Genomic DNA, 72,089 nt, shown 5'->3' with positions numbered 1-72,089 from the left:
AGGCACCTAATAGCATTTACTACCAACTTTCAAACTTGTGCTTAGAGGAAAGGAGATCAGCGGCTGTACTTGTAAGCTCTCATGACATATTTAAAGTAGGGTATGAAAATGCTGCTTGGGTTTGACCCACTAAGTCTGGAATCTGACAGTGTGATTGGACTTCTGTTGACGAACAATGAGCATTATATGAAAATGTTCCAAACTTTGTATGTGAATGTATTTAGTTCAATACGGTTGGTACAACTATCATAATTTCAGTACAAAGCATTAAACTGGTGTTCTGCATAGAGATTCAAAGCTGTTGCTTAATCTCAGCCTTAAACGGGCCTTTACATAAACACCGTTTAAAATATAGAACACCTAGAAACAAGAAAACAGTGAAAACACTAATTATTCACTTTATTAGGTATACCTGTTCAGCTACCATCAGATGGCAGACAACAATGCATTTAGGAACGTAGACATGGTCAAGAAAATGAGCTGAAGTTCAAACTGAGCATCAGAACAGGAAAGGAAGGTGATTTACTGAATGTGCCATGACTGCTGGTGCCAGACTGGCCGGTCTGAGTATTTTACAAACAGCTGATCCACTGGGATTTTTCACAATCATCTCAAGGATTTACAAAAATGGTGAGGAAAAACAGAAAATATCCAATGAGCAGCAGTTTTCCAGGTCAAAATGCTTTGTTGATGTCAGAAGTCAGAGGAGGATGAGCAGACTGGCTGAAGCTGGCAGAAAAACAACAATGACTCAAGTAACCACTAGCTACAACTGAGGTATGCAGAAGGGCATCTCTGGACACACAACACGTCATACCTCAAAGCAGACAGGCTACAGCAGCAGAAGACAAACTTCCATCAGCTAAGAACAGCAAACTTAGGCTGACATTCACACAGGCTCAACAAAGGTGGAAAAAAGAAGAGGCTCAATTGCTGCTGCCACGTTAAGAAAGCCTGCCAGAGCACTAACAACCATGGCACCAAAAATAAATCACTTTCTTCCTCATTCTCATGCTCAGTTTTAACTTCAGCATCTACTTGACCATTTCTACATGCAAATGAATATTGACTGCTGCCATGTGAGCCTGAGAAGATATTTGTATTACTGAGCATTTCACAGGTGTACCTAATAAAGTGATCAGAGAGTATATAACATTAATTTGATTACAACAAAATAAAAATACATGCATTCTAGTCAATCAGATTTAACCTTATTAACTTCAAGAGTCTGTTTCAGTATTTTTATAATCTCCTGTTTGTGTGTAATAATTAAAATCATTTTTAAAAGCATTGAAAACAATGAATATTGGAATGAGAGGGTGGTGTATAAAGTTTGATGTGTTTCAGGCTTAGAGTGAATCTATACATTATTGTTTTCTACATAAGCATTTTCATCATCATGGAAATGGTGTTTGTAAAAAAGGTGCCCAGAGAGTTTAAAATGGCATCAAAAAAATTCTGATAGTCCAAAAACGTTCCTTGTAAGGACCCTTGGACCCTCTACTGAGTTCAAGACCTTCAAACAGTCTTCATATCAAATAAATCACAGCAGAGTGGATCTGTTTAAAAAATCACATCAGTGTAACACTGACTACTATGTGGTAAAATGTTGTACTTTAAAAGCAAGATTTGTGGCAGATTTGTGTTATGTACAATGCTTAACAAATTTATTAGACCACCACCCAAAGTAAGGTTTATGCCACAGCTGCCCTAAATTAACGGCATTGGTAATAACCAAAATCATTTTTTATGTTTCTGCAATGGTTAATACACCAATATGTAGAAGCTCTTTTACCAAAATGACATTTTTAATGCTAAAATATCATTATTATTGTTATCCATGAATTTTCAAATTTACTGATTTACAAAAAAACCCTGAAAAAATAGTAAAGCACATTAATATTTCTTGATTCATATATCAAATTAAAGTTATTTGCTTTCATTCCTGAAGAGAAAAATGAGTTTTAGTGGTTGAATGTTATGCTTGATTCATTTCTGAATTCAGTTTGAAATTCCTCAGTCCTGTTTAAAATGGTAAAACAATGAGAGCTCACTGAAGATCAAAGAGTCCACATTAAAGCACTTCATGATGCTGGATGGTCTCTGAGACAAATATGACAAGTGATCTAATAAATTTGTTAAGCGCTGTAGCTCTGTGGTTTTGTTACTCCAAAATTTCACTGTGTTTTGTTGGAAAAGATAAATGAAATTAAATAAAAATAAAAGTACGATAGTAGTAAAAAAACATAAAATAAGCAGTACTGCTGCAGACAAAAATATAGCAGCAATATAGGATCTAAAATAGAATATAAAGAACACAAAAGTATGTAGAGAGGTGCAGGTTTGTCAGTGAAAAAGTTAAAGTGTGGTTAACTAACACACAGTGTAGCTTTGTGAAGAGAGAAGCTCAGTTGCTCAAACTCAAATGGAAATGGTCTTATATTGGTCTGTTTCCCACTTACTTTTTTAATCAAAGCTTTAAAACGAACAGCCACAGACAAAAATGTTACCTTTTAATACCATAAAGACAAATAAACATCTGTGAACTTTATGTTAGCTTAGTATCGGATCAGACGTGATCAGTAATATAACATGCTTAGTAATCATTTCTGAGGTATTATGATGTGAGAAGAGTTTGCTTGGTCTAAATCTGACCCTCACTCTAAAACCTGCACGTCTTCAACCAATGATGACCCTATTTTTTATGTGTTAGAATTAAATGCAATACATGTAGATTTTAGATATTTACATTGCTGTGTATTTGACAAACAATCATGCAAAGATTGGCTCATTTTTGCCTCACTGTCTGCTGATTTATGAGAATGCACACAGTCATAGTTTAGTGATAGACTGGTAGTTAATGTGTGACTGTAATTAGCATGGCAAAACCCCCACGGCTATAATCTCTAAGCACCAATACTACTGGATGACTAAGGATGCCGTCTGAGCATTTAGAAGAGTCTAGGCCTTGGAAGCCTGCTGACTGAGTGTGTACTGTAAAGAAATAGCAGGATGGCAGCCTGTTTAAGCAATTTACTTTGTTAAATTGATTTTTCATAACTCCAGACAGATTGATTCAGTCCTGTTCACATGTCATAAGAAAATGACAGCATGCCGAAGTACGATTTGTCGGTTTAAGCGTCAAATACCTTGAAAGATTGGATTTGAAAGGTTATCAGAGAAGAATGAGCGGATGTAGCGTGACAGCGGAGCCTCTGAGGGAGGAGGTCTGGGTGGATGAATGGTTCAAAAGCTCATGTGACTTCTGCAACAGAGGCGGCTTTTCAGTTCCTTATTTAGCCACGCTGGTGGCATGCCTTTATGAATGGTAATGTCCGTGTGATGGTCAGCTCAGTCATTCTTTTCCTGAGAGAAATATCTGGTTAACCTTTAGACGAATCATCAGGAGATGTCTGGCAGACCCCCCGTGGTGTGCAGACGACTTGTCTGACTGACTTTGATTTTTTTCCAACACTTCCTCCAGCATGAGGTTGACATTTCTGGGATATTTCATCCAGTACTCAGTAGGGCCTGAGTCCACAGCTGGCTTTTTTTTTTGCTCTGGCAGCACTGATTACTTCCTTTTTAGAGCACTTCTCACCAGCAGTGTTATTTTCATCGACTAAAACTATGACTAAAATTGTTTGTCAACAGCCTTTTATTCTATAACAAAAACATGACAGATCTATGATGACTAAAACTGATAAAAACTAAGTCTAGTTTTCGTCAAGATGATGAAAACTAGACTAAAACCGGGTATGTACTGTATGATTTCAAGCTGACCGTACGACGGTCATGGCAGAATGTCATCTCATACTGAATCGTTTATGACGCATGACCTAAGTGCTCACACTGCACAACTGTAGTCGGGACGGACTGTGACAGAAACCCACTGAGTTTCCATGTTATAAAGTCTCAGGGTCTGAGGGTGAAGTGTTTCCAGTCATATTCTTTCTCTCCCCTCCATCTCTCTCCCGCTATCTCTCTTTGTCTCACACACAAGCAGCATTTCCTCTGTGTCAGCTACAGGTCCGTGGACAGGACCTCCTGCTCGTTTATTTACTTATCATAGCAGGGTAACCTTGCAAAGCAGATGGATACGCCCATATCCTTGTTTCTCACTGGAGAACCGTTTGGGCCCGGTTAGAAAGTGACAGGACCAATCAGTGACGAGGAGCAGTACTTTCGGGCACGGCAGAGTCGTGACGTAAACAAGCAGGAGCAAGAGCCCAGCGTGGATGCTGCTAAAGCGCCAGTTTTATCAGAACTTGACAACATTTCTATGTTAAAAGAAGAACAAAGAACAGCAGTGAGTTGTTTTCTTTTTAAAAACAACAACAGTCGAGTACTTACATGTCTATAGACGCCATGTTTCGCGTTATTCCTCCGTAGCTGTGCACGTCCCTCTCTATAGCTGCTATATCACATATTTTGTTGCTCTGATTGGCCTGTAGAGATGTGAAAGACAGAGCGTTCATCCAATCACTCTTCACGTTTTTTTCAAAGCCCCTGCCTTTTCTTAAACGTTTCCTATTGAAGCTTTCCCAGATGGGTGTGTGAAACAAATCCATCTGGTGTGTCAGGTTAATAGCGGGGTGCATCAGAAAGTGATTCCAGCCGTTGTCATGGTAATTTAGGACGCTGTCTGACAGTTTACAAAGGAAAGCAATCTCCCAAAGTTGTTCATTTTGCTCGCGTGTCTGCTCTCACTGTGAAGTGTCTGGAGTCGTACGACCAAAATATCAAACATGCCAGAAATCCTCACGACCGGAAGCAGGTTGTACGGTCGTACGATGGGCTGAAGTCAGCCGTCATATGCCCCTGCACACAGCAAGAGAAACGACACCTGATCTGACTGAGAGTCACAAGACTCATGGCTGAATCACAGGATGAAGGCACAGTGTACACCCAATGTAATGTATTTTTTGTCTGATATTTAATATCCATGATATTTCTCCACTGTGGGTAAATCTGCCAAAAACAATGCATCTACAGTTCTTCTGCCTCTCAGCTGTAGAAAGCAGGGACCCCAGGTTTGGTTGCAGAGAACACACTACCATGATTTTGTACCAGATATAAATAAGAGAATAAATGCTTGGACTGAAAGTAAAGACTAACATGTGAGGTCTTTTTATGGACTAAAACTGGTCTAAAAGGTTTTTTAAGTTTTGTTGACTAAAACTAGACTAAAGCTAAAAAGGGTAGAAATGACTAAAATGTGACTAAAACTAAAAGATATCATCTAAAGACTAAAATTAAAAATAGCTGCCAAAATTAACACTGTTCGCCAGCACTTATTGTTGCTATGTTACATAAAAAATCCTGCTTTCCTTGGTTGAATCTTTTATGTTGTTCTAAAAATTGCTCTGTGTTTCATATTTCCGTATTTGAAGGAGATACCACACAGCAGACATGCAGACAATGTAAAAGAATCCTGTCTGCAGCTGCAGACCTGAAAACTCCTCAAAAAAGACAAAGAAAACGAGTCAGATCAGTGGTATTGTCAGAAGTCCCGCCCCTTCTTGATTCTGATTGGCAAGTGAGGAAGAAGTGACATTGACGAGTGCAGCACTGCTCCATGACTTCTTCAACTGAGAGCAGCAACAAAAACAGCTGACACTGAGGGCAATTTTTCTGCCTCAGATGGCAACATTGGTTTAGAATTCAAAATAAGCGCTGCCAGTGATAAAAAAAAAAAAAAAACACAGGCCCTTAGAACAGTTGTTCCCAAGCTTGTTTCCTTTTGAGCCCCCCCACCTGTATCTAAGAAAACTTGAGCCCTCTCAGGACTGACTCAAAAAATAGTCATTCTTTGTGGCCAAAATTAACATAAATTTTAAATTTTTTGTGTAAAAAAATTCTTTTACCCAAAAACCAATTAATGAATTATTTACAAGTGTTATACCATGATTAGATTTGCACACATTAGGTCAATCTGTGCACATCTAATTTTCACAACCTCAGGGCAGACAGAGCATGCCCCCCAAGATCTCTGACGTCCCCTAAGGGGGTCCTGGTTACGAACCAAGGCCTCATACTACAAAGAGAGCATTTATTAGATAAATCACTGCTTTATGGAGCAAAGAAAGCACCCTATAGTGTTTTTTTGCTAAGTTTCTACTTGGTGTTACGTGCCACAAACAGCTGATAATGTGTCAATCATAAGGTGAGAGGAACGGAGAAAAGTTAAGAGCAGGATTTGCATGAAAGGAACACCGTGTTCCTCTCATTTTGACTGCACAGGTATTTGGCAGCAGCACGTTTTGCTCCCTCTGCTCATGTGCAATCTGAAACAGCTTGGAGGAGGGGTAGTCAGTGGTGATTCAAACATGGTCAGCTGTGCTCAGTTTCTTTACACAAAAGATCTGAGGGTGTCAGGAACAGTTAACATCCAGTTCATATGGACCACCTGATGGAAGCCTCAACACATCTGGTTGATCTCGAGAGACATTTTCCCCTCGATGAGAAATCTCCTGTCGTTTTAGTCCTGTGAGATCTCTTGGCACAACATATCCTCACACCCCTGTTTATGATTGATGGAAACTGTGTGTGGCTTCTAGCAAAGTCTGTGATCTGTAAAAACTGCTATTCTTGTTCATTTAGGAAGTTGATCCTCAATTGTGGCTCCATTGCATAGTGCGTTACATCATGGCTCATGTACAGCAGCAGAGTTTAGTGGAGAGTCGAGGCGGTTTTATCTCTGTGTAGGATGTGAGAGCCACTCTTAGCACAGTGGGCAGGAATCTTTGTCTTTAAGTTCAAGCAGCCACTGGTCGGTGCCAGGCTTCATTTTAGTGTCTATAGGTTTTCATTCGTCACTACATATGTTCAGCCTCCATCCTTAAGCTAAATAACCCTGGGTCACCATGACTTCTTGGTCATACTTTTAATATTTCAGATTTGTACATGTAGGCACAGTTTATACCCCAACATTTAGCGGTGACTGCATGTTTCTTTCTTGGGCAGAAACTGGACAACCTGTGGTTGTTTTTCTGTCTCCTCTTCAGCTCCTGCTGAGCTGGCAGACAGCCATGACCTTTGGTTTGGTTGTACTGAGGAATGTGAATCATGCCAACAAGATACTTCAGACTTCCAATTTAAATTTCTAATCCCCCCCAAAAAGACTTTCAGTATATGCTTAACAATGAGCTGTATATTTTCTCACAGAGTGCAGTAATAACAACTACAGTGCTTAAACAATCAGGCAGCTGAAAAGAAGCATGGAGGTTTTTCCATCACAGAAATCTGAGAGCTCTTTGTGCAGCAGAAAAGCTACAGTAGCGCTACATCTGACATTCACTGTCTGATGTTAAAATCCTGAGGGCTGCATGTACACTGAGAAAAATGAATGGGCAAAAGTTAATTTAATAATTTAATCTGGGATATCAACAATAAAAATCCAAGTTTCTAGCTTTACATCATACATTTTTTTCCTAAACAAGAATAATTTAGGTCATGTAAGCCAATCTTCCAAAGTTTATCTACAAAACTAAGCCTGACTTTGTTACCTTTACTCAGTTTCATTCTGTGGTTCAAAATTACAAAATACTACATCATCCATGAATAAACGCCCCCTGTGATGCATTGTGGGTATTTCAGATGAGTGATAAATGGCTTTTCTAACAATCAGGAATAGATGAACTGCTGACTGAAGACATGGCAGTGATGATAGATCAGATTGGTGGGAAACAAATCTGGGGATATGTAGGCAGAATCTTCCCATGATGCCCTGGGGCAGAGTGTTTATATGTGTTTATATGTGATCAGGGGAGTTTAGATGTTGAGTGTTTTAGAGAGATCACTGCTGGGATTCCTTTGTTCATCTTTCTGATGGATTATTGTTGATTTTGATGGTCAACACTTATCCACCATGAGTGAAAAGAGGACTTCCTGAAAATTAGTTTGACTTCCTCACTTATGTTTGTAGTCTAAAATTCAACCATTCTGTTATACTTCCTGTGATGTGGGAAACTCAAGAAATAAATGCAGAAACTGCCTTTGCATGCATTGTTACAGGTGTCTCTAATGAATAACGCTAGTGGGAGGGAATCATGAATTATATTATTCGAATTATTGTGTAGAAAGCATGAATCATTTTAACTGAATTACCTTTTTTTATTAGTAGTAAAAGATTAGTCTTGTTGAATCTACTTGAAAATGTAAGTAAATTCACTTTGATTTTTTTGTTCTTAAACAAAAACAGAGTAGTAGTTTTTACAAAGATTAATCTGGCTAGTCTACGAAAAAAAATTAAAGACCCCCCCCCCCCCAAGATCTCTGATGCCCCCCGGGGGGTCCCGGACCCCAGGTTGGGAACCAAGGGTCTAAATGATCTCAAAAATCAACATAACAAACTTTAGGAAGCCTTAATTTTTTTTATCCTCATTATGGTGTTCTTAAGTAACAACTTATTCAGAGACGATCAGCCTCATTTCCATGATCCTGACACAATAACTGTTTAGAACCATATAGCCTACATAAACATCCACAGACAATTGTTTGACAATGACTATCAACAGGACCTACTTGTTCTATCCTGGGCTGTCATTTACGAGCATATATCAGACAGTATGCACTGTTCATTTGTCTCTCTTCTGCCCCCTGTCTGTCTGTTACTGACACTAACGCTGATGTGTACATTTTAATGAGATGATAAAGGGACTTAGTACTTGTATTTGCTGAGAGGTGAACTGAACAGACCACAGAAGTTGATGCTTTGATGGAGGGCAGAGGTGACACTCGGCAGCACTATTTAAATACAAACATCCTGCATCTTCATGTGGAGTTTCAGAGATGTTGTTATCAAGTTATTTTGAGCCAATGTGCTTTGAAACAATCAGGGAATATCGTTCTGCATCACTTTGTGTGCCCTTTAAACTCAGATTTTAGCTAGACTTCTTTGAACCAAAAATTAAACACATTTCAGGCCTGATTCAATGCCGTGAGCTGCTCGACCAAAAACTAATGACCACTTTATTTGTTACCACAAGGAGGAAAAAATTTTTTAAAAAGCATGAAGTGGTTAGTTTTAACTCACCACTCCTTGAGTTCTGTCTGTGGCTGGGTCAGAAGGCGAGGGGAGAGCCATAGATGACATTCAGGAACAGACTGAGTTTTAAGGGCAAAGGCAACAGTCCAGACATGGTAATGGAGGATTGGGAAACTTCTGCATCTCCAGCTGGTCCAAAGAGAGCTTCATGGTCCACTGAGTGAATTAATGCATCTATCAGTCTCTTTTAATTCACCCCAAACTCATCAAGTACCCTCACAAACTCTGTGCCATTTCTGACATTTCCTGAAAGTTTCATGAAAATCCATCCATAACCTTTTGAGTTATGTTGCAACAAACTAACAAACTAACAAACCCACCCGATCACATAACCCCCTTGGTGGAGGTAACAATAAATAAAAACAGAAGATGGACAGCTAAACATCTGTTGTTTGGTTGTTAAAAAGACATCGCTTCTTCTCTTTGTACAGTCAACAATCTTGTTTATTTCAAATAACTTTATTAACAACTTACAAAGGCTTTAATGAGTCAAATAAGGCATTTTAACTCTTTTCTTCTACGAGAACATATTTTTACTTTCTTATTATTTTATTTTCACTTTTATCATTTAGAAGACAATTTTAGACATTTATTTAAAAAATTTTAGCACGTTTATTGTCTGAAAATGGCATGTTGGACTGGGCTCCAGTTTGTTAACTGGTTATATACAGTAAATGCATGTTTATGTGGTCATTTGTTGTCAGTTTTTCACCCTGGTCTTCACATTATTAACAGAGAAGTCACATTTGTTTGTGTCTGGTCTCCCACTCTGTTGACATTTGACATCCTCCTCACCCCTCAGAGACTCTCTGTCTGTAGTTCTACCTCTGCTCTCAGTCTGACTGGCTCTATTCCTCCTGTTTTTGTCTCTCTGTCGCTCAGTGGTGTTTTGTTTTATTCTCAGAGTTACATGTTATTGCTGATGAACACGTTTTCATCATTCATCATGAGTGGCATTGAAACTTTCCAAGGTTTAAACTAGTGACACAAGAGTAAACTTTAAAACACGTCTGCACATTAGTAGATGAACTTTATTTTTTGGCTGTAGTATTTCAGCAGGACTCTGCATGCAGGTGACTGCTTGTCTGAGTGTGTGTGTGTGGGTGTGTGTGTGTGTGTACACGCTCATAGACCGGGGGAGGGATAGAGACTACAGTTTGTCTTATTAATCAAGCCTAGATGGAACGTGTAGTTTAGATGGGGGCCGGATTCTGAACTTGGGTCTAACCTGAGGGCCTAAGGGTCGATATTTAACCAGAAAATAATAACCAATACCAATAACAAACCCTGGATCACAAGCAACATAAAGGAAATCCTCAACCAGAAAAAGAAATCTTTTAGAGACGGTGACAAAGAACGTCTCAAAGAAGTGCAACGTGAGTTGAAGAGGAGACTGAAGATGGCAAAGCTGGAATACAAAAAGAAGACAGAGAGGGATTTTCAACACAGCAACATCTGTGATGTGTGGAGAGGAATCAGTACCATCTCTGGACATAACAATAAAAAGAAAAGGGAGCCAATAGTGGGTGATGTGGAAAGAGCTGATGAACTCAACCTGTTCTTTAACAGATTTGACACTGTGGACACACCTACTTCCACTGCTGCTCCTCCTTCTACTCCTCAACATATGGAAATCCCCACTATAGCTCCTCCTTCTCCTTCTCCGTCTCCTACACATGTCTCCACAGCTGCAGCCACTTCCCTTCTAGCACCTGTACCCTTCTCTGTCACAGAGACAGGGGTGAGGTTGAAGCTTGGGAGACTTTGCTCTGGGAAGGCAGCTAGCCCAGATGGTGTGTGTCCAAGGCTGCTTAAAGACTGTGTCAACCTCTCCACAGGATCTTCAACCTGAGTCTACAGCTGGGGCGGGTGCCTGCTCTATGGAAAACATCCTGCATTGTACCGGTACCAAAAATCATCCTCTTCATGCTTCACTGTGTCCTGTCTCATCTGGAGGAACCTGGAGTTTATGTGAGAACCATGTTCTTTGATTTTTCAAACGCATTCAACTCCATCCAACCCACCAAACTCAAAGACAAGCTCACGGAGATGGGAGTGGATCCTTCCTGTGTTTCTTGGATCACAGATTACCTGACAGGAAGGCCACAGTTTGTCAGGCTGGGGAACTGTGTTTCTGGGACATTAATGAGCAGTACAGGGGCTCCACAAGGAACAGTCCTGGCTCCATTCCTGTTCACACTGTATACATCAGACTTCAAATACAGCACTGAGTCCTGCCACATCCAGAAATACTCTGATGACACTGCTATGGTGGCATGTATCAGAAATGGACAAGAAGCTGAATACAGGGATCTGATAAGTGCCTTCAGTGACTGGAGTCACAGAAACTGCCTCCTACTCAACACCTCAGAGACAAAGGAAATGGTCATAGATTTCCACAGATCCAAACCCCCTCTTCAGCCAGTGAACACTTGTGGCCTGGACATCGAGGTGGTGACATCATATAAATATTTAGGTGTACACCTGGATAATAAGTTGGACTGGTCTAAAATACGTAGACTTCATCTACAAAAAGGGGCAGAGCCGCCTCTTTTGCCTCAGAAGACTCCGATCAATAGACATCTGCAGTAAGATGCTGCAGATGTTTTATCAGTCTGTGGTGGCAAGTGTTCTGTTTTATGCTGCAGTCTGCTGGGGAGGCAGTGTAAAACACAAGGATGCAAGGCGTCTGAACAAACTGGTTAAAAAAGCTGGCTCTGTGGTCGGAATCAAGTTGAATTCATCGCAGGATGAGGAGGAGAGATGCACAATGAAGAAGGTGGAGGCCATTCTCAGAAATGTGGATCATCCACTTCATATCTCCCTCAGTGAGCAAAGAAACAACAGCGGTGGACGGCTCCTATCCCTGCGCTGCAGGACAGAAAGATTTAGAAAATCTTTCATACCATCAGCAATTAGACTGTTTAATTCTACAGTAAACAGATGAGACTCCCAGACGATTGAATTTCCCTTCGGGGATAAATAAAGTTCTTGTATTGTATTTTATTGTATTGTATAAAATGTCAACCTTATTTTGGACAGAAATGAATTATGGGGGTAAAAATCTTGGCACTGATAATAAATAATTTTGCGATTAAAAGGTGAACATGATCAGTTAAAAACTCAAAATGTGAGATAAAAAGTCAAACTTGTAGTTTAAAGGTAAAAACATGACATTTAAAGTCAATATAAAAGTAAAAAAACTGAGATAAAATTCAAAATCATAATTTTTAACAGTCAAAATATGAGGTAAACGTCAAAATCATGAGTTTCAAATGTCAAAATATGTAATAAAATTAAAAATCATGCATTTTTAAGGTAAAAATATGAGATAAAATCTAAAGTTAGGAGTTGAAAAAGGTCAAAAAGTGAGATGAAAGTCAAAATCATTATTTTAAAAGGTCTAAATAGGATTTAAAATTTAAAATGATTAATCTAAAAGGTAAATATGGTGTGAAAAGTCAAAGTTATGAGATGTAAAGGTCAAATATGAAATAAAAAGTCAAAACCAAAACTTTTAGTCATAACCGTGAGATGCAAAATGAAAATAGGCCTATAGAAAAAACACTAACACTTCTTCCCCACGTTCCTGACTTTTTATCAAATTATACTTTTTCCAGTTTTTATGACTCAACAAGGATGTTTAAAATCATCAAGGTTAAGTTACATTTTTATACTGGAGGAAATCTGCAGACCTCATACTGGTGGGCCAGTTCTAATAAAAATTTCATGTGATCTGGTGGGGGTCGGATTTGGCCCCCGGGCCTTGAGTTTGACACCCGTGGTTTAGATGTATAAAATAATAATTATCTCAAGACCAAGAGGTGCATAACTTGTTTTACAATTTACAACGCTACAGTGGAAAAAATGTAGAAACAGTGACATATGACGTCAGTGCTATTAATTTGCTTCATAAAAAATGCGTTATGTTAATGTGATTAAATATTAGAGTATTTGCACATTGACGGAGGGTATAGCTGTAAAATAATATAATAAAGTAGCCAACGCTGTGACTTTTACACAGAGGACTTCATGGGTTTTTTCTTAATCCCATATCAAACCCATGATGGGGCTTTTTCCATGCCTTGTAATGTAAGGAGATGAGTCAATAGAGGAACTGTTGAAAGAACTGCTGGATAGCGACTGTGAGCAGGTCTAGATGGGTGAACTTCTCCCCACCCTGGTGTCAGATAACACCACTGTCTTTTAATGGGAAACATCTGTACTGTTCAGCTGTACATGCTGCTTACAGTTAGCTCGGACTCAGTTGGTGGATGTCTGTATAGATGCATGGCAACTTCATACAGCGTGGCCGGATATTTATAGGCGCTGGCTCGTGCGTGACATTTACAACCCAGAGAAAAATATGTTACTGAGTAATATATGGAGTTACTGAGTAACAAACAGAGAGGGGCCGAGCAGGACGGCTGGTAAAAGCTCCTCCAGATTTCGATTAGAATTAATATTCGCTATTTGTTGATGTTTGCTTTCCCTTGTATGGAGGGGAGAGCGCGTCCCGTTAGATAGCCTTTACTGGCTTTTTAGCCACTGAGGGAGAAACGATGGCTGAAGAAATCACCGAGGGTGCTGCAGCAGAAGAAGAGCAGGGGTCTCGTCCTCAGGTAGAGACACCACCACAGGTAACTCAGAGGAAGCTAAATCTTACATTTAAGCCTCTTTAGACGATGTGTGCAGAGATTTGTCCAGCTAGTGGTCGAAATGGAGCATGGCGTTGAGGACTTTTCTTAGTATGCAAACAAGCATGTGGAGCTTCAACCATCTCCTCTAGCAGCAGTTTAGAAAGAAAGAGTTCCTGATCACATACAGGGTCACTGCTAGACCCGGACTACACTGTCACTAAGATATATCAGGGAATGTGTAGCGATGAAGAACTGTTTTTGGCTTCAAATGGACAAAAGTCTGCAGCCGTTTTTTCTGTGGGAGCACAGAGGTGTGATAGATCTACAGGGAGCACATGCTGAACTTGGCCCCGGTGTTTCGGTTTCACAAGTGTCCGTGTTAACTGTGGACTTTCTGCCCAACGTGTCAATGTTCTGTTTGAACCCAAGGCAGAGAGAAAAATCAGACCTTTGCATACAACAATCTTACATAATGAAGACAAAGTATTTGAAGCTTTTCTTTTCAGTCTACAAATCCCCTCAGAACTAACCTTCATACTAACTCCAGGACATCCCCAAATGTGAACAAGCAGTACTTTCTCATCTGCTTATGTAGAAGCGCCAGGGCTGAACGATTTGCAAATGAATCTCATTGTGATTTTTTTTTCCTGACTTAATATGTGATTATTATTACATTACTCAACTTATTTTTTTTCAACAAATTCAAGCAATAAATTTAATATTATAACCTGCATTCAGCCAGGAACACTCATCATGCATTTTAGTATTTCCTTGCAAATGTACGGTGGCCAAGAGGTCTCACACGAATGCAAATTCAAAACTCTTTGCAAAAAGAAAAAAAACAGCATTTGAGAAAAACACAAAAAAGTTCACAACACAAATACAAAAACTTGCTGCAGCGCATGAATACAAACACTAAGCGCCGTGCATGGATACATAAATTCGGCACAGCGTGGAGGCAAACAGATTCCACAACAGCACAAAAATACAACAACTTGGCGCAGCAGATGCAAATAAAAACTCACAACCGAAGTGGGGCTGTTATTAGGGACGGACCTGCCATCATGCTAACGGCTCCTTTGGCAATAAAGTTGCATACCACAATGCAAACTAACTTAAATTAGTAATAAAAGTAAGTAAACACTGTTTGTTCATCAGCTCCACTTCTTGCACATTTTATTTTGTAATGGATAAGTTTTAGAAGTAATTTTAACTGGCGGACAGCTACGTTTGGGGTCTGACGTAAGCTGTTAGATGAATGAATGGACTCGATCAATTTGATTTGGATAGTTGTTTACATACATATTAAACTGTACAGGAGGTTACAGTTATTAAAAATCACGAAAAACACACTACAAATCACATACTGTGAGTACAGGAATTATTTTGAGTAGCGGTGTTGTACTTAACTTATTGCTAACGGAGCCGTTAGCAGGTTAGCAGGTCTGTCCCTAATAATGACCCCACTTCCGTTGTGACTTTTTATTTGCATCTGCTGCGCCAAGTTGTTGTATTTTTGTGCTGTTGTGGAATCTGTTTGCCTCTGCGCTGTGCCGAGTTTATGTATCCATGCACGGCGCTGAGTGTTTGTATTCATGCGCTGCAGCAAGTTTTAGTATTTGTGTTGTGAACTTTTGTTTTTGTGTTTTTCTCAAATGTCGTCGTGTTTTTTCTTTTTGCAAAGCGTTGTGAATTTGCATTCGTGTGAGACCTCTCGGCCACTGTACAAATTAATATAGCCTCCAGTTTTACTTGGCAGAGAAGGCTCTGCTCTACAGGTGCATCTCAAAAAATTAGAATGTCATGAAAAAGTTCAATTTTTTTGTCACTCTTTTCTGAAACCCATATATTATATAGACCTGTTATACATAGAGTGAAATATTTCAAGCGTTTATTTCTTGAAATGTTGATGATTATGACTTACAGATAAGAAAACCCAAAATTCAGTGTCTCAAAAAATTAAAATATTACATAGGATCAATAAAAAAAGGATGTTTTACACAGAACTGTCAGGCTTCTGGAAACTATGTTCATTTCTGTGCCTTCAATACTTGGTTGGGCCTCCTTTTGCATGAATTACAGCATCAATGCAGCGTGGCATGGAGGCGATCAGCCTGTGGTACTGCTCAGGTGTAATGGAAGCCCAGGTTGCTTTGATAGCGGCCTTCAGGCCATCTGCATTGTTGGGTCTGGTGTCTCTCATCTTCCTCTTGACAATCCCCCATAGATTCTCTATGGGGTTCAGGTCAGAATCAAGCACAGTAACACCATGGTCATTGAACCAGCTTTTGGTACCTTTGGCAGTGTGGGCAGGTGCCAAGTCCTGCTGGAAAATGAAATCAGCATCTCCATAAAGCTTGTCAGCAGAGGGAAGCATGAAGGTCTCTAAAATGTCCTGGTAGATGGCTGCGTTGACTGTGGACTTCAGAAAACACAGTGGACCAACACCAGCAGATGCCATGGCAGCCTAAATCATCACTGACTGTGGAAACTTCACACTGGACTTCAAGCAACATGGATTCTGTACCTCTCCACTCCTCCTCCAGATTCTGGGACATAGAAGAGTGGAGCACATGGCTAGAAACCCCTGTATCACTGATCATCAACTTGAGGCCGGAGGGGCAAATCAGGCTCCCCAAAGCTTCCTGTTCGGCACCAGAAGATCATTAAATCCAGAGAAGGAAGAAAAGATGTTTTAAGAGTGTATTTTGGCTTTAAATTTCTGCAGCTGTTAAATCCAAAAAACTATTAATACTGAAATAGTTTGAGAATGATTTAACATTTTATCTGTTTTCACAGAAATTCACTTGTCATAAATATAAAAACAAATGGGGAAAGACTGGCAGAAATGTTGCAAAAATGGCCAGATTAAGTGACGTAAAGGGGTTAGAGAGTGGCAAAAATAGGTGATAAGTGTCAAATGGCTTGTTTAGTGGTACAAAGCGACACAAATTTGAAGGAAAGTTGTGAAAATGTAGCAAAAATTGGCAAAAGAGGAAATATGGGGCAAAAAGTATCAGAAATGGGTTGAAAAAGGCAAAAATTGTACAAAAAAGTAATGAAGGGGTGAAAAGTGGCAAAAATTTACACTAAAGTGGCACAAAGGGGATAAAACATGCTGGAAAAGTAGTTTAAAAGGGGTTAAAGAACAGCAAATATAGGGTTTAAGGGGCAAAAAGTATCAAAAAAGGCAGAAAGTATATCAAAATTAGCTTGGTAAAGTAGTGCAAGGGGTAAAGAGTGGCAAATGGGCGACAAGTGGCAAAAATTGGTTTAAAAGTGGTAAAAATAGGTTGAGAGGGGCAAAAAATGTTGCAGAAATGGTTAAATGAAGTAGTGAAAGGGGTTGAAAAGTGTCAAAAATGAGTAAATACTGGTGCTAAATCACATTTAGGGAGGGCCCACTCTCAGGGAATTTCAGGGGCCCAGACACCTGTCTCCTTGTGGCCTGCTGCATTATAGATAGCAGGGATAGATCTCACTGGTAATGCTTAAAAATGTCCTGCATGGTGAAAGGAAATACCATTTCTAATGCAATAATATGTTGATCAGACCTAAATATTTATGTATTTTTTGTTTATTTGAAAGTTCGGCCCCAGTGTCTCTGTAAAAACTAAATCAGGCCCCTCTGCAAATATACTTGATGACCCCTGCCCGATATGGATGGATACATTAATGACAATGTGTAATGAAAAAAATGAAATTATTTCAGAGGCAATTAATCAATAGTAGCATAAATCTGAATATGAGGATGCAACAAGCTCTAAGCTATAAAGGAGGTGGCTGGGGAGGGGGAAGTTAGGCTTGTAAAGCTGCTGCAAAATTCTGCAAAATAATTTCTTCTTGGTTATTTCTTTATTAACTGAATAATCAAAACTGAAAGACAAGCATAGGGGTCAGTCTTGGGGTTTCAGTATGCGGTGAATAATAACTTAGATATATTTATATTTCAACGTCATTTCAGAATAGTAATTTGTTACAGGAATGAATGAAGGACATGGCAGATGATTTGCAAACAAAGTCAGTAGAAATGGCGGTAATGTGGCACTCTGATAACCTGATACGCCAGATCTGGGAAAGTTTCAATAGGAAACGTTTGAGAAAAGGCAGAGGATCTGAGAAAAACTCGGAGTGTGATTGGATGAACAATCTGTCTGTCACATCTTCACGGGCCAATCAGAGCAACAAAACACATGATGTAGCAGCTATCGAGCGGCGCTTGCGCTGCTACCAAGGATTAATGTGAAACATGGCGACTATAGACATGTAAGTACTCGACTTTTGTCGCTTTAGCAGCATCCATGCTAAGCTCTTCCTCCATAACTGCACCAGCTCTTGCTGCTGCTTGTTTATGTCACGACTCTGCTGTGCCTGAAAGTACTGCCCTCCCATCGCTGATTGGTCCTGTCGCTTTCTAACCGGGCCGAAACGGTTCAGACGGGAGCTTTGTGAGATAGATTCGCCAGTGAGAAACCAGGAAATGGGCTTTGCAAGGTTACCATGTTACCATGGTCCTTAAACCAGATTTTGGTGCTTTTTTTGTCTATAGACCAGGTAAGACGCCTCTGACGTCTCTGGTTCAGGAGTGACTTGGCACAAGGAATGGGACAGTTGTAGTCCATGTCCTGGATCCGTTTGTGTGTGGTGGCTCTTGAAGCATTGACTCCAGCTGCAGTCCACTCCTTGTGAAGCTCCCCCAAATTCTTGAATGGGTTTTGTCTCACAACCCGCTCAAGGCTGCAGTTATTCCTGCTGCTTTTGCTCCTTTTTTTTAAACCACATTTTTTCCTTCCACTCATCTTTCCATGAATGTGCTTGGATTCAGCACTCTGAACAGTCAGCTTCTTTAGCAATGACCTTCTGTGTCTTCCCTCCTTGAGCAGGGTGTCAGAGATCGTCTTCTGGACATCTGTCCAGCCTGCAGTCTTCCCAATGATTGTGTAGCCTACTGACCCAGACTGAGAGACCATTTAAAGGCTCAGGAAACCTTTGCAGGTGTTTGGAGTTAATCAGCTGATTAGAGTGTGACACCGTGAGTCTACAATGTTGAACATTTTCACAATATTCAAATTTTCTGAGATACCGAATTTTGGGCTTTCATGAGCTATAAGCCATAATCATCAAAATTAAAAGACATAAAAACTTGAAATATCAGTCTGTGTGTGATGAATCTATAGAATATATGAGTTTCACTTTTTGAATTGGATTACTGAATAAACCAACTTATTAATGATATTCTAATTTATTGAGATGCATCTGTATTACTAACCATAGAATCATTGACGCTTGTTTGGTTAAACCGATGTAGCCTAATCTATTAACTACCAAAAAGACTACCGCTGATGCACTGGACTGAAAGTTGCCAGTTACTTTGGTCACTTGTTAAATAATAACGTTAACATAGCAGAATAGCCTGAGAAAACCAGTGCAAGTTCAGTTTAGATTAGTTAAAAGTAGTCTAAAATGCTGCAGAGGATGCCTGTAAAACATGTCAACACTGGGGAGTGATCCTGCTGAATAGGTCGCAGTGACATAAAAGTAAAAGCTTTTTTAATTTACCTCTTGGTCATTTCTACTCTTACTTATTTAAGATAGTTTAAAAAAATGCTATTTTATTTCAGTCAGACAACTTAAGTTTCTGAGGATTTACAACATTTATTGCGGCAGCAGAACATGCTTGCATTAGTTGTTTGACCTCATCACTTCATGCAGATTTACAGTATCTTACATGCAGAAGGAGTAATGTGACGGTATATTTAACCCCTCAGCACAGTCGTCAGGTTGATGCTGGAGAAGAGGGTTGAAAGTAAAAGTGCAGTACTGATTCAGAGAGAGCTGTCAAAATCAGAGCAGAGCGAGAGGGTGGAAATCTAACAGCTTAGATAGACCGCCAAATTGAGAGGATGTTTGTCAGCTGATAGGATAATGATGCATGTCAGGTGTGAAATCAGCGCTGCTTGAGTTGTCTGCTGGCAGGCATCACTCCAGCTTCACTCATGATGAATTAAAATGAACAAAGCCTTGTTTTGCTTTCAGCTGTTATATTGGATTTCTGCGAACTTATTTAAACACATACAGACACATATGGATCTCTTTTAATCACCAACACCAAGAAACACACTTTAGTGTTCAAGTTATGAGAATGAAGAAGAAACTTTAACATCAATATATCAGCAGAAGTTTTGATATGAACTGATAATTTGGTTTGTAGGCTATTGCCTGCTGATATATTATGCCAACAATCTTGGAACCCTTCAGCAGTCATTGTCCGTTAATGTCTGATGAATGATTTTTTGCCTCTGTGAATTCCTTAATACTTAATGGTGAAGCGACTTCCACACAGAATTTTCCTTTATATGTGATGTTTATGCCTGCAATGTAAATGTTATTTTTTTAACCAACATAATCCTAAAAAAGCTATGTTCATCTATTTAGTCCACCGAAAAAGTATGAAAGTTATAGCAGCAACAACAATGTCATGATACAGATCTGTAAAGTCTCATTTTTTTAAGTGTGTCCTTAAAAGGATATTTCAGTATTTTTTAAAGGGGACATATTATGCAAAAGGTTTTTCTAACAACAAATCTGTGCACCTGGCCTTTCCACAATCCCCCCACATTCACAAAAATACATTCTCTCCCTCCCTCTCTTTCTCCACCTTTCAAAATATGTGTGCTGAAACAAGCTGTTCTCAGATTTTCCCCTCATGATGTCATGTGAGGAGTTAGCCCCGCCCCCAGGTTCAGTTGGCTCACCCTGCTTGGACGAAAGTACTGCCCAGCTCTCCTGATCCTCCTCTCAGCTGCCAGCTGAGATGCTGCATAGCTCAGTGGGTTACCCTGCTGACTTGAGTTTGGGAGATTGATGGTTTAAATCCCAGGTCTTTAACTTTGGATAAAAGCATCAGGAGTAACATCAGGAGTGCCACATCCATTTCCTTAGAGGGGCGTTGCCAGGGGTGGAGTCAGACAGCTCATTAACATTTAAAGTCACAAACACAAACAGTTCGTTCTGAGCAGGGCTGAAACAGAGGGGTTATTTAGACATGCAAAAATCCTATACTAGAGTGTTTTTTCAGCAACAAACTTCACAGGCATGTTTTGGGGACCTCTGAGACCAATATAAACTTGTCTTCAAAGGGTAAATATGTCCCCTTTTAAGTTAAGTCATATGAGGTAGGTAGCATTAGTAGTGGCATTAACCCTTCAGTGATTTTAGCATTGCTTACTGGTCTTATCCTAGGTTATACAGCATAACAGATGGGTACAGCATCTGCACAGTTTCTCTTTCTTTCCTACCTGCTCTCCCATTGGCCCATAGCTGCTCGTCACACAGTTTTGTCAGTGCTTTTGTGTTCCAAGCTCAGTGAGCTAGTGGGATGGAAGAGCAGATGGCATCATGTCATGAAAATACACACATTATGTCAAATTTTTGGTCAAAGGGTCAAAAACAGCTTTACTTAAAGACTGAACAGTTGAAAACTGTTGTAAACAGTACTCAGTCATTCAGAGTATTTTTTGCCATTGTACAGAAATTATTTGACAATCATCTCTTAATCTGCAGTGTTTTCCCAGAATACCTTTGGACATTAGACTGTCAGGGTTGCAAAAAACTCAAAAGAGGACCCAAGTGTAGATAGCTAAAAATTATTGAAGTTGGATTTAAAATCCTGTTTAAGGGTTCCATGGTGCAGTTTACCTTGAAAAAAGTTCTGTTTTACCTAACATAATGTATGAGTAATGATTACTCAAAAAATCTATTTCCACTACTTAAAAACTTTGACATAATTGATTTCAATGAATTTCCGAGCAGTTGAACTTGTTCAGGTTAACAGTGTAGCTAGCAAAATGTGAGTTTAAAAGCTTGTGTTAATTGTTTTCAATTACATTTCTACAGCCGTAGCAGTTTAAAAGTAACAAGCTGCTTTTAAATATAACACTACTAGGCATCATTAGCACAGACAAAGGTCTGCCTTGTTGTTGTCAATACCTGTGTGTTTTACCTGTAAACCTTAAGTCTGCTGAGATGTATTTAGTCAATGCAGCTCAGGCTGCAAATTTACTTCAAACAGAACCAGAGCACCTACCATAAATGTGATTATATTTAAGTCATCATCCAAATATTGTTCTCTTTGCCTGAATCTGATGCAATTTATATGCAACCTATGCAACCTGCAAAACCTGACATCCTCATTTTCTACAGCTGAGAGGCAGAAGAGCTGCAGATGCACATATGTTTTGATGGATTTACCTATAGTGGAGAAATGTCATGCATACAAACTTACTTTTTGTCAGAGATTTTGTCATGTTTAGCTAGTCTTGGTCCGGCCTTTCTCATGGAGATGTCACTATGATTTAAGAGCTTTTTCCTCCAAGAACTGCCTGTACCGTAACACTGGATCCTGTTTGGTCAGGAGTAAGGACACCCTTAGATCTCCCCTAAATTACAGCATAGAAAGAGCTGAGAAAGGATGATATGTATTGTTCAAGTCTGGCCCTTTTAAAGCCAAAATACTACAGCGAGTTTGTCCTGTTCCCCACTTTAACAACCATTCTCCAGATGAAAGTTACATCCAGTGTTTTGTCCTTCCTAACATCTCTCTCTCTCTCTCTCCCCCCACAGCAACTGACCGGCTCTTTGTTGGCGGTAGCCTTCCTTTCATCCTTCGGGAGCTCCATGCTTTATGGCTACAATCTGGCTGTGGTCAACTCTCCCTCTGCTGTAAGACACTGACACATTCACACAGAGACCAAACACTCAGTGACCCACACTAGGATTATCACTACAACTCAAAGGGGCCTTAAAGGTCTAAGATTCCCTACATTCCATAGTGGTTCACAGCATGTCCCTTTATAGTTGCATAATCAGTGGTTTACAGATGACATCACATCACATCACAGCTAAGAACTCCAGATGGGGGAGGGGGAGTGAGAAGCACTATCAAAATAGCAAAGTTTGTGCTGTTTATGGCACTACCAACTGTTGAAGTTTCAAGTCTTGAAGGCAGTGACATATTAAGGCAAAAAGTTCACAGAGAAACAGAAGCAGACAGGGATCTAACTGTGTTTTCACACCTGATATCCATCCAGCTTCGCTCAGAGTGATGGGAATCTGTCTCTCTGTTGGGATCCTTTGGCTCAGCTCAGTAATGAGAAGCAGTCTTTTGGTTCCCAAACAGGTCTTTGTTTGGTACTAGTTTAGCCTTTTAAGTTGGCTTTCACATTAAGGGCCCAGTTCCAGACCCAGGAGCACCTGTGGTCAGTGTGAATGCAAACAAACTGCACTGGGCATCGGATCCGGGTCCACTTGGGGTTGTGGTCTCGGGCGCGATTCAAGTGGACTCTGGCACGGTTTGGATGAGATGTAAGTGCAACCACAATGTGCCAGTTTGTTCACATTTTTCCTCAGTAGAAGGTGGAAATCATCAGAATCAGGTCCACAAACTGTCAGTCATGCCTCACCATATGGATGAACACAAGTTGGAGTCAGTAAGATGAGATGCAGAGGCAATAAAAGCCTCCTGTCACCTCACAACCTCTGTATCAATGCAGTGCAAGCCCATTTAATCCTCTGAGTTGCTCTTAGATGTGTAGATAAGAAGAGGGACGTTGCTGGCATCTTTTAAAGGGATTTTAAATAATCCATGGTGGTAGGATGGACTTTTTTTTGCGGGGTTAAAAAAAAGCAATCCTCCCTCAGGTCATGACCTGAGTGGAGTGACCCGAGCGCTTTGTCTCCAACCATTTCTTGGTGCTTTTTCGGGTATGTGCATTGGAACAACATGACAAAACAGAAGAAAAAAGTCAAAATTGACATAATTTTACACAAAACTCAAAAAATGGGCCGGACAAAATTGTTGGCACCTTCAATGTAATATTTGGTTGCACCCCCTTGGGAAAAAATAACTGAAGCCAATAAAAAATTCCAATAACCATCAACAAGCTCCTTACACCTCTCAACTGGAATTCTGGACCACTCTTCTTTTGCAAACTGCTCCAGGTCTCTCAGATTTGAAGGGTGCCTTCTTGCAACAGCAATTTTGAGATCACTTCATTGGTGTTCAATGGGATTTAGATCCGGACTCATTGCTGGCCACTTCAGAACTCTCCAGCTTTGTCTCCAATCATTTCTTGGTGCTTTTTCGGGTATGTTTGGGGTCACTGTCCTGCTGGAACACCAGTGACCTCTGATGCAGACCCAGCTTTCTGACACTAGGCCCTACATTGCGACCCAAAATTTTTTGATAGTCTCAGATTTCATGATTCCTTGCACACAGTCAAGGCACCCAGTGCCAGAGGAAGCAAAATAACCCCAAAACATCAGTGAACCTCCACCATGTTTGACTGTAGCTACTGTGTTCTTTCTTTGTAGGCCTCATTCTGTTTTCTGTAAACAGTAGAATGACGTGCTTTTCCAAAAAGCTCTACCTCAGTCTCATCTGTCCACAAAATGTTCTCCCAGAAGAATTGAGGCTTACTCAGGTACATTTTTGCAAACTCCAGTCTGGCTTTTTTATGTCTCTTTGTCAGCAGTCAAGTTCTCCTTGGTCTCCTGCCATAGCGCTTCATCTCATTCAGATGACCATGTATGGTCTGAGCTGACACTTTTGCACCCTGAGTCTGCAGGACAGCCTGATTTTGTGTGGAAGTTGACTGAGGATGTTTATCCACCATTCCAACTATCCTGCGTTGCATTCCTTTGTCCATTTTTCTCTTCCGTCCATGTGCAGGGAGATTAGCCACAGTTCCATGGGTTATAAACTTCTTGTATTCTTATATTACACACAGTGGACCAAGGAATTTCTAGATCTCTGGGGATGGTCTTGTAACCTTGAGATTGTTCGTATTTTTCCACGGTTTTGCTTCTTAAGTCCTCAGACAATTCTGGGCTCTTCTTTCTCTTCTCCATGCTTGGTGTGACACACACAGGCACACAACACAAAGGTTGAGTCAACTTTTAGACATTTTAACTGGCTCCAGTTGTGATTTCTAGATTTTCAGCACCTGTTACTGCCACAGGTGAGTTTAAATGAGCATCACATGCTTGAAATAAAACGATTTACCCTCAGTTTTTAAAGGGTGCCAATAATTTTGTCTGGCCCATTTTTTGAGTTTTGTGTGAAATTATGTCAATTTTGTCTTTTTTCTTCAGACTTTTTGTGTTGTTCCAATGCACTAAAAGGAGATAAACGTGTATACCAAAAACATTTGTTATTGCAACAATTTCTGGGAGAAATGGTGTATTTTCTGGAAAAATTCTAGGGGTGCCAATATTTTCATCCATGACTGTAAGAGTCTTTCTAAACCAAACATCAGACTCAGTCCCTTACCCCCGAAGGTTTATTTTCTTAATACATCTTATTTATGACAAAATAAGGAAGAAAAGCAGTTAAAAGGCTGCAGCTAATCTCTTAGCTCAGTTCAAGACTCCTCCAGACTCAAGTCCCCCTTCATCTGGATAGTAGGAGGTCTGTAGGACTGAGTTATTTGTGATATAAATAGCCTCCACGTCAGGAAAATGGTTATTCTGTAGTAAAAATCACTCTTTTTTGTAGAGGATGCTTGTAGAAATTCTTTGATGATAGCGTGCAGCTTTAATGTCCTAACTTGCCTCCATTTCAACGATTCCTAACTGCTGTTCTTCACTACCAGAACCATCTGACATTCACATGTCATCAGGATCACGTGACTGCAGATGACTTTTAAGTGAATTATCCCAGAGTCGATGTTTTATTTACCTATTGACCTCTGTGGAGTGGAGTCTGACCTAAAAAAGGTTAGGCTGTAGTAGATTGGGACTGTGACTGGAGGTATGAGATACAAAGATTGAAAATATAATCAATCACTATCGAACTCTGCTGTCTGTAGTTGTCTTCTTTACATCACATCCCTTTTTTGAGATGGATGGAAGCATAACTGGGCATCTATGTAGCTGTTTTAGAGGACAGAATGTCTCTATATTTGGAGGTTAAATATGCAACTGATGATTCAGCAGAGGACAATCTTTGGCTCCAATGTCTGAGACCAAAACAGACTCCCTCAGTGCATGACCTATTGTAAAGTGTCCTAGTCTTGAGACAGTCTTAAGAATTGGCACCATGCAGCAAAGATGGAGTGACTGATTCCCCTCCTCCCTGAATCCTTCAGCAGTTTTCTGACTGAGTGCAGTAGTTTTTAGGAGGGATCTCCATTCTGATAAGTAGCCTAAAGTTAACTGGATTCTTCTTTTATAAAGTCTTTTCTTTGGTTTGGAAAGTCCATTCTCCTGCAGTTTTACTCTTGAGGCAAAACTCCACTATCAACTAGTTAGATTAGACATCAGGATTAAACAGCTAGCTGTTTGCAGCTGAAATAAGCCTCTTCCTGTCAGTGAGAACGATGTGCTGAGAACAACAAACCCAAAGGGAGTTTGACCTCATGTTGTTTTAGTGCTATTAAACCAGTTTATTTGTTTAGAATATATCTGCTATATCAACGTTTTAAATGTTTCATACCTTAAGTTAGGTCTCTTTCTTCCTTCCACAGTAAAACCAAAACTGTCTAACATCGATAAATTATGTTTTCTTGCATTTGAGAAGTACCTGATGATGTTTGACTGTGGGTAAATAAAGAGCCCTACTGATATCTCTGCAGTCTGCTTTTGTCTGCCAGATTTGCTACTGCAGTTAGAGGATTTGATCATGGTCCAACAACTCGTGCCATCACATGCTAAACTGATTATGAGGCTGAGGTACAAAAAAAAAGACATGGGGATTAGATTAGACAGGAAGCTGAAAATGTCAGAGGAAAGAAAGAGGAGGAGATGAAGGGCATGGACTAGTAATGGACTCGTGAAACCAGTATACCTTTGCCACATGACACACAAGGTTTCCTTTATCAGGAAGATATGCTCTGTTGTGGTTTCAACTTTTCATGTAATGGACCCCAAAACTAACTCAGATTACACTATGAAATAATCTGTTTTCCACTGAAGAAAAAAAGCAGAATAAATGTAATACCAGCTTAATTTACAACAAAATTAATAATCAAAGTACAGGCAGCTGCTTTTATGTCCAGATTAAAATGACGATTATATAATGAAATACTGTGAGGATTAAAAGTTGATCAAACCATAAAACCCTGCATTGAAATAAAACTGAGTTGCACCAGGATTTAGTAAGCTCGCTCTTAAATAAAGACGGTTTAAGGGGTAATATGCACTTTAGCTGTCTGGCTGGCATAAGCCACTTGGCATTGTGCAACAACAACATAAAGCACTTTGGTATCAAAATAACAAATCAGTAAACTTGTGGATATAATAACAATGTGAAAAACTGGCATGTAAGATCTAAGAACAATGTGGTTTAGTAGTAGAACTGCTTTTTTATTAACAGTGAGAGTAATTCTGAGAAATTTGATGACTTACACCAGGCAGGTTACACTCATTCACTCCACATTCACACACTGATGGTGAGGGCTGCTCTGGAAAGTTTCCGTTAGTATTAAACAGCATTTGGTTGTACTGCTTTTAAATGTAGCTAGTTACATTACTGTGTTTATAATGAGAAAGTAACTTACGTTACTGTGTTACATTATGACACATTAGAGTATCCATCCATCCATCCATTTACTCTGCTGCTTGCGGAGGCCTGGAGCCTATCCCAGCTGTCATTGGGTGAGAGGCAGGGTACACCCTGGACTAGTCACCAGTCAGTCACATAGCTGACACATAGAGAAAGACAACCAGGCACACTCACCTGCAATTTTCACAGGGGACGGCTGCACCACGCACCAAAGCTTTGCGGGTTTACGCTACGGCGCGCAGCCCTGATCAGCCGACAGAGATCACTGGAGAGCTCAGGAATTTATGCAGGAATAGTATGTCAACAGCGAACAATTTTTGCTTTTGGGGTTCATTTATCTTCCTTTCCATTATACAGTGCTTAACAAATTTATTAGACCACCACCCAAAGTAAGGTTTATGCCACAGCTGCCCTAAATTAACAGCATTGTTAATTACCAAAATCATTTTTTATGTTTCTGCAATGGTTAATACACCAATAGCTCTTTAACCCAACTGATATTTTTAATGCTAAAATATAATTATTATTGTTATCCATGAATTTTCAAATTTACTGGTTTACAAAAAAAACTAAAAAAAAAATAGTAAAACACATTAATATTTCTTGATTAATATGTCAAATTATAGTTATTTACTTGCATTCCTGATCAGAAAAAATGAGTTTTAGTGGTTGAATGTTACACTTGATTCATTTCTGACTTCTCAGAGAAGCCCAGTGAGCCGGCTCAAATTTGGGTGAATTCAGTTTGAAATCCCTCATTGAAAATGAAAGAGTCCGCATTAAAGCACTTCATAATGCTGGATGGTCTCTGAGACAAATATGACAGGTGGTCTAATAAATTTGTTAAGCACTGTAAATCCATGATATTGTTGCTTCCGCCATTGGATGAGTACATTAGAAAGTTAAAAGGTTAATGTTAGCTGAAAGGATCTGTGGTTTTATGTTTTATCTTTGGCTAAATGTCATCTAAAGTTAACTTTTCCTTGTCAATGGCGCCCTTGTAGCTCTGTGTCCCACTGGCTCTCTGTGACCCTTTGCTCTCACTGCAGGATGAGTCGTAATATTGATAGAGTAATTTACAGTCGGGAGTCCATGCATTGTGTTGTATATTGAAAGAACTGGATATTATACACTTGTGACTTCCTGTTAGGAGCTTTCTGATCAACGGGAATTGGCGTGGTTTGGCAACAGCCAGCACTGAAAATAAATCTGCAGCGTATCTTGAACAAAGTGGCGCGGAGTGGCACTCCAGGGATGCATGTATACACACACACACACTTTTCCAATTGTGTCCTGTGCAAAGAGAGGCTGAGTCAAGCTGAGAGAAGATCGGGGAAGTGGACAGTCTGGTAGTTGTTTTATGTCTTCAGTTTTCAGTTCAAGCCTCATGTTAGGCCTTCTTGAGTGTGTAGGTTCATGTATGATATATATAACTGATATTTTAGCCATAAATATTAGCAGAATTTATTATATCTACTGAAACACAACTTTCCAAACTATTATCTGCCAATACCACTGCCATTCTGATGATATGGTGCATCCCTAGCTTAGATGTATTGGTTTTTAAGTAGCATCTGCTTATGCAAAACTTCTGCTCTATGGTATAAACAGGTAGATTTTTTTTTCTGTCATTGCATCATCATTGCATGTCTCTTCTCCAAAACTGACAGACAGGCAAACTTTGGCAAAATTGTCTTTTCATATGAAGTCGACGTGACATGCTATCTGAGGTGGAGAGCAGTAGGATGCCTCTGCGATTCTCTGCTTAAAACACCTAGCTACTTAAAAGTACCTAACATAATTTTAACAGAATTCTTAGAAAAACGGTCAGTGCGATACTCACACATCCACTATGATGTTAAAGTTGGTGTTTATACAGATACATGTTACGTTTTTACCTCTCCAGGTCTCCACAGACCGATGCACTCAGATCGTACAACAGAACGATGTTTCTCAAGCACAGAACTGTCTTCCATACATTTCAGACTTGCTTAATTTCCAGCAGAGATCCTCATGAAAGCTGCTACTCTCTAGAATTTCTCTTGATGCCATTTCTTGTTTACAACTCATTTAGACCTCTGATGAGAATCGATTAATACGGTCCAAGACATGAGAATACAGCACAGACATCCTTACATAATTACTCTGGCTCCACGTTCATTTCAGGACAAACTTCAGAATCCTGCTAATTTTTAATTTATTGCTCCATGTTTGCTCCAGTATGTTTTTTTCAGAGGTTCTTGCTACATGCCGAGGTGCCTTATTTATTGTTTAAGGCCCTCTCTGCAGCAAAATCTATGGCACTAAATAGAAATACTTTAGCCATAAAACAGAGTGACTTCTTTGATCCACTCAAGATGCAAATTAAAGATGTTTTTTTACCATGAGTAAAAAATACTGTTATTTTCTTAGATAAATATCTCAAACTTTAAGGATGTAATTTAGCAGCTGTGCTGACTCCAGCATGTTAACATGTGTCTTTTACACTCTATATTCTCTGAGTTTGACAAAATAATTGTAATTTTTTCTGTTTTTATCTTACTTTATTTCCAAGCACCTTTTTTACATGTGAAAGCCTTATGCTCAAAGATAAAGAAGATTAGATTATTAATCCCTAGGAATTACTTTTGTACAATATTGGATGTGTTTCACACTTTGACTGAAACAGTTGCACATGCACCGATGGGATCCCACTGACGTGCACTAATGGAAGGATGTCAGAGTGAGGGACTAATGCAACATAAAGAACCTGCTCATAGCATTGAGGTGTTCGATAGTTTTTTCATAGATACCTCAGCAGAACTCAGTAGACCAGCATTTCTACAGCTACCAGAACAATTTTTAGACGTAGTCCCACCAGAAGGAACCAGTAACCCTCCAGCCCTTTTTGTATAAGTTACAATAAAATAAGATTTCTCTGAAGGGTGTCTGGGCTCAGCCGTAGAGATATGGTGAGAAGTTTGGACATCTGGAGGGAGCTACAGTCATGAATGAAAGTATAAGCACCACAGGAATTTTTTATTAAATATACAATTTCTCCTAGAAATTGTTTGAATTACAAATGTTTTTGGTATATACATGTTTATTTCCTTTGTGTGCATTGAAACAACAGAAAAAAAAAACAGAAGATAAAAACCAAAATTTACATAATTTTACACAAAACATGCTTTATTTCAAGCATGTGATGCTCATTTAAACTCACCTGTGGCAGTAACAGGTGCTGGCAATCTAGAAATCACACCTGAAGCCAGTTAGAATGTCTAAAAGTTGACTCAACCTTTGTGTTGTGTGTCTGTGTGTGTCACACCAAGCATGGAGAAGAGAAAGAAGAGCCCAGAATTGTCTGAGGACTTAAGAAGCAAAACCGTGGAAAAATATGAACAATCTCAAAGGTTACAAGACCATCTCCAGAAATCTAGAAATTCCTTGGTCCACTGTGTGTAATATAATCAAGAAGTTTATAACCCATGAAATTGTGACTAATCTCCTTGGACGTGGACGGAAGAGAAAAATGGACATAAGAATGCAATGCAGGATAGTTGGAATGGTGGATAAATATCCTCAGTCAACTTCCACACAAAATCAGGCTGTCCTGCAGACTCAGGGTGCAAAAGTGTCAGCTCGGACCATACGTGGTCATCTGAATGAGATGAAGCGCTATGGCAGGAGACCAAGGAGAACCCCACTGCTGACAAAGAGACATAAAAAAGCCAGACTGGAGTTAGCAAAAATGTACCTGAGTAAGGCTCAATACTTCTGGGAGAACATTTTGTGGACAGATGAGACTAAGGTAGAGCTTTTTGGAAAAGCACATCATTCTACTGTTTACAGAAAACAGAATGAGGCCTACAAAGAAAGAACACAGTACCTACAGTCAAACATGGTGGAGGGTCAAAGATGTTTTGGGGTTATTTTGCTTCCTCTGGCACTGGGTGCCTTGACTGTGTGCAAGGAATCATGAAATCTGAGACTATCAAAAAATTTTGGGCCGCATTGTAGGACCTAGTGTCAGAAAGCTGGGTCTGCGTCAGAGGTCATGGGTGTTCCAGCAGGATATTGACCCCAAACAAACCTCAAAAATCACCAAGAAATGGTTGGAGACAAAGCTGGAGAGTTCTGAAGTGGCCAGCAATGAGTCCGGATCTAAATCCCATTGAACACCGATGAAGTGATCTCAAAATTGCTGTTGCAAGAAGTCACCCTTCAAATCTGAGAGACCTGGAGCAGTTTGCAAAAGAAGAGTGGTCCAAAATTCCGGTTGAGAGGTGTAAGGAGCTTGTTGATGGTTATTGGAATTTTTTATTGGCTTCAGTTATTTTTTCCCAAGGGGGTGCAACCAAATATTACATTGAAGGTGCCAACAATTTTGTCCAGCCCATTTTTTGAGTTTTGTGTAAAATTATGTCAATTTTGGCTTTTTTCTTCTGTTTTGTCATGTTGTTCCAATGCACATAAATAAAATAAGGTGTATACCAAAAATATTTGTAATTGCAATAATTTCTGTGATAAATGGTGTATTTTCTGAGAAATTCCAGAGGTGCCAATACTTTCGTCCATGACTGTAAGAGTAGAGCCGCTGCTACTTTGCATCAAAAGGAGGCAGTTAGAGTGTTTCGGGCACCTTTGGGGAAGACCCAGAATGCGCTGGATGGATTCTGTATTCTATCTGATCTGGGAACGCCTGGTAAACCCTCCAGAAGGAGTTGGAAAGTGTCTCTGGGCAAAAGGATGTCTGGGTTGACTTGCTTAGCCTGCTACCACTGTGACCCGACCCCTGATAAGAGGGAGAAGATGGATGAATGGATGAAGTTATAAATAAAATAAGACACTGATAAAACATGATGGAACATTCAGACTAGAGTCATTTTCTCTATCTACATTTTTTCATGTTGTTGGCTAAGCTGTCACGTCGTTCATTCTGTTTTTGCTGTCCCTTTGTCTCTCAGTACATCAAGGAATTCTACAACCAGACAGTGCTGAAGCGAAATGGAACAGGACTCACTGATGAGACCCTCACCGTCATGTACTCTCTCACTGTTTCCGTCTTTGCCATTGGAGGCATGCTGGGCTCCCTCATCGTGGGAATGCTTGTCTCTCGATTTGGCAGGTAAGACATCTGTTAATCATACATCATACGTGACCATTTCTACATCTTTTGGTTTCATGTAAAATCCAGAGTTAGAAGAGAAATTAAACCCAAGAATTTCACCTGAGGCACATCTACTCTTGAAATTATAAAAAGTCTTTAGAACAGTAAGGATTAGGCAGGGGGTGGGAGATTTAAACATGACCATTCACTTCTTCCCATTATGGAAATTGTTCTTGATCTGAACAGGGAAGGAGTAGATGAGGTCCTCTGGGGTGCAGTAGGAGTTTCCTTTAGCGTTACAAAGAGTCTGACCTACCTGTGTAAGAAATGATGATTTAGAAGAGTAAAGTTTGTATTGAAATGAACTAGTTAAAAAAAAGGTTTATCAGCAATGTCTGGGAAAGAACTTCACTAACCACGATATCAGAGTGTTACAACGACACCCCTGATTGGCTGAGCTTGGCTGTACATAATGGCCATTTTTCACCACAGAGGATTTCAGTGGGGAAACTTACTTTAGAAACCAAAGCTGCAAAAACAGTAAGCATTCACTGTTGAGCTCCACGAGATGAAACCTGTTACTACAGAGGACATACACTAATGTCAGTATCAGCGCTCAACATGCCTGTCTAAGGAGGGTTGAGTGACTAAACATTCGGAATCATGGCTGTCTGCTCTACAAATGAAAACAGAAGGAAACCTGACTAATATATTATAGATTAGGGATGTTTGGACTTGACAGAGATCCATACTTTTTACTGAACACACAGAGGATTGTGGACTTATCCTGATAATCTGTATAACTGTTATTATATTTCAGTGATTCATTAGTTTCTTATTACTTTAGATTATCCTATTAAAGATTAGCCAGCCATGTCAGGCGTCATGGAATTATATGTTCATCTTAAAACATCATCCTTTTTCGAAAGATGCCTTGCCACCTAGATATTATTGTACTGCAGATGAAATCTAACTTTTAAATTTCTGTTAAAGCAAAAACAAGAGAAGGGAGAATATAGTAGTGTTTAGCTTATATTGATCACAATCTGAATTCAGGTAGGTTCTGTGATGTGAGGCCTAAGGTAACAGCATGGCTTTGCCTTTAGCCTTATTTATACAATATCAGTGCTTAGAACATTTCTACAAACATCTGCTGGGTTGCGCATAGCCTAGCAGTCTAAGGCGCTACCCTTGTACGCAGGTTCGAATCCGCATGTCTCTCCACACTCTTGCTCCCATTTCCGACTCTATCCACTGTCCTCCTCGATGTAAGAACGGCATGAAAAGCCCAAAAATAGACCTTTAAAAAAACATATTCCATCCACTGAGGGCCTCAACTGCCCACGGTGAAAATTGTCAAGATATAGAAAATATAAAACACATGAATATAATAATAATATAAGGGAGACCAGGTATGGTTGTAACAATCCTTACTTTGGCACCTCTATCTTCCGGAATATTTGAACTAGAAAGCTTAAACTTTTATACAGCATTCCCACATTTGTTTACTAAAAATTGAACTAATTCAAGCTTATGCAAGAAAATCACAGGCTTTGTGAATTGATGTTGAATACACAGTGTTCCTTTGTTACAACCTACGCCAGGGTGGGGAAAGTTTTACCAGTTGGTAGGGCTGGGCAATTAATTTCAAGTTAGATTGAATTGTAATATGGAGTGCTGCAATTTACAAAGTTGCAATATTTGTTTAACTTGGAATTAGTCTTTCAATAAAGTAATTGATATCAAATTTGCAATAGGAGCAAAAATAATTACAAATGCAAAAAATATCATTTCTAATCATAGTTCATTCTATCTTATATTGATGAAACTTAGTGTTAGTTCACTAAGTAATGCTCTCAGCCACAGTCAGTTTATGGCCGGCTGAAACCATTATTGCCTCACACTCCCACAGCCAATCACAGCTCTTTCTCTCAATGCAGCTGGCCATTTAAATATATTTCTCACTATTCCCTGCTTGGAGTATTGCTGATTAGGGCTGATTGATTTTGCGAAAATAATCTAATCTTGCAGTTTTCTCACCAGCATTGTGATAGTTTATCCTTAAACTAAGGATAAAATATTTACCAAAAAAAATCTTCTTGCAATTTAGGCTGGTATGGCAAATTTGATATCAATTGCTATATTGAAGGGGATTATCTTTTTCATATAATTCTTATTTTGATGAAGAAAAACAAAAACATGAACAAGAAAAGAAAGATTTTTGTAATAAAAATGAAATTAAAACAGACACTTGAATGTTTGCATAATGTGTAGAACATGAAACAAGAAAAAAGATTGTATCAAACTGATATTTTGACACATTTCAAGTTAAAGAAATATTGCACTGTTTTAATCTCTTTTGCGATTAATTGCACAGACGTAATGCTGATGCAGAACGCTGCTGCTTCTGGCAAAGCTCAACCTCCCCCACCCCAGCTTTCTCCTTCATAGCTTATATCTTGTTGCACCCTCATTTTCAGATTAATTCTATGGTTTAAATGCTTCTGAAATAATTTCATTGTTTTCAATACACATTGTCGTAAGTGTATCTATTCATATGGGAGTTTCTAGCTATGCGCTCCACTGTGTGGACATACATCGAACACTGAAGTTAACATTTTTCTGACTACATCTGCAATTTTTACCCATGTGTGATCACTATTAGAGATCTATACAGAAACAAACCACTCTGTTTGTGTTGTCTACCCATGGCTGCAGTGGGGTGAGAGGTGTCTGATGTAGGCTATGCAGCTCAACAGAGACTGAAACTATTTTATACACTGATTGTAATTTGACATCTGATGTTAAAATTATCATACAGTTATGAATTGCCTGAAGTAGACATGACTAAAGCTGTACAGTTGCTCACTTTCTGTCCCCGTCTGCTTGTTCTGTTTTTATGAACCCTCTCATAGCAAGAAAAATCATTCGTTAAAACAAAAGTTTGCTTTAACCTATCCATTTATCAAAATCTAGATTGCACTTCATCAAAAATAATATAAAGCCTTTACTTCAACATCATACATCACAAATGTAATCTCAGTAAAATCTCATATTATATTATAAAACTACACATGAACGGTATGCCCTATTAATATGTTAAATATGAGGGGCTAAAATAAAGCAGAATTAATTATTCAGGTCCACACAATGAGTGTAAATGAGTTCAATATCCACTCTAAAAAAGGAAATAGATGACAAAAACCTGATCATGATTGAGAAAAATACAGAAAAGGTATATATTACTGCCAGTAAATAAATAGCCCAAACTTTTTTGTTTTGTTTTGTTTTGTTTTGGTAACTGGGTATTATTTGTGCACAATATCATCTGATGTTGATTTTAGATTCCTTTTTCAAATCAGAATTGTATTTGTGATACCAGAAAATGTTGTAAAATGTTAAATTGATATTGTGATAAAACTGGTGATTTACACCCTAATCTCCACATGATATGTATAATTCGTGCACGTTGTACTAAAGCATCTAGATTTGGATCCTAACTGACCAACGATCACACTCAAAGCCCCTTTCCACATGTTTTCAGCTGGAATAAGTGCTCTTAGGTTTTAGAGTCTCTCTAACTAGTGTACATTTAGTGTTATTTTAGTGAAACAAGTACAGTTTGACATAAAACAGGAAAAAATGTCCTGGACAGCCCTCACTGTATTTGAAAGTTGACCCTGCTCTGTCCTGACACCTCTGTAACCCCTCTGGACCGTCCACCTCCAAGGGTGGATAGTGGCCAGTTGGCAGTGCCAACCTGAGAGATGCCCAGCAGCATCTGGTTCTACCCACTGCTTTAACACCGTGAAACAAACTCATACAAGCATCGCAGAATAACATCTCTGGCCCCAAATATTTCTGTGAAAGCATGGCCCAGTTCATGTGGTGGTTCATAATGTGATTCATGTAGGTTAGCACAAGATTAGGATGCATTGCAGCACACCCCTATAACAGCAGCACAGGCACAAGATCAGGGTCTTCTATCAATCATGACTCCCCCCTCTCCTTTGGTACCATGTTGTCCTTCAGAGTCCACACGCATCTCTTTGTCCCCGTTGCCCTCCAGAAGTGAACCAGTCCTAGAAGTACAGGGGAAAGTTCTCTAACATTTAGTTTGACAAATCAGCTGATGGCTCTTACAATCCAACATTTCACACAACTTCAGCAGTGATTTAATGCAAATGACAAGCCTGCAATTCATAATTCTTTATAGAGGCTGATCAGATTTTTCACACAGTGGTGTTTTATGGCTAATCATAGCTCATGACCAGCCTTGTGAGCCGTGTAGGCATTTTATGGCTTATCAGGACTTACACAACGTGCACACATGTCTACCGTTATGACTGCGTATGCATATATCAGACCCGTATACCGCCATTGGCCTTGGTGCTTCATTAACACCTGGGTTGTATGTTTTTATGTTTAGTTAGCCCAAGAACAACTGTCTGAGAATGCAGTTTGTTTGATTTGATTTCTTCTTAAACCTTTATTTAACAAGGAGAGATGCACGAATCTCATTAAATGGATGCTCTGGCCAAAACAGCACCGAAAAAACAACACATAAACATTTAGCCATGTTATAGGTTAAACAGTCAATGGCATTCAGCCATCATGCTAGCACTGAACAAATAGACTTTTATTTTGGTTCTGCTAATGCAGTGCTCTAGTCTGAAGTGACCTTGTAACACCCTGGAGGAAACAAAACAACCTGGGATCTTTTACTGAAAACCGAGTGAATTTTAAAAATTTCATAAAAGATGATTCTGTTAGACCAAAAGTGACAATTACTAAGTTTCTGGATTCAGTAGTGAGAATTAATAAGAGGCCAGTTCACAAGAAAGATTTTCAAGGTGCTTCATCCCTCTGTTGTTTAAGGTAGACCAACCAGTTTTCTTGTGCAGGATGCAAACATGTTTGCTGAAATCCAGACAAATCACAAGATGGCATAATCAGTGACTCCAACATTTTCAGTGGAGAGGACTGCAAGGAATACCACTGTAATCTATTAAAGGCATATGTAAATGGCCACTGAAATGCAGAAAATAAAGGACTGGAGCGTGATTGCAGAACAAAGGAGGAGGAGCCTGAGCCTGTTTGAATTTGAACAACTGTAGCATCAGGCAACAAAACTGAAAAAGTGAAGGGGGTCTGAATATTCCTGATGGTTTTTGATGCTGAAGTTAGAAATAACATTTCAATGTAAACACTTTAGAAGTCATTTCACAAGTCCTTTTTTGTGTAAGTATCTGCATGTGTGTGCTTTCAGGAAAGGAACAGTGGTGAACACGACGGTGCTGGTGTTTATTGGTGGCTCTCTCATGGGCTTCAGCAGGATTTGTGGCTCACCTGAGATGGTCATCATCGGCCGCTTCATCACAGGGATCCACTCAGGTGCAGTCATAAATTCACAACTCTGCTAATACTAGATCCTTTAACAGCTGGGCACCATCAGGCAAAAGTTAGTTGAGCCTGATTGCTGTTCTTGTCCCAGTACACAAGCATGGAAGTATTTCCAACTGTGCTGCGCTAGGTGGCCATATACCCCCTTTCAGCTACTTACAACTGGGCTTTTCTCTGGTTGGCCTTGCTAGCAAATTAGCCAGCAGTTCATTGGATCTTTGTCAAACCATGCAGACATGAGCAAACTTTAAAGCTTTGTGCATCTGCTTTACTTTTGGTGTAATCTGATGCATCCCATTCCTATAGCCCAGTGTTTCCCAACCATTTTTCCTTGGAGCCCCCCCTACATGTACCTAAGAAAAGCAGAACACCCCCCCAGGACCCAAGAGAGAAGAAACAGTGACACACTGCTGCCAAAAATCAACATAGATTTTAATTGTTTCACTGATAAAACCCTAAAAAGGCCTATGCATGCTTTTCTTATCAAAAGAACTTCGTATAAACTACTTAATAACTGCTTTATCATGGTTTTAGTCAATATTAGTAAATCTAATTTTGGCAGCCTCAGAGCAGACAAAGCCTCACAATCCCCTTTAGATCTTTGGCGCCCCCTGGGGGGGTCCCTGACGCCTGCGTTGGGAACCGCTGCTATAGCCTATTTCCTGTTTTATCCCAAGGTGGACAACAACACAACTTCTGCTAAACTCAACATTAATGCTGTCTGAGCAGCAGGTCAAAGCACAAACAGGAAACTGTGCATGTGAAGAATGCCTTGTCCAATTAAGGTCTAATCAAGGTCTATACATGCAAGATTAAACTGATCTTCAACTTCATTATCTAGGCGTGTGAGTTCTGTTTCTGCACAATTCAGAAGTAATGTTTGACTGCATTTATACTGGACAATGCTGCAATTTAAGATTGTGATTATGATATAATCTGAAAATGGTTTGTGAGTCTATTTTCTTGGTTATCAAGGACAATCTCTATTGATCTTATTGCTTACACCACTGGGTTCAAATAATGTTGTACTGGTGATCTTTGTTTGAAAAACAGAACACAGTGAAACCCTGTCCAGTATAAACTGCAATTCAGCCACTGCTGTGATACAGTATTGGAGGAAAGGAAGTCATTATTTTCCTCACTCTTTCAATAAAAATTTGAACTATAACAGTATTATAAGATAATTTTTCTCCTTTCATGTAGATGTTATATGGAGCTTTTATTAGGTATAAACTGCTGCCTTCCTATGATGCCTTTGTGATAAAGAAGGCAGCCTTGCTTTGGAGCCGAGGATGAGGGCAACAAAACCCAGACTTATACTTATAGATCTGAGTACACATTTACAGATCGTGCACAGCAGAAGTGTTGCAAAAGTCACGTGTGTTTGACAGCCAACTGAGAGGCAGACTGTAGTTTTTAACTGATGGCTTGTGAGTATTTTGACAACTTAAAGCAAAAAATAAGGAGTTTGCTGAACCAAAGAAGCTAAGTCCACAATTACAAATTGGTCTACACATGTGCAGATTTGTGCACTCATTTGTGGGTCTTTGTCCAAGTTTGCAAATCTTTCTGCAGATTTACAAATCTGCATGCATTTGCAGATCTTTCTAGTGACCGCAATGAAGCGAATCCTTGCTCCAGGCAATGCATTTATAACTCATGTAATTTACTGATTTATATGGCATTATGCTTGGTTGGGGTGTGTTAGTAGAGCTAATATCACAGTGAGGGTCTTTGACGTCTTACATCCTAACCTAGGCAGCTTTATTTATTTTAGAACATCTTCTAGTCTACGTGATTCTGAAGGACTGCAGCTACCATTTGAGTTCTGTGTAGTTTGTTTTGTTCATGTGTCCACAAACTTTTGTCCTTTACTGCCGTTGGTGCCACTCTATTTTCTTGATATTTGCCTCATGCTGTTTGATAATTACACAATAAAATATTTATGGGTCATCTTATCAAAGAAGTGAGTTGTTTTATTGTCGTTTCTGTTTTTACTGCAGGCATCTCTCTAAGTGTAGTGCCAATGTACCTGGGCGAGATAGCACCTAAGAACCTACGAGGCTTCCTGGGTCTGGTGCCAAGTATATTTATAGGCACTGGAGTCTTTCTTGCTCAAATCCTTGGCCTACATGAGCTTCTAGGAAAGGTAAGGAACATGGCTAATAAAAGATATTAAAAGATTTTTATCATTAAGAGTTACACCCCGTTACTGAAGGTTAAAACACATTACAGACAAAATTTTAGCCCATTCTCAGACTTAAACTTTCTGCTAAACACTGCTTTGAATTCTCCATGTTAAAATGCACAACATTTAAAACTAACTGCCTGTATGTGTTCATTTCTAAGCACTTACACTTATGTAGCAGTCACATGAACTTAGAATGCTCAGAGCAAATCAGATCAGACAGAAATCACAAATGACGGCCTCTACAGCCAATTATCAGGGGAGTGTATGAGTGAGATATACAGCACTCTGTATAGTTGGTGTTTTAATCTCATCAGCCAAGTTTTGGATGCTTTCTTTCTTTCTTTCTTTCTTTCTTGTTAAAATCACTTGAATAAATGATGAAAAAAGCACAAAACAATCTTGCATCTAATGTAAAATGAATCTCAGTTATATTCAATGCAAAGCAAACTACATGGCCAAAAAGAGTAGACTGAAGCTATTTCAGCTATGACAGCTATTTTACCCAGGCACTTATTTCTAATTCTAGCTTGTAAGCAACTATAACAAAAGTTCCTACTACTCTGTGGGCTGTACGTTATGTTGATGTTATCTTTAGTTCAGCTGGGAGAATAAACATTTTTTGTCCCATTCAATTTGTGTTTATATATTTACAGCAGGCTACAAATAAAAAGCCATGGACATAGAGTATAGAAATATCAACCCATGTGTTGTCTTAAAGGGATACTTCAACATTTTGGCAAATTCGTCCATTGCCATAATTCCTATAGTCTTAGTAATAGGTTTGTTGTGACCTGTACTTTAACCACGCTATGAAATAATCATGGAACATGACGAGACGGAGATGTTTTAAAGCTAAATGCAAAGCCAGAACTACATTCCAGACATGGCTGCTGCACTGTGTCACTCCACCCAGTGGTTTACTCAAGAAATAGTTCAGAGTATTTGCTTCATGCGTCGTAATGTTACATAATTGTACGTTATTATTTCATAGCGTGGTGAATGTGCAGGTCACAACTTGTCCATGAGAGCATTTTGGAGTTGTTGGATTGTGTATTTGATGAGTTTGATGAGGGAAAGCCGGAATACCGTCTGCTTACATTGAGCTGGCACAGCAGGTCTGAACTCTAAAAATAGCTTGTACCGACAACTGAAGGTAACGAACCTATTACTAAAACTATAGGGATTGTGAGTTAAAGTGGAAAACTGCACAAAAAAGGGATACAAAAGGTAAATAGTGGCAATGTTGGTATTAAAGTGGAAGAAATGGGCTGAAAAGGCAGTGAAATGGGATTAAAAGTGGCAAAAATGGGTTTAAACTGTCAAAAATGTTTTAACTGAGTCAGAAAAATGGGCAAAAAGTGGCAGAAATGGGTTAAACTTGAAAAATTCTAATAACAAATTGTCAAATGTGGTTAATATTGGCAAAAATCAGCATAAAAATTGTGAAAAGGTGGCAATAACACATCAACAGAGACAAAAATAGGTAGAAAGGGTCAAGAAATTGTTAAGAAGTCACAAAAACAGGCAAAAAAGTGTTAGAAAGGGTTTGAAAGTGACAAAAATGGCTTAAAATTGGAAGAAATTGGCAGAAATATGGTTAAAAGTGCTTAAAGGAAGCAGAAATAGCTTTTAAGTAGCAAAACTTTCTTAAATGTGTCAAAAATCAGTAGAAAAAAGGGATGAAAACAGGGTAAAATGTGTCCGAATTTGTGTAAAGTGACAAAAATGGGTAAATGAGGCAAAAATAGGTGCAAATTGCACAAAATTGATAAAAAGTGGCAAATAATAGTGACAAATTTGGGGGACAGAGGTGTAAAATCTGCATAAGTAAATACTTTCAATATTAGAACCTAATAAAAGTTTGCCACACTTTTCAGTGTGAGGGAACCATTAGCCAGGAAGCTAGCACCAATGCTACTGTTAAAACAAACATGTTAAGTATTAACAATAAATCACAACTGGAGAGGACCCATTTTCTGGGTTTTTATGGTGCCCAGTCAGTTCTGTGAAAATAAAAGAAAAATATACAATTTAAATCATTTAGAAAATATTATATTATTCTATAAAATAGTTTTTCTTAAGGTGCCAGAGCAAAGAGACAGATGTTGGGGCTTAAATTTACTGTTTTCTGGCACAAATCTCTCTGTTATGATACTTTTAATGACTCCTGGATCACTGCGGCTGAAATATTTTGTAAATTTACCTCACAATGACCAAAATAAGGCATATAGCTGGCTGCTAACTTGCAATGAAGACAGTGAATTAAAGGGTTAATTCCCTATCCAAACTGGTGATGTCATGGGCGCCTATATTTGCCCTGCTCTAATATAACCAAGCCAGGAAAGAGGTGAACAACTTGTTTTCACATTTGACAGCAACCTGATTCCAACATATCACGCTTTACTTTACAGGAACTTTAAGAATATTTCTTGCAAACATAAATTATGTTTACAACTATGCAATAGCTGAAGCAATCGTGATAATAACCTCAAATAAAGTAAAGAAAGCAGGAATGTTGTAATAAAATGATGGATTTCATTGATTAAAAATTTTTCTGTTGGTAGAAAGGGAAAACTCAGATTCTAACTAAAGCATGATCAATGACAGGCACCATCTTTATAATTCCAATAAGCCAATTTATTTCAAAAGTCCAGTAAAAGAGTCAAATTTGACCCTTTGACCCTGTAGATGGGGGAGTATGCAGACTATCAGCACAAAAGAAGCAAAAGAAATGTTAGCAAAGATATGGGTATCTGGCTGTGAAGTTATGTTTATTTGCTGTTAAAGTTAATACTAAAAATGATAATGCATTTTATTTATAGGCACCTTTCAAAGCACTCAAGGCCACCTTACTGGAAAGGTTAAACAACAAAATTAGTTTTCAAAATATTCACAAGTTACGCAAGTTAGTAACAAGTTAAAACAATGTGTAAAACAGTGTAGGTTGGCTGAAAGAAATCAGTCAGACAGAATAAAATCATATTTAGAAACTTTTTTTGTAGTTTTGAGTGTACTGCTTGCTTTTGCAACAGGTTTAAAATGTTTAGTGTTAATGGCTTTGGTTTCAGGAGCTGTGTTTATGCAAACCTAAAGCTTCTGAAACCTCTAAACTGATTCGTGTAACTGAGAGGGAGTTCTGTGAAACCACTGTAAATGCTAAATCTGTCCCAAAAACCTCAGACTTTCCCCCGGGCATTTGGCGTTCCTGTAGTTTTGTAACTAATACGCTTAGTGTTAAAAGCTAAATGTCTAACCAATCCTTTCCTGGACTGATTAAAGTTTACCTGAGCCTGAATGAACTTATTGGCCCCGAGGTTGACCCCCTTTATGATTTGATACTGTTTGTTCAGACAGCATGATTCCTTCAGACCAGCGGTTCTCAGCAGGTCCGTCCTCAGGACCCGCTGATCTGCTGGCTCCTACACAGTGCCTCACTTCATACTGACATATGTATTAAATCACACGTTTCTGTCTACCAGACCTTCATCACGTATCTTGCCAGCATAAAGCAAACCAAAGGGCGGACGCTCTTAACTCTTAACTCAGATTCTAAGATCTATGTCTCATTTTAGGAGTTTACTATTAACACACTATAATGGGGAAAACACTGTTTTTATCCAGAGATGACAAGATAGGATCTCAAGAAAACAACAAAAATGTATTCTGCATTTTCAACGTAGATTTTTATTGGTGTTTTTTCACTGTTGCAGGAGGAGCACTGGCCTTTCTTTCTTTCAGTGATTGTGATACCCACCTTCATCCAGCTGATGGTGTTGCCATGGTTCCCAGAGAGCCCCAGGTATCTGCTGATTGAGAAGCACAACGTCCATGCCACCATCACAGGTCAGTGGAGCCGCCACGCTGTCCATTCATATGAACAAGCTGCACAAAACTGGGGGAAAAGTGGGTGAAAACTTTTGATAAGGAAATCAAAGAATATTGGAGTTATAACTAGGCAAATAGAGAAATACGTCAGAGAAGAACTGACACCCTATTATTACTCCAAACCAGTTTTGAATTGTTTTCCATCCTAAACTATGGAAAGTAAGAAAAAGTAAGATATACAGATGTTTGTTTTTTGGGTCTATCTATCTATCTATCTATCCATCCATCCATCCATCCATCCATCTATCTAGCTATCTATCTATCTATCTGTCTGTCTATCTGTCTGTCTCTATTCTCTTGCTCAGGGTTTTATTCTGAAAACTTTATGTGTACTTCCAGATCACGTGACTTTCCCTTTTCACTTCTTTACTGCCTTTTTGTAAAACAACAAACAAGCGAAGCTAGCTGTTCTCTTGATTTCCATACGGTCAAATGCCCTGTCAGAATAGCTTTGGTATCCCTGCTTACAGTTTTTCTCAGTCACTTTAGTACATTTCTCGTACTGTCATGTTGTCAATATAACAGTGTACTCTGGAGGGATGTTCTGATGTAAACTATGGATAAGGTTTTGATGACAATTATTGTAAACTGTAAGTTACATCTTAGTGTATGTGGGAGATTGATTGCAAGAGACTGGGCAAGATTCACATTTACTCTTTTACTGTTTGTACTGTAATGTGTTGACAGACCATGTCATTGTGATAAAGAAAGGAAAAGACAGCACTGCATAGCACAAAGAAAAAACAAAAACAAAAAAAAAGTAGAAATGTGAACATAGGACAATCTCCTTAGGGAAAACTGTACATACGATGCTGTAGGAATTACAGTGCAGTCTTCCTACACCTCCTGATGTTCCTGTCTGTTGGTCCACAAGTTCTCATCTACACCACAACGAATTTCTTCTCTTGTGATGCAGCGTGGAAAGAATCTTTTAGAGTGTCTTATCCAGCCTCTGCAGGTATCTGCTGTGATGTCATCACACGCTGCCTCCACGGCAGCCAGAAGGGTCATCTGTGTATGTGGCTGGCAATCATATACTTTCCATCTCCATGCTGAGAAAATTCCTCAATCATCAAATTCTCCTCAGTCAAATTCCTTGATCATTGGTTGATCTAATGCTTCACACGTTTCCCTTCGTTAGAGAAAGTCAGGATCCACCTGGGAGCAATTTACCAATTCAGGACCGATTTAAGAAAAAAAGGGTAATGGAAATGTATAGAAATATGCTTGACACAATATGACAACATGTTCAACCATTTTGCATGTAAAGACTTGTGCAATGAACTAATGCCTAAATATTGTGGGGGGTGAGACTATTCAACAGAGACCCATTATAATACATTTTGATCAACATGTTTTAAGCAACTGATAATGTAGGAAACAGCAGAGAATTGTACATAATCATTTGGATGGATGTAAAAAAGCATTTGCAACTTGTTCAAAGAAATGAGAAACTGCTTTTTTGATGTGCACAAGTGACACAATGATGTAAAGATTGAACAAGTAGTTTTGAGAATTTCAATTCTGATCTGAGAAATGTACCAAAGTGACTGAGAAAAACTGTAATAACAGATCTAATGAAACGGTTCTGCAGGCAGACTGACCGATATCTACTTCTTATTTGTAGTTTGTAGTTTTACTTGTAGTTTCCAAAACTACTAAAGCAGCTTTACTGTCCTATGTTTTAGTGTATTTCTGTGCTGTAACTCTAGTGTTTCCTGTTCTCTGTCCATCAGCCCTGAAGTACTACAGAGCCAAGTGTAACATCCAGGCTGAGATTGAGGAGATGCAGGAAGAGCAGCGCTCGCTGTCGTCAGTAGAGACGCTGTCAGTGTGGAACCTGTTGCTGGATGATCGAGTCCGGAGGCAGGTGCTCTGTGTGGTCGTCATCAACATAGGCATGCAGCTGTCTGGCATTGATGCTGTAAGGACTCTTTTAAACTGAGTAATGTATGCACAAAGGAAGGTTTTTTTTGTAACATCGCTAGTGAGCAAAGTTCTAACAGTTTTATATTTCACCACAGCTTAAGGATCTTATCCAGGGTGCTGTATTTCCAATCCTCTTTGAATTTCCAAGCACAAAAAGCACAAGCACATTACACAGCATTCAGGAATCTTAGGCAAAAATAGTATGCTCTCTTGAATGGCATAAAACAAGAACTACATCCTGCCTCTGAGAGGTATACAATTATATGCTGTCAAGATGCTGTTTCATATGGATATGCTGTGCCTTAAAGGGATATTTCAGGATTTTTAAAGTTTGGTCGTATGAGGTACTTGGTCATAGTAGTGGCCTTAGCCTCCAGTGATTTCTGTGAAAGTTGCTCCTGTGGTTGTTACAAGCTCAGAGAGATCCGTGGCATAGTGGCTGTAGATGGGAACCCTTTATCAGCGTAGTTTTACCAGTTTTACATAAAAATGGTACATAACAATGGCCATATAGTACATCGGATTATACATATTTTAAAATTGCTGTTTTTATAAAGATATCATGCATATTCCCTAACCAATGTGAGTTTTTTGTTGTATAAAAAGTTGAAAAAAGAGATGGTCTGTCTGCTCCTGAAAATCAAATACCCATACAGCTACTGTTATTTGGCATCGGGACAGCTGGTGCCAAAGTCGGACTGATGTTTGGTCTTTATAAATGACACAACAAAGAGTTTGGTCCACATACGCCATTTATATAAAGTATCCTGGGATAACGTTTGATATGAATCTTTTACTATGCATATATAGATGACTGACTGATTGTAGGCAGATAAAATCTCTCGGTCAACTTTCCGTCAGTGGAAAAGGCAAAAAAAACCACCAAGTTTCGCCCCCCAGAGGTGACCTAGTGATGGACTTGCACCGTTCCACCACCAGATGGCTATTTCAGCAGGGGGATCATTTTGAGGAAGAAAAACTGAGTTTTTACATATATTAGGGCCCCAAAGACAAGCTGACAAGAGGCAAAAAAAATCCTTAAATTCTAAGCTCCTGCAGTCTTTGCGGTTGTCTGTAGGGCTGTGGTAACATCTCTAAATTGCTTCCTTTGGCTTGTGGCCACCAACTTTAGTGGAATCTGTAAAGCATAGCCAGCCTATAGCTATGCTTTTCCAAGCTGCTGCCACCAGTCATGTCTATGTATTTGTTTCTGGAGTGGACAGATACCATATTTTTGAAGTTGGACTATAAATGAAGTAAAGGTCAACATCAGGTTCAGCCAAACATGGAGTTCTGATGGCTATAGTTAGCTCTGTTTTCTTCCTTTTATGTAATGTCTCTCACCAACACTACATTTCTAATTGTTTACTGTGTGCTTTTATACTCATCTTGTCCTTAGTGACCACTAACCTCTTTGCTACAGCTCCCTCACCTGATTGATCTTGCTTATTAGACAGACACCGAGATGAACTAGGCCCAAACGATCTCTCATTGTTTTATAAGCCTCATGTGGTCTTGTGAATAAAGCCAAAAGCTGATGTAATCATTTTTATGCCTATATGATTAGCCAAATCCCCCCTCTGAATTATGCCCCAGAGGTTCATTAATTATTCCAATGATTACCTGGGCAGCCCGGGCCAGAAAGAGCACACTCTAAGCACTGGTGCTGAACTCATTAGCACGCCCATCTCCAGGCTGTATTTTGAGCTGCTAATTAGCTCTGTAGTGCTGAAACATGCACATACTGAGAGGAGAGGTAAGGATGGAGAGGTTTGATAGAGGTGGTAATAGTTGAAGAACAAAAATTAGGAAATTGGTGCAAATGGAGCAATAAACTTCTGATTTTAACTGACGCTAAGGAAAGGAATGACCAGAATGATAAAGGTGACCAAAACAAAAAAAAAGTCATCGTTCATAAAGCCCAACTCAGACCAGAGATCTCCGACACAGTTTGACCATTTTAAGAGCGTTGCAGATGATAGATACAGATGTGTGAACTCAGCAGGTGAACCTTTAATCGGGCTGGGTGTTGTGTGAAATTCAGTTTGTGATTCAAATTGGTGATAGCTATTTTTGGATGTTGCAATCATTTAAATGAAAAATGGAAATCTTGTTTTGATGGAATGTTAACTAAACTCGTAAAGCAGAAGGATTTTTCAGACTCTGTGTCTGTCATCAGGCAGATCATCCTTGCAAAGTCGAAATCCTATCTACAACATTTTTTCCTCAGCATCATCTGAAAAATAATAGGTTGTAGATAGAAACAGGGTGAGGTTGTATTGTGAGCCAATAGCAACTACTGCAACCACTGTAGCAATTAGCTGGCGCTAGCTGAGACTTAACTCAAATAGTTGCCCACCCATAGTTTAAAGTGTATATTTGATATCCACTACTGGTACTTAACATATAATTAAATACTCCTCTTTGGTTTTATTTGGAGCAGTGGTATATCCACTGTAGAAGTGTCAGAGTATTTCTCATACAAGAAGTCCAGTGTAGGATTCTTTTTATAAATTATTTAAATTTTGATGTCTCATCACTAGGGCTGGGTTCAAAAAATCGATTTTCCGATTCAGATCGATTTTTTGTTTGAATTTTCGGCATCGATTCATTTTTTTTCAAAGATCAATCTTTTGTTACTGACTGTTAAGTCTATGTTGCACTTTATTATGTTGATTGATCAAATGTGTTGGTCTAAGACCCCCTCGCATATTCAAGCAAAACAGGTACTGTAGCTGAAATGCCCCTCAATGAATCCATATTGAATTGAATCGAATTGAATCGGAAATTGAATCGAATCTGGACCTTGTGAATCAAATCGATTCAGGAAATCAGTGACAATACCCAGCCCTACTCATCACTTCTCTCCTCACTTCTTGTTCCTTCTGTGATTGCACACATCCTGCACTTTAATGGATGTAAAGGGATTGTTTCCTTTTGCTATTCAGTGCTTTGTTTGTGAAGCATCTTTGAATGTCCAAAAAAAAGTGCTATATAAGTGTGATGTATTATTATTATTATTATTATTATTATTAGATGTGCCTGAGCTTCCAGCCTACTAGGACATGGCATTCATGAACTTAAGAACACAGGAGAAATCAACTCAGCAGTTTGAGAACATGTTATGAACCAAGGGCGATTTAAAATCAAAACCTTTGAGGCGCTCATCTCCTAAAGACATGCAGATTTTTTTGCCAGGATTCAGTACACCTAACCACCAATGTCACTGAACAAATGATATTTTCTTGTGTGCATCATTTTTTAAATCATTTAAATCATCATTTGTTTAAACAAAGTGGCTTTCACCCCACACATGTACATGATTTTTAAACAGAACATGCTGTGGGGCATCGTCGTAGTTGGGGGTGTTTACCTGCCTCCAATAGATCAGCACCTTTTCCTGCCTGATCACTATTGCAGCTGAATGCCTTATTCGCAAGGCAAGTATTACCTAGGGACCTCTGGTAATTTGTGAATTTCCCCCTGATGTCTGTGTTTGGTGCGATGCATTTGCACAGGATAAGCAAAGTCTGTAATGAACTCAAACTTGCAGACATTTCTGAAAGAAAAATATAAAGGTGCTGCCTGGCTGAAAAAGCTAAAATTCATTTAAAAAATGCAATGTCATGCACATCACGTTCTGCAGGTAATGTTTTCTTGATGTGCCCTATAAAATCTCTTAAATCTGAACCATTTATGCTACTTTTAACAGGAAATGTTTTAAACTTTTTATTTATTTTGGATCTCCTCATGGAGATCAGCTGTTGCAGCCTAACCACTGAATGTTGAGCAACACATTTCAAGTTGTAAATTTTGTTATGCGCATAAAGTACGGCTAAATAATACTGATATAAGATCAGGCACTAGTAAGAGGAAGAGCAGAAGAGCTGTGCGAATGAAGAACATATGTGTCTGCACATTTGGACACTTAACCTAACACACCAGATGGATTTGTTTCACACATCCATCTGGGAAAGCTTCAATAGGAAACATTTGAGAAAAGGAAGAGGCTTTGAAAAAACTCAGTGTGATTGGGTGAACGTTCTGTCTGTCACATCTCTACGGGCCAATAAGAGTAACAAAACACGTGACGTAGCCGCTATCGAGCTGTGCGTGCACAGCTACTGAGGAATAACGCAGAACATGGCAACTATAGACATGTCAGTACACGACTTTTGTCGTTTTGAAAAGAAAACAACTCACTGCTGTTCTTTGTTCTTCTTTTAACAAAGAAATGTTGTCAAGTTCTGATAAAACTGGCACTTTAGCAGCATCCACGCTAATCTCTTCTTCCATAACTGCACCAGCTCTTGCTGCTGCTTGTTTACGTCACAACACTGCTGCGCCTTAAAGTACTGCCCCTCGTCGCTGATTGGTCCTGTCACTTTCTGACCGGGCCCAAGTGGTTCAGATGGGAGCTTTGCAAGATGGATTCACCAGTGAGAAACATGGAAACAGGGAAATCCATCTGCTTTGTAAGGTTACGTGTGTGGTGTCAAATGAGTTAAATGAGTGAAGTAAAATATTGCAGAAATTAACTGAAAGCGAAGCTCTGTTTATTACCTACATTTGTCAGAACTTTGCTGACCAAGTCCTGCAAAGCCTCTATTATTTTATCAATAAGAAAAAGGAGCAGAAAAATCTGCACTGGCTGTAAAAATTACCACCCCATTACAGAGATTCCCATTTGCACGGGATTAGAATTACCTGTGGACCTCTGTGTGTGCTGAAATATGGGTAGTAATTTTCCTTGGAATTTTTATGCTGCAAATTACAGAAAGGGTCGATTCACACAGGATTAAAAACACAAATGTCCTGTGAAATTATTTCAAATTACCAGATAAACATAAACAGATTAAAATGTGACCAAATGTCTGCCTTCTCTCTGCAGCAGTGCCTTACTACCTGTGCAGCCTTGAGTCCACGACATTCTTATTGTTTCTTTCTCTATACATAAATGTCACACTTTGGAATGAAATGTTTTACCCTGGCTTCTTCCTTATTAGGCGGCTCAGGGAGGATGTGTAACAGTCTAGCCATGGAAATGTGGCTATGAGATGTAGTGTGATTCTAGCTTTCTAGGTTTCTGTATAGCTTTTATCAGTAAAAGGTTAATTGACACAACATTTAACAAACTTATCCACCAAAAATATTTTTAGATGAAATGGATATGACATTTAGAAGCAAAGCTGGACTTTGGTTCTGTTGTGTTTTTCAGTTTATCAGCTACTTTTTCACTGTTTTAACTCGACCAAACATGGTGTGGTTTTGCGGTTTTCACTGGCTGGAGATCTGAAGTTAGCCAAAACTCAGTTTACAGCCCCAAAGCCAGATTTGAAAATGAACTGCTTTACTCCAACCAACACCAAATGTGTTTGTTTTGTAGGATAGGAGACATTTGTATTTTATCTGATCCCTGTTATAAAACCTGGTGAGAACCAGTCAGGACTTTGCCAAAAGAAATGGGATTAGCTCCTACTAATTACAAAATGTAAGATTAGACCCAGTCTGGAAAAATGGGTTAAGACTTTGGTTAAGTAGGTGAATTTGATTAAAAAATAGAGCACATTAAAGCAGTTCATTCTGATTTGTTAAAACAAAGAAAGAATCTACCGAACACACATTTATTGACTTTTTGTGCTAGCTTTCTTTATCCAACTATCCATGCATCCATCCATTTATCAATCCACCCTTTCCTGCATTCATCCATCCATTGATGCATGCAACCATTCATCCCTCATTCCATCCATCCATCCATCCATCTATCCATCCCTGCATCCATCCATCCACCCATCCATCCATCCATCCATCAGTCCATCCATCTATCCATCCCTGCATCCATCCATCCATCTATCAATCTATCCATCCACCTATCCACCCATCCATCCATCCATCCATCCATCCATTCATCCACCCATCCATGCATCCCTCCATCCATCCATCCATCCATCCATCCATCCATCCACCTATCCACCCATCCATCCACCCATCCATCCACCCATCAATCAATCCATCCATCCATCAGTCCATCCATTTATCAATCCACCCTTCCCTGCATTCATCTATCCATTGATGCATGCAACCATTCATCCCTCATTCCATCCATCCATCCATCCATCTATCCATCCCTGCATCCATTCATCCGCCCATCCATCCATCCATCCATCCATCCATCCCTGCATCCATCCATCCATCCATCCATCCATCCATCCATCCATCCATCCATCTATCCACCCATCCATGCATCCACCCATCCATCCATCCATCCATCCATCCATCCATCTATGAATTCATACCTGTATCCATCAGTTTGATCCATTCAGTCTCTTTTCTCCTCAGTAACAGCATCAATGCCAGGCAGACAGATTAAAGATTTAAAGTAATTTCTGTTAGCTTTTTAATTCTTGGCACTTTGTTTTTTGTGCAGCCAGCACCAGTTTGTTGCTAAAGATTTAGAAACCTCACAAATACTCATAGATTGTATAAACAGGGATGTGGTCCCAGTGATGATTCCCTTTGCTCTCTGTTGAAAGGGGCCGTGAAACCCATGAATGGTAAGCTCCATGAAAGTGCTGACTCAAACTATCAGTTATTCTGGTGGCAGACAAATCGGTAGAGCTGAGGTGAACCTTCAGAATCAGAATCTCTTTATTGTTAATCTTCTGGCAAACAGCTACAACATGTACACCTGTCAGTCAACTTAGCCATGCCCTAATTATGAAGAACGCTCAGTGAACATTCATGCTCTACATTTGAAATGATGTAGATACAAATGGAGCTTTCCTATCTCCACACTTTGTTCGTTTCATCCATCTTTCTGCACATTCTGTTGAAACTTACAGATTTTTACTAAATGTTGCAATTTGTTTGTGTTTTTCTGCACGTCTGTTTTGGCTTCATTTTCAGCACCAGATGCTGCTTCTTGATATCAGTCTGCTCATCAAAAATTTGTGTTCAATGAGGTAGTCCTCCCAGTTTTTGCTGTAAAATACATGGCAAATTTCAACGGATGTGAGGAATACGGTTGTACAATAACAGTCAAAACTACTTCAGTGCAAATAGATATGTTGCCATCATGAGTAACATGATGACATGATTGAGATTGTTTTAGTTTCAGCAGGGTGCTGATGGCCAGGCTCTGAGGCTACTCTTTCAAACAGCTTCTTGGGTTCAAGTCCAACCTGTCCCCCCCCCCCCTCCAGGATGTTGTTTTCCACCTTCTCCCTGGTTTCCTGAGGAAAATTTCACACTAATGCACGTTCAAAATGATTTGCTTTAACAGCAAAGACAGTTGTGCATCACTACAAAACGAACACAGACATGTGCAGCATGAATCCAATTTAAAAACTCTTAGCTTTAAGAGAAAACATGAACACGTATGTTCACAATGAAAGTAGGCAGACACACAATTAACAACATTCTGGTGCATGAAGGCCACAAAGTGATTTTTATATTATAGTATGATTATTATAGTAAAATTAAGATCATGTTTTACTGACTCTCTCAACAATCTACCAATCTACCTAACTACAAGCCTGATTCTTCAAAATAAAGGCCCAAAATCAGACCAAAATATAAACATGAGTGCAAAGTTTGAAGACAAGTCCTTTAAAGCAAAGAAATGATGAACATCAGGCCAAGTTACCCTTGACCTTTGACCTGAAAAAACTAACCCATTCATCCTAGAGTCAGAGGGTATTTGAGGAATCTCTCTTGAGATAGCCTGTTAACATACAGAGGTATGCAGGGATGGATAGATGGATCAGCAGAATGAAACTCTGCAAGGTATTATGTTGTATAAGGGGGCCTGGTGAAAAGTGTGTTATGCTTACCACTGATTTCAACATGCAATAACATTATAACACAGCAAACCAAGCAGGAACTGTCAGAATAATCCCTGAACTCACCGTTTTTTTTTTCATTGCAGATCTGGTTCTACACAAACGACATCTTTGAGGATGCAGGTATCCCAGAAGCAGAGATCCAGTACACGACTGCAGGAACGGGAATCATAGAGATCATCGCTGGACTGATTGGGGTAAACTTTCAGAGGAATTAATGCTGAAGCTTACTTCGTATTTTCTGTGCACTTTAAGTCTTTCCAACACTTCATGCTTACTTTTGTCATACTGGAACAAATCTCAGTGCACTCTATGTAGGCAAAGTAGCCCTGCTTCAATTATTTCCACGCATTTTGGCACAGGTTAAAGAGCAGAGTAGCTGTTTACCTCCACTTCCATTTGAGTGTTACCTTTGTGTACAAAAAACACAACAAAAAAATTCAATAAACTGTTTTCCATCCATGACAGGATGAGACAATACTGAGGTAAACTAGATCTTTGATAATTCAAACATGATGAGTTTTGTCCTGAGTAAATTTTGGAGAATTCCCATCATCCTCCTATTTCCCCAGTAATTCCTGGACTTTTCTTGTTAAATGGACTAATATGCTGAACAAACACAAACTTTTTTGTTTGAGCATCATCTAAGGTTTTTTTTTTTTTTTTACAAAGACAGGGCTGTTTCTCAAACAGAACGACCCTCTCTCCCCTCCATCCAAATCTCTACCATTGAGATCAACTGAATGTTTGCAACTGTGTAAATAACGTGACCGGCTGATGCCTGCTTTAGGCTCTGAGGTGCTGATTGTCTGTTCAAACACATGATGTGTCTTATGTTCTAAAACCAGCTGTTATGGGGCTTTTCCACTATGACTCTAGGCCATGCCGAGCCAAACCAAGCTGTGCTGATTTACTTTTCCAGTTATCCGCACTAGGCCGTGCCGAGAATGGTCCTGATCTGGAGCAGGGCCAAAGCAAGCCAGGCTGATGTCAAAGCAGTTCGCAGGGTGCGATTTGCCAGGGGGATTTGTCCCCTTCTGCTTCTGATATCCCCCCTCTGATGATACATTTTTAGCCCACAGGGAGTTACGTTTTATTCCTGCATCTGCTCTCATTTTCTGCTATCTAGAGACTCATAAAACAAGCATCAGAAGTGTGTTCTTTAACTTCCATGTAGGAAATTCTCCCTTTTTGATGATAAGCAGGAATTATTGTTTGTTTGTTATAGGGTTCTTCTGATTCCAATACCAGCATCGGAAATACGCCCGATGCTGCTTAAAATGCAGGTATTGGTATCGGCGAGTACACAAGTTTATGCACCGATCTGATACTGTTGGTTTAGCTTTATATTTTGCTTCGTTTAGCCATGCTAACTGTTAGTGCTATAAACCGGGAATCAATTCTTCTTCGCTGGCACTGTATGAACTGGCTACCGTTTATAGCGCAGCAAAGAAGAACCAAGGGACCTGCTGCAGCAGCAAAGAATGGTGGCTGTGTGACAATTTTTCTCTGAATGTGATAGTTAAAATGCCTTCCAGACCGGTGCTGTCGTGAAGTGACACAGTTTATCAGAAGTTAAATAACTTTTGAATCATAAATCGTTGCCTCTCACTTGTTTTTTTCCTTTTGAAGCTAGCCATTGTGTTTTTCCATTGACGCTATTGATGCCTTTGAATCCCTTGTGGGAGCATTTTTAGCAATCCCGGAACTTGTGGGACTTTTGGAGACTTTAATGATTAAATCCACACCAGTAAACCCGATACTGAACGTCTTTTATCCATTTTAATCGAATTATGATCATTTATTACTGCTAGCTTGAATGCTAACCACTATATTGTTTTGCCCTGTTAAGTGTCTGTCAGCCAATAGCAGGCTGTTCCGTGATCATGTAATGCTGCACAAAATAGCAGAAAGGAGCGATAGAGTTCAATGCACTTTATGATTTATACAGCTGTATACATTAAGTAAATATCTGTAAACAACTGTTAATATGCAAGTTGTAAATTTTATATTGTATTTGGAAAAGTTCAATAAAGTTTGTATTAAAAAAAAGAGAGAGAGAGAGACTGTGATGCAGCCCCCTGTATTATTGTTATTTTGATATTTAGGAGTAAAACTCAATAATCAGCAGAAAAAACTTTAGGGTCACAGAGGTGCTGTACATTATAATTCTATTTGTTGAGCCATGTTCTGAGTCAAATATAGGTCTTAAATAATATTCTAGTCTGCACAGTCAGTTCAGAAAGTTCACACTGGTATCAGATCATTACTCGGTATCCAACACTTTGGAATTGGAATCATATCAGGAAGGAAAAAATTGTATTGGAACATCCCTAGTTTATTGATCATGGAAGGAAAAAGAAAAAGAGAGAGAATCGGAAAAAAGAGCGGCGTGTTGCACCGTCCGTCTACAGTTTAATCTTGGCTTTAAAGCACCGTAAAGTCAATCAGATCAGACAGTGTAGCGTTCAGGCTGTGGCTGAGGTGCACAAGAGCTCAGAACGCCACGTCATCAGCTCTTGAAACGAGTAGCTTGGTTGTGTTGGAAAAGGGAAACCCCTGCTGCGCTGGGCTGCTGTGCTGAGTCAAACCAACTCAAGCTGAGACGCCCCAAGTTATGGAAAAGCCCCACTTGTAAGTAAAGCAACAAACAGGCAGCATCATCAGCTACCCTGATGTGAGCTGCAATGGCTCAGTTCAAATTGCTGCAACCTTCTTAAACCGTTGTCATGAATCTTTGTTCTGATCTTGGCCTAAGACTAAGGCCACACTAACTGATTATATGCCCGACAGTAGGACGAATTCTCTCCCTCCGTTGATCTAGGGGACATGCAAGGTTTGTCAAAAAGATAATTTGCCTAACTAACCCTTAAGTGTTTGATGTCCACAAAATTACTTTGCTGCTATCAAAAGCTTTTCATGTTGACTATTCTGAGCCTGACTGCCTCCAGCAGAAACCCAAATCAACCAACATCCAGGCAGTGTCACCAGCTGGATGTTACATACTTCTAAAACTCACCAACATAAAAACAACTGTGCCTTTTTTCCAGCCTTGATCTCATTCATATTTTTTATTCCAATTTTGCTGCAAATGTAAAGCACGTCAGGAAAGCCAGTTGAGGATTTCAGTCTTCCCCATGTTTGTCTTTCTTCTGAAGTTATGTTTGCTCAAATGAGATTCCTTTTTTCCCCAAAGGAAGACTAGACTACGGCTAGCTAAAATAGATCTTCGATGATAAAAACCTTGATGAAAAATTGGTTTAGTTTTTGTCTCAGAGACTAAAATGAGACTAAAATGTTAGTGTTGGTGTTGGGCTGTCAACACTGTAAAAACACGATATTTCTCCGCTGTGCACCTAGTGAGTGTCAGTATTTTCAACCGTGTATTTTAAAGCAATTAAAGTATTAATAGTTCATTTATATCACTGTATTACATTTAAATTCGTTTACAATATGGCTAATCTAAGTAGTTCAAAGAAAATAAATGTAAAGACTAAAATTTTGAGAACGTTTACTGACTCAAGCTGGACTAAAATGTTTTGGAGTTTTCATCAACCAAAGCTCAACTCAAACTTTCCATGGGGCTTTAACTGAATGGAATTATTATCTTGAGACTATATTCAAAATAGCTGCCAAAATCATCATGGTCTCAGTCTGGCCAAGTCATTCAGTTTGTGCATTCAAAGGGTCACTCCCAATAATACACCCCTTGCCCCTACAACTTAGTCCAGTCCTTGCATTTTGCACGTTCATGTCTGGGGTAGGGTGTTTTTTGTTGAAAGGTGAAGTGCTAGGCCCATATGGCCCTTCAAATTGAGATTTTATAACTACAAAGCTAAAGTCTCCCAGAACGTAGCCAATCGTCTGAAAGATATAAAGATTATGACAATCCACAATCAAAATTGAATGTGTCAATGCATAACGGCCCTTTTGATTGAGGGGCAAGCATTTAAAAAAATAATGCTTTTAGTAGAAATGTCCAGTATTACTGTTATTTCTGTTCGTGTAATACATCCAACAGCATCTGATGGAATAAAATGAGCAGAGAGGGTCATCCTATAGGGGAGATTTCACCGCCATGAGGCTGACATTTATGTTCTTATCTAACTCTCAGAAAAACAAGTATGTTTGTCTTTATTTTAAGTTTGTATTTACTGGAGAGGCCACTTTCATGTCTGTTCTGATGTGAGCTCTGTCTTTCCTCTTGTAGTGTTTCACCATAGAGAGACTGGGCAGGAGGCCTCTCATGATCTTTGGTTTTACCATGATGGGCATCTGCAGCGCTGGAATCACATTAACCCTGATTTTACAGGTGGGTTACTTTGTTTTTGTCTAAAGGACAAAAAGGACACAAAGCTGGCTCTTTCCTACCTTTATGATGCATGAAGCTACTTTATTCTAGACTTTCTAAAACCTGGTCTGAAGTCTGTGGTCACTGTCTTTCTGATGGCCCGGTGTTGAAGCTTGTTCAGTCTAAACAAACAGATGGCATAACAGCACGTCTGCTCCCCTGTTATTATCAGTAAATTCTCCTGGACAATCAAAGTTTTTAATGCGACCGAGAGCTTAGAGACAGAAAGCTGCAGCATGCAACAGGAATTAGATTTATAGTCATTTCTAGAAGTGCCAGCTTTAATTTAACCTACAGATACACAAGCTGTCTAATGTCTATTAAGTGTTTATTACACAGAATATAAACAATGGTTTTAGCTGTGAAATGTGTAAATACTGTTCTCGTTTACAGCCTACCTGCTGTTGAGCTCACAGAATATCGTGATGACAAAAACCCTGCCTGATCCTCTCAGTGTGTCTGGAGATTACAGTGTAATAATCAATGAAGATCTGCTTTTGTGCCATGTTTGGAAATGTTCACTGCATATTTTTTTCCTAGTCCCTGTGGTTTGAAAGATCTGATTTCCTTATTTGCCTGATTAGGATTCTTTGTTTTTTTTTTAAATTCAGTAGCAGATGCTGTATAAAATATACATTACCCCCCTGATAATACACCTAAATAAATCCAAAATTACTGATTTTTAAATACTTAACAAAAATATCTACAAATAAAACCCTCAAATCACACTAAAACAAGAAATGTAATGAGATTATCAGACCAAGTCTCTCATGTTTTGCTGTTTCTTCTTCCTACAGGGTCACTTACCTTTTATGCACTACGTCAGTGTCTTCTGTGTGGTCGGTATCATTGCTGGCTTCTGTATTGGTCCAGGTGAGTTTCTCTTCTCTGAGTTTTTAAGAGACAAGGCAATGTGATTTTCTCACTCAGCTCCTAAGGAGAAGAGCTAGTTGAAGAAATACAACAGTCGGACGTGTTAAGCTTCGTTTACACTCTAAGGCGCTTATTTACAACTGTCTTTCTAAGTGCATAGTATGTAAAATTCTGCCTCTAGAGGGCGGCCTCAAAATCAAAACTGTACAATACACAATATGATGAGTACAGATCAGCTCTTCCCATCTCTGTTGTTTACCTCTTGTTCTGAATTGAGGATTCCTTTCAATAAAAACAGCACCCCACAAGCTGTAAACAGAAACCCCTGTTTTGTTTTCATTCATAAATTTATTATAATGAGTAAGAATTGAACTGAAAAGTGCACTTCCACATTCATGCTGGAGTGGTCCCAGAATGCTCTGAGGTCAGAGGATGGGTGTGCACTCAGTTTGAAGTGATTGTACCTGGTCTGTAACAGACCTGACTAATCAGCATCGTTTGAGGTACCAACAGGCAGGGTTGAGTTGGACTGAAGCCAGGAGTAACGGCTGCCCCAGTGTAGCGATTAGCTTTGGTGTAGCTATAGTGGCAGTTTTATCAGAGCTGGTCCACATTTCTTTATCATAAGAAAAGCACCAAACCGCACAGAAAGCTTTGCGTGGAAGAAATGTTTTCACTTGTTTTTCAACCAGTATGAGTTTGTAATAGTTATGGGTTTTGTTGTACTAATACACTGGCTAATAGTGAAGTGATTAGCTCAGCTGTAGCTTCAGCAGCAGTTTTTATCCGATCTGAACAGCACAGAACAGCACTGATGTTTTTGTGCTTCTCCTGAATGGGCTCGGCATGAGTTTTGAGTGAGCATGAGTTTGATCCAGCAGTAAGCTCCAACTTTTAAAAACTACGACAACGCCTGCCTGCCGAACACGATACTCAGCAGAGCTGCTCATGCCTCCTGTCCTGTCGCTCTGATTGGCCTGTTATGAATGTGACAGACAGAACGTCTCATCTGAAGTGTTTCTGAAAGGTCTTGCCCTACTCAAACACTTTGTATGAGAGGTTCCTCAGATGATTGTGCCCATGCAGTGGATTTATGAAACGGTCTATGTCAGGTTAGGTGTAGCCAGCCTGCTTGTAAAGTAGCAACTTGGAGGATCTTAACCATTACCTACTGTTTAGATTTGATGCCTTCTAAGACTTCCCTCACAATGAGTGTCGATACAAAATTTTAAACTACAGATCTACACCAAGTTTCAAATTATTATGCAAATTGGATTTTTGTGTCATAAACATTCATTCTTTTGTTTTTCAATGAAACTCATGGATGGTTTTTTCTCTCAGTGCTCTTTGGATCACTCAAATCAATCTCAGACACCTGTGATGATTAGTTTGCCAGGTGAGCCCAATTAAAGGAAAACTACTTAAGAAGGAGGTTCCACATTATTAAGCAGGCCACAGGTTTCAGCAATATGGGAAAGAAAAAGGATCTCTGCTGCTGAAAAACATCCAATAGTGCAATGCCTTGGACAAGGTATGAAAACATTCGATATTTCATGAAAAATTAAGTGTGATCATCGTACTGTGAAGAAATTTGTGGCAAATTCAGAGCACAGACGGGTTCATGCAGATGAAGGCATAATGAGGAAGGTTTCTGCCAGACAAATTCATCAGATTAAGAGATCAACTGCTAAAATGTCATTACAAAGCAGCAAACAGGTATTTGAAGCTGCTGGTGCCTCTGGAGTCCCACCAACCTCAAGGTGTAGGATCCTCCAGAGGCTTGCAGTCGTGCATAAACCTACTATTCAGCTGCCCCTAACCAATGCTCACAAGCAGAAATGGTTGCAGTGGGCCCAGAAATTCATGAAGACTCATTTACAAACAGTTTTTTTTACTGGTTAGTGCCGTGCAACCCTGGATGGTCCAGATGGGAGTAGTGGATGGTTGGTGGATGGCCACCATGTCCAAACAAGGCTGTGATGTCAGCGAGGAGGGAGCAGAGTCATGTTTTGGGCCAGATTCATGAGGAGAGAGCTGGTAGGCCCCTGAAGGTGTGAAAATGACCTCGGCAAAGTATATAGAGTTCCTGACTGACCACTTTCTTCCATTGTCCAAAAAGAAGAACAGTGCCTTCCGTAGCAAACTTATCTTCATGCATGACAATGCTAACCTGACACACCAGATGGATTTGTTTCACACATCCATCTGGGAAAGCTTCAATAGCAAATGTTTGAGAAATGGCAGAGGCGTTGAAAAAAACTCAGAGTGTGATTGGATGAACGTTCTGTCTGTCACATCTCTAGTCAATAAGAGCAACAGAACACTTGACATAGCCGCTATTGAGCTGCATGTGCGCAGCTACTGAGAAATAACGCGGAACATGGCGACTATAGACATGTCAGTACTCGATTTCTGTTGTTTTCGAAAAGAAAACAACTCACTGCTGTTCTTTGTTCTTCTTTTAATGAAGAAATATCAAGTTCTGATAAAACTGGCGCTTTAGCAGCATCCACGCTAATCTCTCCCTCCATAACTGCACCAGCTCTTGCTGCTCCTTGTTTATGTCACAACTTTGCTGCACCTGAAAGTACTGCCCCTCGTCGCTGATTGGTCCTGTCACTTTCTAACCAGGCCCAAATGGTTCAGACGGGAGCTTTGCAAGATGGATTTGCCAGTGGCAAAACAAGGAAACGGGTGTATCCATCTGCTTTGCAAGGTCACGACAATGCACCATCTCATGCTGCAAAGAATCCCTCTGTGTCATTGGCTGCTATGGGCATAAAAGGAGAGAAACTCATGGTGTAGCCCCCATCCTCCCCTGACCTCAACCCTGTTGAGAACCTTTGGAGCATCCTCAAGCTAAAGATCTATGAGGGTGGGAGGCAGTTCACATCAAAACAGCAGCTCTGGGTGGATATTCTGACATCCTGCAAAGAAATTCAAGCAGAAACTCTCCAAAAACACAAGTTCAATCGGTGCAAGAATGGTGAAGGTGATATAAAAGAAGGGCTCCTATGTTAACATGGAACTTGGCCTGTTAAGATGTTTTTGATTGAAATAGCTTTGATTTCAGTAAATATGACCTCCTAATGCTGCAAATTCAACAAATGACATTTTCTAGTTCTTTACAACCAATAAGATGTTCTGAAACTCTGTTGTGCATAATAATGTTTAACAGTTTCAACTCAGTTAAACAGTTTTTATTAAAAGTCAAATTAGTGATCGTTGAGAGGATTGTGCAAAAAGAATTTGATTTATGCTTTAAGGGTTGATGACTTGAAAATTATACTCTCATTTGCATCGACTATTTAGGAAATCAGAGAACAATATCATTTGCATAATAATTTGGAACGCAGTGTATTTACAGTTTGTCATTATGTCTCATTAATAAATGCATGATTAATCCTTAACAGATGTTTCAGAGAGCAGGAAAAGTGTATTTTTTATGTTTAACTACACTTGTTTTTAGAGAAAAACATTAACTATTACAAAGTACCATGGCCTGTTTTACATAACATAAAAACATAAAGCTATAATTATTTAAACATATTTTACTGAATTTGAAAATTATGGAAATTATGAAATAACCATGTTTAACCATTGCAACCCATAAACACTGTCCTCACTGGTAAATCGTAAGAAATCATAACATTCAACATTCAATAAGAGTCTGTTGCAAAAACTGAGTCTTGCTGCCATGATGTCAGTCACTGACAGGTACCTTTATAATGTAATGAAGGTCTGGGGGTCCTCTCCCAGAAAGTTACGAGCATCCAACTATCAATTCTCTGCAGTCTGGTGAATATTTAAGCAACAATTTGTGGTTAGAATTCAGTTATGCTAAAGGAAAACAGAGTTATTAACTAATGATCAACAAAAGACTCACACTGTTGCTAGATTTGATCTTCCATAGTAATTTTAAAAAGTAATGTTTTAATTGTGTTGACTCTTTAAACACTAAATTTAATGATAACAGTCAGATTTAAACATCCATGTCACATTTAAATGTAAAGTATATAATGAATGGTTTAAACACAATGAGAAGATTAGTTGTGTGTTTACAGTAACGAAGCATTTTTAATCTGAATAGCTGTCTTTTATGAAGTGACTGTTTGGCTGATGACTGGCACTGTTGATGCTTGTGATTTTATTATTAATAGATATTTAAAATTTTTCCCTCCGGATCAGTGAACTGTTCCATGGTCAGGCTCCTTTAAATAAGGAAATAGCTCCCTCTAGAGGCCACGCTTGCAAAACTCTACAAGAGGTCTTTTATTTGGGAGAAAAAGTCTAAAATTTCTAAATAATCCTCTTCTTTTAATTTTAGTTTGTCAAATCTGTTAATGAGCAGATAAATAATAATACTTGTGATTTATAGTTGTAATACTTTTCACATACTCTGAGTGTCCAAATGATGATGTTCCCCTATATTTTACCAACACACATCTCCAAATCTTCTTACAGTTAGTGATAAATATACCTATTTTATTTTAATATGCAATTATGTATGCTGTAAGAAAAAACACCTTCAACACTGTTAGAGAGATAAATAATGCCGTTCTAATGATTGTGATGAAATATTAGCGCCTGGCATTCTTTGATAAATGGCTCTCCCATCTACATACTGACCCGGCCCACGCCTGATCAGCTGATTCTGTTTCACTCTAATTAGCCTTTTATAAGCCTACATTTATCAGTGAACAGGAGTCATAAATATCATAACAGATATTATTGTTTCCATGCATAAATATGTATATTTTATGTTGGCCTGCATACACTTGTAGGAGGAAATAACCTGCACTGTGTGTTTGATGAGAGAGAAATGCTCACTGAACTCTGTGGAACTCTGTTTCTTTATGATGCTCCAAACAAAATAGTTTGCAAAAACATCTGGTTTTGATAGGGGTTGACTGATTTTGTTTTCTTTAGAGAAGATACTGATACTGATTTGTAATTCATGAGACAGATAAATGACACGTGGAACTGATATGCATTTATTAAGCTGTAAAAAAATATATTCAATGTGGCAAAAGAAAAATTGCATGATCAAAAAATGAAGGAAAATGAACAGGGATGCAATGTAACAGAGCAACACAGGAGCAGCAAGAAATCAGGAAGTGATTCCATAGCTTTACTGGGTCAGTCACAGTGGAGGAAACAATGCCAGAGGGGAAGACAGCCCTTCAGTGGAGCCAATGTAGAGCATTTTTTTATTCATTTATTTGATCAGTTATTTGGTAAAAATAAAATGCTAATACCGATAATCAGCCAAAGGCCATTTCAGCCAGGAGAGACTTAACATGAGTTTAGCAATAATTTATTTTACAAATTGAATGAAAGAATTGTGCAAAGTCCTTGGCGATTACACTTCACTGTTTTGATTTCATGTATTTGAAGGGGTAGTGAAGCAAACGGCAGGAACAGGATACCCCATGGAGTCTAGACACCAGTGGTGTTGATGAGGGGTGCAGGATAAGCAGGAGACCTGTGAGGATCTGGGCTAGATGCTGATTACCTGAATGGAGGTGGCTGGGGTGGAGGAGGGATGCAGTGTCTGCACTGAACAACTGTGAAAGAGAGAATGATTTAAAATCTGACAGGTGCATGGTGATTGGTCAAACAAGGTTGTGACAGAATCTGATTGGCTGAGTACTAAGGAGAGTGAACACCCATAATCAGCTGATCGTCAGAGCAGGGAGAGAGAGAAAGAGTGGAAACGGGAGAGATGTGAATGAGGGGTCTCTGAAGAATGAGTAGAAACAGTCTTCCTGCTTGAACTTTCACTGAGCTCCATGTATCAGCCATCATCCAGGCTGACAACTGGTCAGCCCCTAGTCTACCTTAAGGACACCTGCAGACTTTAAACACTGAGGTCAGATTATTTCATAGTTCCTACTTCATCAACCTCTAAAAACAACCAATGTGCTTGATTATTCCAAAGAAATTTTATCAGGTTCCAGGCTGCAGGATTTTTCCTTGGTGTCTTCATTTTTGTCTCCTCTTCTGTTCCAGCTGGAGTTCCCTTCTTGATCACAGCAGAGCTGTTCAAACAGTCCCACCGCCCAGCAGCGTACATTGTTGGAGGATCGCTGAACTGGCTGTCCAACTTCACTGTGGGCTTCGTCTTCCCTTTCTTACAGGTAAACGCTAAATGCTAGACAAGCTACATGCATTCAGGCTTTGCACACTGAGTCTGTCTATTTTTGGCCCCAATAATTTTACATGTAAAAAAAAGAAAATCAATCTCATGTTGTCTAATCATGTTTTTCACACTTACATTTCGTCCTCTTTTTTTGGAACAGGTTCAAATGTATGCACATTTTTGCATTAGTCCTAGTCATTTAAATGGACCATTGATGATTCACATCAGTGCCTGCTGCTTCATTTTCACCCCCCTCTCTCTCGCACTGAACGCTCACTGTAAACAGCGTGATTTGCCCCCAACAGGAATCTCCAGCAACACTTGTGGGTTAGAGCAGTGGTTCTCAGCTGCTGGGTAGGGACCCAAAACTGGGTCGCTGAGCTGGTTTTGGTGGGTTGCAAAGATGTTTGTAGAAAAAACTGAAGGCCAAAGCCAAAACACTCCGAAAAACAACCAAAGTTTGCATCTTATGTAGACATGGAATAAAATAAAAATTATGCATACATATAAGTTTAGGGCACTGATCATCAACTGGTGGCCCTAGGGCCATATCAGGCCCCCAAAAGCATCCTGCCAGGCCACCAAAAGATCATTAAATTCAGAAAAGGAGGAAAAGAAGATGTTGTGGTTTTTAGAGTATCCTTTGGCTTTAAATGTCTGCAGCTGTTAAATCCATCCCACAAACAATTAATATTGAAATAGTTTTATAATGACTTAACGTTTGATCTGTTTGCAGAAATTTACTGTCATGATTAGTAGATAAATAAAAACAGGGTTAAGGTTGGCAGAAGTGCTGCAAAATTGACCAGATAAAGATGTTAAAATGTAGCAAAAATTGGTTAAAGAAGCAAAAAGTATCATAACTTAGTTCCAAATGACAAAAATAGTTCAAAAAAGTAATGCAAAAATAGAAGAAAAGTGGCAAAAATGGATAAAAGAGTGCCACAAAGGGCATAAAACATGCAGAGAAAGTGGTTTAAATGGGTTAAAGAATTGCAAAAATTGGGTTAAGAATGCAAAAAGGGGCAAAAAGTATCGAAAATGGGTAAAAAAAAAAAAAGTGGCAAAAATACAGCAAAAATAGTGTGGCAAATTAGTGAAAAGGTGTTCAAGAGTGGCACAGAAAGGGAAATAATTGGCAGCAAAGTTGCAAAAGGGTGTTAAAGAGTGGCAAAATTAGGTGAAAAGTGGCAAAAAAAATGGTTAAATGTTGCAACTATTGTTAAGAAAATGTAGTGAAAAGAAGTTAAAGTGACAATGAAAAATCTGTCACTAACCGTCACAGGCAACAATAGAAGCAAAGTGGCAAAAATGGGTAAGAGTGGCACAAGGGGATTAAGCTTGCAGGAAAAGTGGTTTAAAGGGGGGAAAAATGGCAAAAATTGGGTTAAAGAGGCAAAAAGGGGTTAAAAGTGTCAAAAATGAGTTAATACCGGTGTTAAATCACAATTGTGGAGGGCCCGTTCTCTGGGATTTTCAGCCAACTCTGTTGCTGCAGAGCATGCTGCCTGCTGCATGATAGATAATAGGGATAGATCTTACTGGTAATGCCTAAAAAAATACAAATACTATTCAACAAGATGTTAACCAGACCAAAATATTTATTTATTAACAAGTGTTGCTGGAGATTTAGGTTTCCTTTAAGACTGTCTTCATCCTCCATGCACCTTGGAAGATTTAGAATTACCCTCTTCAACTCTGTATGAGATCTCTGTCAGGATGGATGTATCACAGTGATTGTAAAGGCCCAACAGAGCCACAGGCTTGCTTTTCAAAACCATTTGCCACATTCTAAGAATTTTCACAGTAAAGGCAATTAAAAATGCAATGGACTCAGTGTGCAAGGTTCGAGTGTGTGACATTTTTTTAGAACACAGATCCAAAAGAAAAATGCCTCTGAAAATAACAGACCCAGTGTTCGAAGACCTTTCCTGCTGTACAAGCTCTTCTCAGTCCTGAAGGCTCACAACACCAGCAGTGCTCAGGCCTCTTTTAACTCAGATCAATTTAATGTGATTAGAGGTCACCAATCTGATGACCGACCCCCCCGCTTTGTTATATTTTAATCCTCATTCTTTAAATAGAGACTGTTCATTCTGGGACCTGAATGTTCCTATAAAAATCCCTCAGTCATGATTCATGAATGATTGCAAAGCAGCTTGAAAGCTCAAGTGATAGTTTGAAATCTCTTTCATGAGTTACATTTATTGAGTCCTGATCTAAAGCAGGGCTGCTTACAGTAAAACACTCTCACATTTGTTTTATTAGAGCTCCATAAGGTCTACTGGTTTTTCAGTCACAAAACTGCACAGCTCATTCAATCTGATGTAGAGAAACTGAAATATGTTCATTTCTAGAGCTGTCTCATCTCCTTTATTCACCTACTATTAGTTTATACATATATTTATTGGGTATAAAAAGATCTACATGTTAGAGGAAGCCAGCACATCTCTAGCCATGAGTTTTCCTCTTATTTAGAATGATGAACACGTGACATGCAACAAAAGTCCCTGGTATGATGGCACAAGGGTCCGTAGAGTTATGGGGCATACATCCAAGGCCTGCCACACACTGGACGATTTTTAAATCTGAAACGATTTTAAAAATGGGGAGAACCGCAGACATCAGGACCGTTTCAAACAATTTTTCATCTTTAATCCTCTGAACGCACACACTAGACAGCTCAGCCAGACTGTGAGATCACTGGAGACCACACAACTGCCGACCCGCCAACGACCTCACGTGATCTCACTGGCAGTGTTACAGGTGCAGCAAAAATCATAAAACAAGGAAAAGACTCAGGATGAAATCCTGGCTGGAATGAAGTTATGTTTGTGTTTATGGTTGTGAGCAGTGAAAGTACGCTATGTATGATCCAGCAGATGATGCCATCCCGTCTGCTCGCTCTCATTGGTTGTTGTGGGTACTCTATCAGAGGAACTAGTCCTAGAATAGTAAATATCAAACTTGTTTGGGGGTCTGACGGGCTACAACACAATTTGGAGCAGCAAAACAATTATGTTGACACCACACACATAACCTTACAAAGCAGATGGATTTCCCCGTTTCCATGTTTCTCACTGATGAATCCATCTTGCAAAGCTCCCATCTTAACCATTTGGGCCTGGTTAGAAAATGATAGGACCAATCAGGGACGAGGGACAGTACTTTCAGGCACTGTGGGGTCGTGACATATGCAAGCAGCAACAAGAAGCTGGTGCAATCATGGCGGAAGAGATTAGCGTGGATGCTGCTAAAGCGCCAGTTTTATCAGATCTTGACAACATTTCTTCGTTTAAAGAAGAACAAAGAACAGCAGTGAGTTGTTTTCTTTTCAAAAACGACAAAAGTCGTGTACTGATATGTCTTCAGTCGCCATGGTTCACACTATGCTGTTCCATATGGAGTTTATTCCTCAGTAGCGGCTACGACACCTGTTTGTTGCTCTGATTGGCCCATAAAGAAGTGACAAACAGAACATTCATCCAATCAGCCTTCAAGTTTTTTTTTTTTCCAAGGCTCTGCCCTTTCCCAAACGCTGTCTATCAGTGGTTTTCCAGATGGGTGTGTGAAACTCACCCATCTGGCATGTCAGGTTTTTACACATGCATATTAGTCAGAAGAATAATCGTTTGCGACGAGGCCTCACTCGGGATATGACCCCACAATCGTCAGAGGAGGCCTCAAATCGGGCTTAAAATCCTGTAGTGTGTGGCCAGCCTAAACCAGTAGCAAGAAGCCCCTCTAATGTGTTCAAGTTTTAAAACCTGCATTAAAAATAAGCCTGTATTAACATTCTCCACTTCTCTACTGATCTGCAAACAAAAAGAAAATAACCCCGCTTGGACAATGAATTGAGTGGAATGCTGCATTTGCATATCAAGGAGTACTTTTTAATGCTTTTTGTGAACCTACCTCAGTGTGTACTGATGACGGTTTGATGCCCTGATAGCTCAGTCTGCATATAGAGGTGGTCTGGGATGCCGTCATCCAGACCGGATTGGCTAAGCAACGTTTAGAGTCCCGTCACCTGGTGTGATCTTCTCTTTTCTACTTGTAAATGAAAGCATGGCTTTATTTTCTTTCCAGCCTCACTTGGACTTATCTGAGCTTTTTTAAAAATCTGGACTTTTTGGTTCAGTGTAGTTGTAAGAGCTGGTCTTTTGGCTCTTCATTTGGTACCAATTTGCCTTTTTTAATCTTTGACCCATCAACATGATTGGAAACTAAGAAACTGTTGTTCAAAAGGGAGCTGGCTCCCATTGCTCCCAAGGAAAGTCAGCTCTAAGAACTTTCTGGTCCATCAAAACTCATGGTCTTGACTCAAACTGACATATCAGTGAAGCCAGTACACATCAGATTTATTTGCATAATAGTATATAAATGTGTTTTTTAAAGCATGGTTATGACAACATGAGGGAGAAAAGCTGTTAAAGATGCACTTGCTATATTAATTGTTGTGCAATCACTTGGTATCCTAATGGCCAGAATGGACTATTAATCCCTGATGGTGCACTGTCAGAACAACCCAATGTGTCGACGAAATTAAGAGGAGCAATGGGCTGTTTTTTAAATTAAATAGTCCAGTTTGTAACGTTAGCATTCTTCCACTTCCTAGTTAACAGTTTGACTCACTCTGAATGATAGCAAAGGTTTCCTTCAGCTTTGGTCTTTGCAGTTTTTCTCTCCGTGTACTGATTATTTTTTTTATTTTTCTCTTCTCTTCTGTCAACCCCTTCATGACCCTCCATCCATCGGCCACATCCAACCAACAGATGTCAGTGGGGTCGTACTGCTACTTAGTGTTTTCAGGCATCTGCTTCTTTGTGGCCATCTACGTCTATTTTTGCATCCCAGAGACAAAAAACAAGACCTTCATGGAAATTAGCCGTATGTTCTCCAAGAAGGAGGCGGTTATGGAGTCCCAGGGCCTAATGCACGTGGACCAGCTGAAGCTGAAGAAGATGAACGGCTACGGCGGCGTGGAGTTTGACAGCTCTTCTTCTGTGCCTTAACTGGCCTTCATGTCCTCACTGAGACTTCAGAAGCATTTGTTACTTCCTCTTGTCCATTCTGCTGTTTCAACATGTACACATAAACCTAAAGTCACCTCACCAGGGGCCGTATGCATAAAGCCCAGGGCCAAATTCACGCGGGGATTGTGCAGCCAGAAGTTGTCCTTGTTTATGCAAATGAGCCCCAAAGCCATAAGTGTTAAATTTCACAAGCATCAGTGCAAACAGCCACAGGCCCTTTTATTAAAACTGTTCTCCTCCTTCAAGAGTGAGTGGTAGTTTTTAGGTGTCACAGCTTCATGTTTCACCCAACATCTTCACTTATTTTTACTTTATCATTATTATTATTAGAGTCAGATTCTGGTACAACGGCTGGAACAAGAAGTGGCCACATAAAGGCATGCTTTTTGAGTTCTAGAGATGGCAGGGTAGAGATCTTGTGTTATGTTTCTAATGTGAAAAACCTGCTCTTACTAGCTTTCTAACTTTAACTTGTCAAGTCTGGGTTTAGCATTAAACTACCAAGTGTAAGAGTTGTCCAACAAAGGTTAAAACACAACTTTTCATAAAACACAGCAACATTTCACCAAGCTCTCTAATCCACAGAAAATTTAAACTGAGGAGTAAAATATTTCAGAAGCAGCCACAGCTCAACATTTTAAACACACGGGAAGGTGGGAACAATTTTTGTAAATGACTGGACGTAACAGACCCCTCTGAACCATCTCCTTAATGAACTGGAGGGTGTGTCAGGACAGGGTTATCATGATCTTTGTTAGTGACAGTGCCCTCTAGTGATCAAATGAACCCTAAGGTGCAAAGGGACAGTAGTGCGAGCTGTCCCATTACTTCAGTTTTAATTCACTCATGATAAAAATAAATAAATAAATGATGGGAAAATTATGGTTAAAAAATACACTAAAACGCATAGATATTTGTAAAATTGATGCAATATTTGTTGCTTGGCTAGCCGGTTAACAGGGGCACTGTGTAAAATTCTTGCTGGGGGCCCAAAATCCCTCGCTGCATCCTTGCTAGATGGACACGACATACTGAAACATACACGCCCCCTGAATTTGGCTGTACAGCTCAGACAACTGGAGGGACTGTGGCTGTACACAACAATGCAGAAATATAGGTACACACTCTTTAGTCAGTCATATAGGTTTAAGGTTATTAACACAGGGAAATAATGGCTTGAATGTATATAGAAAAGAATGTTAAAATTCACTAATCATTCATAGATCATGTACATGGACCTGTGGATGAAATTTTATGAAAAGCTAAGCTTGTAAAATCAGTACAATTGGCAAAGAACTAGAGGAACCAGTGTGATAAAATAAATGGTTATTTACACAGGGAAATAATGGCTTGAATGTACATACATTTTAATTCTTTATTCGATTATAAATAATTCATTTGCACTATTGGATGGCATTTTTTAGAAATTTTAACTCCACTCCAGTGAAATTGGAAAAAACACAATCAATTTGTCTGTCCTAGTCTTAACTGCAAATATCAACTCCTCTTGGAAATCATGCATACCCAGGGTCAAAAGTGTTCTCATCACTTCTTAATGAAAATCATTAGTCAGACCCTGTAAAGTGAAATCCAAACTTTGCATCTTAACTCTCTGGATCTGTTGGATTAAGTCTGCTGCAAATATATGAAAACACTGATATCTACATGTGACTGAATTCTGGATTTAGACCGTTATAAAGTTTTCCTCCTCCTTCCTGGCTTGGTTTAATTTGGGCAGGCCAAATGTGTGGAGTGGTAATGTCTTTGGCCCACAGTGGGGAGTGACCCTGCCCCCTTAAACACTACAACGATATAAAATCACAGAGCAGTTCATTTCAGTCTAGTCCGTTGTTAGCAGACATCACTGCCTCATTAGCAGTCAGTTAACTGCTGTGTTTTAGTTCATCGTGAGGTAAACTGGTAAATCCATCAGTTACAGTGGTCTACGGATCATTTAAGGCATCATAACAGAGATCTGAGCCAAAAAATGGACCTTGTCTCTGCTCAGCCACGCAGCTGAGTTCATATTAGAAACATGTTTTAAAATCTGAGTGGGCGTGGCTTCAGCTCATTCAACAGACACGCCCACACCATCCTGG

General features: G+C 39.3%; 1 protein-coding gene across 1 annotated transcript; it reads left to right on the top strand.

Moving 5' to 3' along the window:
• Positions 1-13,514: 13,514 nt before the first annotated feature.
• Positions 13,515-70,229, top strand: slc2a15a (solute carrier family 2 member 15a). Its single transcript, XM_041788885.1, has 12 exons — positions 13,515-13,689; positions 22,312-22,410; positions 32,197-32,357; positions 37,609-37,733; positions 39,746-39,891; positions 43,644-43,776; positions 45,555-45,742; positions 53,675-53,785; positions 57,799-57,900; positions 58,737-58,812; positions 64,825-64,952; positions 69,730-70,229. Exons 1-12 carry the CDS (start codon positions 13,612-13,614, stop codon positions 69,967-69,969), a joined length of 1,587 nt encoding a protein of 528 aa, XP_041644819.1. The 5' UTR covers positions 13,515-13,611; the 3' UTR covers positions 69,970-70,229.
• Positions 70,230-72,089: the final 1,860 nt, after the last annotated feature.

This window comes from Cheilinus undulatus, linkage group 6 (genome assembly GCF_018320785.1).
Source record: "Cheilinus undulatus linkage group 6, ASM1832078v1, whole genome shotgun sequence".
Taxonomy (NCBI): domain Eukaryota; kingdom Metazoa; phylum Chordata; class Actinopteri; order Labriformes; family Labridae; genus Cheilinus; species Cheilinus undulatus.
Note: the sequence above shows the minus strand (reverse complement) of the source record. Positions and strands in the feature narration are given on the sequence as shown.

Coding starts and splice junctions, on each gene's coding strand:
- slc2a15a (XM_041788885.1), top strand. CDS start 13,612: ATGGCTGAAGAAATCACCGAGGGTGCTGCAGCAGAAGAAGAGCAGGGG. Junction 53,786..57,798: donor TCATCGCTGGACTGATTGGG/GTAAACTTTCAG, acceptor TTCCTCTTGTAG/TGTTTCACCATAGAGAGACT. Junction 64,953..69,729: donor TCGTCTTCCCTTTCTTACAG/GTAAACGCTAAA, acceptor TCCAACCAACAG/ATGTCAGTGGGGTCGTACTG.